General features: G+C 41.0%; 5 protein-coding genes across 7 annotated transcripts; 2 read left to right on the top strand and 3 right to left on the bottom strand.

Moving 5' to 3' along the window:
• Positions 1–2,778: 2,778 nt before the first annotated feature.
• prodha (proline dehydrogenase (oxidase) 1a) lies at positions 2,779–13,518 on the bottom strand (the record flags this gene model as incomplete). Its single annotated transcript, XM_080528146.1, has 14 exons — positions 2,779–3,408; positions 4,854–4,942; positions 5,168–5,266; positions 5,389–5,564; positions 6,076–6,222; positions 6,774–6,866; positions 7,113–7,194; positions 7,354–7,433; positions 7,674–7,790; positions 7,898–7,962; positions 8,168–8,317; positions 9,224–9,258; positions 12,633–12,841; positions 13,171–13,518. The coding sequence occupies 14 exons, from the start codon at positions 13,516–13,518 to the stop codon at positions 3,218–3,220; spliced, it is 1,881 nt and encodes a 626-aa protein (XP_080384272.1). The 3' UTR covers positions 2,779–3,217.
• Positions 13,519–14,621: 1,103 nt separating this feature from the next.
• On the top strand, positions 14,622–22,311 carry LOC308156601 (scavenger receptor class F member 2-like; the record flags this gene model as incomplete). The annotated part of the gene is made up of 11 exons (XM_080529979.1): positions 14,622–14,728; positions 15,166–15,215; positions 15,336–15,437; positions 15,714–16,233; positions 17,229–17,447; positions 17,568–17,696; positions 17,850–17,953; positions 18,626–18,743; positions 19,370–19,473; positions 20,168–20,302; positions 21,224–22,311. The coding sequence occupies 11 exons, from the start codon at positions 14,622–14,624 to the stop codon at positions 22,309–22,311; spliced, it is 2,676 nt and encodes an 891-aa protein (XP_080386105.1).
• Positions 22,312–26,555: 4,244 nt separating this feature from the next.
• uqcr10 (ubiquinol-cytochrome c reductase, complex III subunit X) lies at positions 26,556–27,262 on the bottom strand. Its single transcript, XM_080528736.1, has 2 exons — positions 27,117–27,262; positions 26,556–26,925 (listed from the first exon to the last, which is right to left on the bottom strand). Exons 1-2 carry the CDS (start codon positions 27,255–27,257, stop codon positions 26,875–26,877), a joined length of 192 nt encoding a protein of 63 aa, XP_080384862.1. The 5' UTR covers positions 27,258–27,262; the 3' UTR covers positions 26,556–26,874.
• A 309-nt stretch (positions 27,263–27,571) lies between these two features.
• On the top strand, positions 27,572–29,188 carry zmat5 (zinc finger, matrin-type 5). Of its 3 annotated transcripts, XM_080528525.1 has the most exons (6): positions 27,572–27,632; positions 27,797–27,978; positions 28,120–28,176; positions 28,264–28,344; positions 28,714–28,822; positions 28,917–29,188. In XM_080528525.1, exons 2-6 carry the CDS (start codon positions 27,846–27,848, stop codon positions 29,059–29,061), a joined length of 525 nt encoding a protein of 174 aa, XP_080384651.1. In that variant the 5' UTR covers positions 27,572–27,632; positions 27,797–27,845; the 3' UTR covers positions 29,062–29,188. The 3 variants fall into 3 exon arrangements, with proteins under 3 accessions (XP_080384651.1, XP_080384652.1, XP_080384650.1); XM_080528526.1 differs by having other exon boundaries at positions 27,621–27,972; positions 28,114–28,176; XM_080528524.1 differs by having other exon boundaries at positions 27,621–27,978.
• A 7,359-nt stretch (positions 29,189–36,547) lies between these two features.
• On the bottom strand, positions 36,548–46,676 carry cabp7b (calcium binding protein 7b; the record flags this gene model as incomplete). Its single annotated transcript, XM_080529984.1, has 5 exons — positions 36,548–36,675; positions 36,880–37,027; positions 38,780–38,892; positions 39,184–39,327; positions 46,568–46,676. 5 exons carry the CDS (start codon positions 46,674–46,676, stop codon positions 36,548–36,550), a joined length of 642 nt encoding a protein of 213 aa, XP_080386110.1.
• Between the last annotated feature and the right edge of the window lie 16,833 nt (positions 46,677–63,509).

Here is a 63,509-nt window from a genome sequence, read left to right as displayed (position 1 = left end):
ATATTGCATTTACAAATAATAATAATAACGATTACTAAAGCCAAAGGCATGTTCTAACTTCTCTAACTTCTCTATGGGTGAGTTCTGGAAGAGGACACCTTACACATGACCCAAGGTTTTTTCGGACTGGACCTGTTGTGATTTTCCTCTCTGTATAATAGACTGAAGCCATGATGAGCCCATACTAGAGCCATTAAAACAAGGCTGTGCAGGTGCGTGTTTGTGTGGAGTGATGGCTGGTGCACATTGACTATTTGCACATGGCAGCAGTTTAAACAATGCTCACATGCAGTGGAACATGTCGTAATGTCACACGGTGGAATAATAAGTCTGTGTACTGTCTGTACCATCTGCTGCTCTGTTTGCTGCTGCTTGGCAGAGACAGGTTGTGGCCCTGTTTGTTGTCACGGTGATGTCTGAAGGCTTGATACCATCTGAAAAAGAGAAACTCAAAAGTCTGGAGCAAACTCAATTGGGAATACAGAAAACTAAAGATTAGATCTTATTCAACTCTTAATATCTATTTCTGATCTAATTACAAGCATTCTGTACTAACTACATTTGCATGTCACCAAAACCATTAATGCTTACGTATTTTTGGTAGGTGAGACCTATACAGTATTTGTTTGTAGTTTTTGTTTTGTTTTGTTTTTTACCTCAAGGGGGCATCATTTGCTACAGATCAAAGGTGTCCAAATGTCAAGATAATGAACATTATCTTACATCTTTCTCATCTCACACCGTAATCCAGTATGTAACATTCATGCTTTCTAAAAGGTTCCTAATGGTTGTAATGACTATGTTTAATCGATGAGTCCACTCTCCTAGAACACCCCTGGCCATAACAACAATGTTCATACAGTGTATACAAACCGAGTAGTGCGTAACCGTAGCGGGTACAGTCCTTTAAGTGCCTCAATGACACGATAACAAAACGAGGTTTCCTACTCACTAATCTCGGATCCCAACTATTTAACCTCAAATTCAGCATTATAATTGTGGCACAAAACATACTGTACCGATTTGATTGAACCATCAACAATCTTATAGGCATCCTTCCATTGTCCATTTATGTATGCATTTTAGGCCAAATCATGCTTTTAAAGCCTGATATGACCAATTAAGGAGAGGTCTACTAGCTGTAACTGTAATATATGAATAGAATTGAATGTACTTACTGATAAATCTGAAATGTCAAAGTTCACCTTAGTAAGAGCATGAAGTAAATCAATGCTAAGGGTAAAAGTAATGAGTGAGAAATTCCTCACATGCTGGCTTTTTTCCTGCAACTGGCTAGAGTGAAACTACAGCTGGCATGAGCCAGCAGGGAGTGAAACCTCAGATGTTTTGTGCACTAATTCCAAACAGTACATGTGAGTTGTTATCTAAGTATGTTTTTTCCAAAACAACCCATTACATAAGAATCTCTACTTAGTGACTGGAAACACATTTCTCAATTAGAGAATACAGAGAGGAAATGTCTAGAGATCTATGCATGTGTGTAAATCAGTACTCTCTCATGAGTTCATTCCTATTGTTCAGGATAGGTCAAGTGTTTGAGCATAAACAATGTTACTTGTTGCACCTTTTATTTCCATTCACTGGACAAGAACATAGGCTACAGATTAATTTATAAAAACTTTATTTATCTGTACATAATTATATAATAAAAGAGCAGCCATCAGACAGAACTGTTATTTTGTAACAAATTCATTGTGATTTGGATTTCCAATACACAACTTTAATATCAGATAGGCAACAACTAGCTAATACATAGCTCATAGCACTGCATTTCATTCAACAATACATGGGCTCTTCCATCGCTCATCTTAAACCTCCAAAGCTAAACATTCTCCCTTCTCAAAAGGTTATAGGCATTAAGATGATATCATTATAAAACAAGAGATGCCAAACCAAACCAAACGATGCAAATACAGATGTAGCACTACATACAGTACATCATATCTCTCTCTCTCTGATTGAAACCAGCAACAAACATTTAAAATTAAAAATTTCATGTTAAATAAAGTACACAGGTCTTTTCTCATTGACATGATTCATTCCATCACCAAATGGAAAACATCTTCAATGAGGCACTGCTGTATAATCATACCACCTTCTTTGTTCTTCTGTTTGAGTATATTTTACAAACAGCTTTTGAAGACAATTAATGGTCTACAGTTAATGTCTATAACATTTAGAACATAACACTTCACAAATATAGGTCCCAAGGAAGTCTATACAGTATTAACATTCAAAATACGTTAACCTAAGCAAAAGGTGACACTGACAGTACTCTCTTCAAATGTAACTGTCAATTTCTTAACATGGAAAAGAGTTGGAAAACATGAATAGGACCTTGAACGAGTTACTGTAAAACCATACAGTATTTGTTTTCTAACATTTTTTTTCTTCTGATTTTATCCCTTTTTTCACCCAATTTAGTAGCCAATTGCACCCAACCTAGTATCCAATTATCCCCTGCCTATTGCGTAGGATCCGCCGCACGACCCCGTGGCCGGCAGCCCTAGAGGAGAGAGCCAGTCTGGCTCCTCGAGCCCAACACCGTTATTCCGGCACCCCGGGGGCGGTGTTGCGCGCCGGATCCTTGTCCGGAAATAGTCCTATACCCCCCTTGGGAGCGGCCGCTCAATATGCCGCTCCCTGTGGGCCCCGGCCATATCCGGATCTGGCGAGACCGGGATTCGATCCCAGTCCCCGGTGGGCAGCTTGCACCAGACTGATGCTTAGACCGCTGCGCCACCGCGGGGCGTAAAACCATACAGTATTATTGAACCTGTAAAGAGGGTTAACAAAAACAAACTTACAGAAATAAATTCAATTGCATCAAGTTAATGTACTCTCATGCTCTTTCAGAGTAATATTTTACACTAAAGAATACTTTACACCTCTGAACCACTACAAAAGCCCAAAGTAACATATCTATGTTATAAGGCTACTTTGGGTGACTATAAATAAGGGAAAGGAAGAGTGATCATTTAGCATGATGACAGTGTGTCTCACTGGAGCACTGGGGAAGGACCCAGATATTTCTGCACCTTAAGGCCATTGTGCGCAGGTACAGTTCAGTTCAGACAGTGGAATGTTTCAAGGCACGGGCGGACAGACAGACAGACAGGCTGACAGACAGGCAGATAGACAGACAGACAGACAGATAGGCAGACAGACAGACAGACAGGTGTGTTGGTCTAGCAGCTCAGTAGACTGGCTTGTAGAGGATTTGCCCACTGAGTAGCCTGCGTTTCAGCTCCTTCCATAGCAGGCTGCGCTCCCGCTGTGAGCCCTTCATGAAGCCGCGGTTCTCCTGGGCACGTCGAGACAGGTAGGGGATGACCTCGTTCACAGGGCCGTAAGGGACATACTTATACACAGGGAATCCTGCCTGGCCTATTCTCAGAGAGTTCAAGAGAAGAGAAATGGAACAAGATACACTATTAACAAATGTTAATTAGACTGAAGAAGCAATGACAGGCAATAGGTAAAACATGGGAACCCAATCTTTAAAAAAATCTATCTTTAAAACTTTGGTCCAGACAACATTTGTGTATTAGGGTGTGTTCTCACTAGAACATTTGCTTCACTTGGAAATTCGCTTTGCTTTGCGTCGTTTGGAGCTGTGAGAACGCGCATTCGAAGTCGCTCCCGGAGCAAACAATCGACGCATGCTCCGCTTGAAAAGGGTGGTTTTGCTCCGGTTAGAAACAACGCATCCATCACTTTGCTTCGCTTCGCTTTTGGTGAGAACGCTGCTCGAGGCTGTCCATAGGAAAACAACAGCGCATGCGTGTTGAATGAGCGGGACGAACGGGCAGATCTGGGGGGGGACGAACGGGCAGATCTATCTATCTATCGTTCATCCTAATTAAGCTAATTGCTCTTCAAAAAACCTATAAGACCATTCCCATGTTATGTTGGGCGCGCACCTCTCAAATTCAATGCAGCTATATGGACTAGGCCTACTTTACGTACGTCCCAGGACAGTCCCAAGGCAGTCAACGTGTCGGTGGGCATTCAGTCGGCGTGTGTGCGTGTGTGTGTCACAAGCTCGCTGCATGTGGAGACCCCCGGTAAATGAAAGCGAGCAGCTGTCTCTAGATCAAGTGCGTGTGTTCTCCACTCTCTGCTGTTCATAAGAACAGTCCATCACTTGTTTGTTTGTTTGTATGTAGGCCTATTTATTTATTTATAAATGGTGGTGAAGATCTATTTCCCGCTCATGCTCGTATTGATCTTGATTTGCCATTATCTGGCACCAAAAACAAGTGTCAGTAGGGCGAACACCATACGTTGTTGTGGGTCCATCATTCGTGTTGAATTCCCTCTTAATTTTTCAGACCAATCAACTACCACGTCTGTTGCTTCGATTGCGTATGTTACTTTGTTTACATAAAGGGCTGTGAGAGCGCAAATCAGATAAATAATTTATGCAACAATGTTGCAATCCCATCCACTTGCTCTGGGTCATGATTCGGATTTTCATGTGAGAACATGACCGTAGTTTGATATTTGTGTAAAAAGCACAAAATCTAAAGGAAAGTGTTACCCATACTCTTACTGCCTCTGCATGTGACCCTATTGACTTAAACACTCAAGACTGTTGTGGTATCAATAACAAATGATTGAGGGAGACCCTAAGGTTGTTGTCTGTTTCACAGCAATCTTTAGACCCGAGTAGTTTGTATAGCAGCCTCAGTGACCCTTGAATGACACTTACACAACTCAGTGTAAGAGCGTCACTTTAAGACTTCTGCTCACAATGCCTCTTGAACTGATATAAACACTTTGGATTATGCCACACAGCTATATACTGAGAGTGTGTAACATGTACATACCTAGTGGGAAGCTGATCTGGTCACACATCCCGAGTAGCTGTCCAAAGTAAACCTTGTTATCAGTGGGTGACAGCCCCATCTTGTTCATTCTGGAGAGAGAACACACAACCGTTACGTGACTATGCAAAGAAGAATAAACACTGTGCATTGAATAACAAACACATTGTTTTGTGTATTGACGTAGTGTAAGTATTGTATTTGGTGCTTTGCACTGCAAATGGGTGTGCTCAAACAAACAAAAGAATGTTAGTCACAGGCAATACAGGCAAAACGTGTCGAATCTGTTACGGTTTGAACCCTGAGGCAAGTCTTACTTTTCAAGGGTGAACTTCACAGTGTCCTCGTTGTGCGACGCCACCATAATATTGGCCTTTCTGTTGTGATCAATCTCATCCAACACAAAGTCCAAACACCTTCAGAGGGGAAAAAAACCAAAATCAGCTACATGATTCACAAAACTGAATCACATCATGCACCATAAACATTCAACACCTATGTTATAAAGTGACAATTAAAGTGTCTGAGAGGAACTTACTTGTGGTACATCCTGTTGGTGGCTTCATAGTCTGGGTTAATGGGGTCCTCATAGCCAATCTCCTGTGCCCTGGACCTCTCCTGGTACATGTATGCCCCACGGACCAGTTTGGCACCAAAGTACCACCCTTCTCTCCGTGACAGCTCCACATCCACTGTCACATTATCATAGGCTTCCTGAAAAGGAAGATAGTCACACGTTTAAAGTCATGTAATGCTAGTGTCAACACACATCTTTTCATTTAAAATCACATGCCTATCCCTATAACATCCATTTTACACACCTCATCATAAAACAAAGGGCTCAATTTAATCAAAGCTGAATTGCTGTATTTCACAGCATATAAAGATGTATCCCCATTTGTATTGTGTGAGTGTGTGTGTGTGTGTGTGTGTGTGTGTGTGTGTTCCATGTCACCTCACTGAAATGATGTAAGTACACTATGACAAGTCTGTACACAGACTAGGGGCCTCCCTGCATGTTTAAACTATAGGACTCATATGGGTTAGATATGGAAATGATGTAAGTACACTATGACAAGTCTGTACACAGACTTGGGGCCTCCCTGCATGTTTAAACTATAGAGTTCCCAAGCTGTGTGTGTAGAGAAAAGCAATTCTATGCACAAGAGGGGCTGGTTATAATGGGGGTGTGTATGTGAGGTTGAGGATGTTGTTGAAGGCTCACCTTGAGGTAGCACTGGTAGGTGTTGAAGATGATGGGCTTCTCTCTGTTGAAGATCCTCTGCATCTCTAGAGTGAGTCTGCTGATGGCTGGCTGGAAGTATGTCTGTTCAGCATCCACCATGAGCCTCACCCCATTCTCCACTGCATGCTGGGATACACAGACAAATGGCTTTCATTTCGCCTACACCGAAAACAGCCTTTACTCAAGTTATAAAGATAACCACGGTTATAAAGATGTATACCGTAAGTATATGATATATCTTACTGTATTTGCCAATTAGGACACATGGTCTATAGTTATGTGGTCTTAGTCATCTTGTGATGCGATACAATTAAGTAAAATCTCTAGGGCCTCTTATCAACAGAGGCAGTTTCAACAAATCCACTTTGATTACACTTTGTTCCTATCTCCAGTTTCCGTTGAATCACAACTACAACGCAAAACAAAGTTTTCCAAAACATTTTCCAGGAATGACGACACAGACGCATGAGAGATTTCAACACTTTTGACATTCAGTTGCCGTGGTACCGAAATTCACTACAGGCCAGTTTGTACGTCATTTGCACAATGTGCCAAAACTGTTGGACCAGAGCCATACATGACAAGACACTTTCAATATATATTGTACCGTAGTTAGGCTGGGGAGGGTAAAGACATAACTCATACATAAGCCCGGATGAACTCTTTGGTTGCCCTACCTTGGCCAGAAAATCCATTCTTTGTAACATCCTCTTCATCTGCTTCTCCTCCTCAGCAGTGAACTTACTCAACAGAGGTTCCAGCTGACCAGTCTAGAGACCGGATGAAACACACATTTCATTCATGAAATTTCACTATCACCTTAACTCATGTGTATATGTATTTATTTATTCATAAACACTATATGCACTACAATGGATGGATTTCTGTATACACAGCAGTGTTTCTGCGCATACATGCCACAGTACATGGATGTCATACAAGCATGTTGTGAGTAAATTATTTCCCATAATACCTGTTGAGGTGTGAATGTGTGCATCCACATCTGGAAGACTTACCTCAACGTTAGGAACAACTAGAAGATTAGAGATTGATGTTCTATCATTTATCAAGCTGTTCCAATCCAGGAGGTCTATGGTGCTGGCAGATATGATGAAAGAAGACTTAACTTAAATGTCAGTCCTTTGCTAATGCATACATGCATGTATGTGTGTACATCATCATCGTCATCATCATCATCATCATATAACCATTAATACATAGGCATGATGCATAATAAGTGATGTTTAAGCATCTTACCCTGATGATCCCAGTTTCTCTCCAGTAAACCAATTCTCAATGTCATCTTTAGCTCCAACACCCATCTTAGTCAAACTTTCCTGTAAAAATGTTATGATTTTTACATTTTGAAATGAAAGAGCCCTATAAAAAAAAAACTGTGCTTGAGAGGTTTTAGGGTATTATTTTCTTGAACTGTTATGGCTCTCAGCTCACAGGTCTTTAAAGAAAGACCGGTTTGGGAGTTATTTAGCCTACCAGTCTGCTTCTGGTTAACCTCACTGTCACCTGCATAACGCTACTTTTGAGTTTTGCTCTAGGCGACAAGCACAGGAGCCCACCTTCAGTTTTTCCATCTCAAGTGTCTGTTCCAATGCCGCCATGCCAGACTTCCCCTGCTGTGCTGCTAAGAGGTTGAAGAAGCGCCTCCATTTTACCAGCACCTCTGAGAACTGGAGCTGAGAACAGTGGGAGTCAGAAAGTCAAACTTACTGTAAAGTAGCATATCACTGCATCTCATAAATTGTGCGCTAAAAGAATGTGTCTAACTGACAGCCAAACTCACCAGGAAGTGTGGGCGGCCGAGGGCAGTCATCTTAATGGCGGAAAATCCATCTACAGAGCTCCCCCCTGAAAAGCATAAATATGCAAAATAACATTGGGAATAGTGCTGCAAAAACACCTGTAATGGACAAATGAATCATTTACTCATAATTGTGTTAATGGTTATTATAACGCCAGTCTAAATCATCACCTCTATCACAACAGTACATGTCATATCCTAACTTTGGTAAGGGTTATTTTAATCAGTTGTTTTTCGACCATGTTAACCCACCAGAGGCTTTAATGCAGTTCAGGAAGGTCTCCATTTGGTTGTCACACTTGGACTCGTCAGCATAGAAGTAGGTCCTAGCACTGATCACGCCCCCACGCCGGTCCCCAAACTGACGGTGGGCCTTGTACTTCTTCTCACGATGGTCAATGCCTGCAATCATATAACATAAGCCATAAGACAGCCATCTCTGAAACAACACTCCCCTACAGGCCAGTGGAAAGGAAAGTTACAGGAACACAGTCTCCACTATCCCCAACATACCATCATCACCATCACCTGAATGACATACTGTATATCATTGGCCCAGATACTGAGAGATCTTATTCTTCAAACAAACAAGGCAATAGAGGCATCAGAGACATCAGTCAATTTCAAGAGTATAGTCAAGCCAATACCTGGGCCAAATCATGTTCCTATTTTCCAAGGTAACATATACAGTATGTATATAAACCACAATCAACAATGTGTTGGGGGAAAATATGGAAAGATCTCTTATCCAGTGCCAGTGTTTAGAAAATAAGGACTTGAGGGAGAGGTCAGGTTAGGATAAATATAGATAAATATAGAGCCCCAAGCATGCAATACATGACATAAAGAAGGCCTTCTCTCCTGCTTAACAAGCATATCTGTGCTCATTACTCCCTCTCCTAAGCTCCACACTAAATCCAGATAGAACCAGCCACCACCATGCAAACACATATCCTTGGTTGTACATCAACCCTTAACTGGCATCCAGCACAGTCAGGAGGTCTAAATGCAGGTTGGTGTAACTGGCAAATGCAACACTGCTCACATCACACGCACATGCTGTAAGTGATAGGGGTTCCGCCTCCCACCTCTATCAGAGAGTTGTGTTAAAACATTACTAATGAACCATTTCTGTCAAGTAGCATTTACTGTCGTCATGCTCCTGTGTCATGAAGCATTCTGTAGCTGGCACTGCAACAAATCAAGTGCACTGCACATTAATAACATGTCAAGAACACATTGCTAATAAGCTTTAGAAAATGTTAAGAAAATCAACAAAAGTTGTTTCGGTCAACTTAGTTAACACACCTGGACTTTCTTTCTCAGCTTCTGACACACAGGAACTAAAAGAGAGGGGAAAAGACATTCCATCAGATGAGAAATATGAATATCACCATCTCCCATCTTTACCTTCACAGCAAATTATATCTGTCAAACTGTTGAGATATATGTATGTCTATGATTCTGGAAAACATGTTAAATATTAGTTGTGATGAAAATAAGGGTTGCTATATCGACATGCACCATGAGTTATGACTCTTCAAAGTTGAAGTGTGCTAAAGATAATCACGTTTCCTGACAGCCACCCCAAGAGTTTTAACTGTAATACCAGTAAATGTTTCACATCCTGTGCAGGGGGTGTGCCAGCACTGTATGTTGTGACTGTTCTATATTTAGCATGCATGGCTGGACGCTATGCACAAGTCCAAATTGCCTGCTAGGACTTGACATAACAGAGCGTTGACTGTGAGTCACAAGGGAGCCGTTTCAAAACCTGCGTGTGTGTGTGTGTGTGTGTGTGTGTGTGTGTGTGTGTGTGTGTGTGTGTGTGTGTGTGTGTGTGTGTGCATCAGATGAGATGTTCATCCAGTATGATCCAGTGTAGGGCCACAGTTCTGAAAACCAGAGCCCCTGAACAGCCTAACATTTGGGATATTGATCACACATTTGTAAACACATTCTTGCTGACTTTGTATTCTGTTTCAGTTACTTTAGGGGCTAGTGGTGGCCTAGTGGACAGTGAGTTGGACTGGTGATGGTGAAGGTCATGAGTTCAAATCCCATATGGGAACACCACAACTAATGTGCCCTTGAGTAAGGCACTTAGCCCTAAATTACTCCAGGGAGAATGTCCCTGTAATCTCTAATTGTAAGTCGCTTTGGATAAAAGTGTCTTCTAAATGAAAATGACCAACCTTTTTTAAAGCAATCTATAGATAAACACGTGCACAGGGTAGACCAACCTATCTAAGTGAGAGTGTGTACACACTGAGTCTGTTAGATAAACAATAGCCAATGACGCAGCATTGACGTAGCTCAGCCATTGTCGTCAAGGGAGCGAGCAGTAAAGCCACACTGATTTGACTCACAAACAGATTCACTTCATTTGAATGAACAGGAGCAACATCCTTGAAATACATCACATTATCAACAAAAGAGACTGTGTTGGGAGAAAGATAGAGATAAACAGACTACAAATGCTATTTGGAAAGCCTTGCTGCGTTTTTGTAATTCAGAAGAAATATCTTATGTTTCACTGTAGACTCCCTGATATTCCCTCTGTCTTCCTTTGGGGACAATAGATATGGATTGATTGATTATTTCTCAAACACACTAGACTCACACACACACACACACACACACAATTTAACCATATAAAACATCAGTATCCCATTTTTCATTGGCTCCAACAGATTATAAACAATGTACCGCTTTCACCAAATCCTGATTAGTCTTCGGGGTTGTTCCCAAGCAATGTCAGAATGTTACATGGTTTGTTGCATCACTCCTGAGACATTACTATGTAGCCACTCCTTCCCTAATCATGTTGCTACATGAGACCAACCAACCAAAGTTCTACAACCAACTTGGATTTGTAGACTCCTCCAAAGGTGTCGTATATGGCCTTGCCATTTCCTCATGGTTGATCAAACTCTTGTACAACATCATCTCAATCATACTGGTTACATTGCAGAAACAATGTACATTTTAAGTTTCCAAAGTTACCATGATTTTTCTACAGAAATATCTAGGAATAATAACTATTTCATATATGCAACTAGATTTTGTACAATTTGAAAACATAACTTTCATTGTATTTCTTTTTGCATGGTCCTTACAGCCATTTCAAAGGCCATTGGCCATTGGAACAACAGGGCAGCAGTACTGTTGGAAACAGCCCCACAGAACTTCAACTGTATTGATGCACCCAGAGTAAATAAGAAAGGTGGAGGAGCTGCTATAATCTTTTCTGATCACTTTCAATGCAAACAGGTGAACCGAGGAATGTTTTCTTCCTTTGAATATCTCGCTGTTGTACTAAACAGTTTGTCCAATGTACGTATTAGCCTACTTCTTACTATCTATAGGCCCCCAAAGCACTCTGCTGTGTTTTTCTGGAGGAATTTGGAGAACTGTTGTCTATTGTTTCTATGGATTATGACTGTCTATATCTGGGGACTTTAATATCCATATAGATGTTGTAAATATGACAGCCTTGTTATAGGTCTTCTGAATTTAATAGACACGTTTGCTTTATGCCAACATGTTGTATCTGGTGCAATTCATGTTCAAGGCCACACATTAGATCTATTTCTCATCAGAGGCTTTAAAGCTTCATTTATTACAGCTATTGATGTTATAAAACCTCCACCTGTTGCCTGGATTCACTATATACTATACCCACAAACTTTTTCAAAATAGTATTTAGCTGTCTTGCGGTGGATCTATTGCAAATAAATATATTACGTATAAAGTAAATACATATTTTACAAATAAATTTTAAATTTGAATTTTTAAATGTTTTCTATATTGCACTTCTTCCATTCAGTTTTTAATTTATTGTATTTTAAATGGTGACAGTTTAGCCTCTGTTTTTAACAGACTAGTTTGTTTTTCTATTTTTGATTTTATGTGAGCTTTTTAATTGTTATTTTATGGCACTTTTTAAATATCTCTCATGTATTAATCGTTCTGTAAAGCACTAGGAGTCTGCATTCGGTTGTATGAATGTGTGCTTTACAAATAAATCTGCCTTGCCTTGTCTTGCCTTGCCCTTTCAGAGAAGCCACTGTAGCTGTGGATACCTTTAGTAAAGTTGAACCATTCAGTGGTTTCTCTCTATTCAGCTTGTTAGTTCAGCGTGGATGTGTGTGTAGCCTGTAATGAAATCCCTTACCAAATAGGTGGAGGAGGGCTGTTTCTTCACAACACATTGCATAACATGGCCCAGGCCTCTTCTGAACAGGTGTATCAGATTACTCAACAGGAAAGCCTATCCACATGTGACCTCATTCCCAAATGGACTGGGATATATATATATATAAAAAAACACTCCTTCACTTCAACAAATCAGAGGAGAGGGGTATGTCCAAGCTGGCCAATAGGGGCTGGGTATTACCAGGGCAGTTTTGGATGATGCTGAAAGTGGTGCATTGTTTATAATCCATTGGAGCCGATGGATGGACATGGAAACATGGAAAGATATTTCATCGAAAATACACAAACGCAGCAAGCCTTTCCAAATAGCATTTGTTAAACACAGATAGGCCTTGTGTTTGGTGTTCATTTCATGATATGGTATTGGCTTGTGACTTAAAATCAACCATGAGAGCATATTTTCTATACTAGAATAAGGGATGCCGAAACAGGTAAGGGCACTCATGTTGAATTAAGTAGCAAGTGTGTCAGAGCTAAGGATGATATAGAGAACACTTACTCCATCTCCTTCTTCTCTGCCTCCTCCTGCGTTAAGTCCTCCTCTACACTGTAGTCCAGCACTGCTCCTACACCAAAGGCCTGGTTCTTCCTGATCAGGGGCTTGATACTGTTGTGGTCCTCCCCTGCCACAAACTGGCCGTAAAACGTCATCTTCATCAGCCTCTCAAACAGCCACTGTCCAAATACTTTCTTGCTCAGGTCCATCAACTGAGAACAGAACAAAGTAAAGGTAGAATCTGTAAGGTTTCCAGCTGTGAAATGACTACTTAAATGATTGATTGATTGATTCAAGAACACAACTTATAAATGACATTGAATAACCTAATGGAAAAAGTTTAAAATGTTTTTAAAAAATAAAAAATAATAGTAATTCATGATAATTAGATACAGCTGTCATTTACTGTGCCTGGTATCCATCAGCACTGTCTTGTTCCTGGAGCTTCTGGTTTATCAGGTTCTCAAACGATCATTGATCATAATATCATTCACTTATCAACTTTCATCAACCATAGCTTTGCAGATTCAGTTTTCCTTACCTCCTTATTCTTGTCAACGAGGAAGTCAATTGTACACAGTTTGAAGACCAAGAGACTTCTGAGCAGCTCCTTGTTATTTTTACTTTTGTAGGCTTCATGAGTATTATCAAAGTCAATTGCGATCCTGGGTGTCTGAGCATCGGTAACATTTTTTGTTTGGCTTATTATGAGATCAACTTGAACAGGCTTCACGACTGTACATCCATCAATTTGCTGCTCTTTCGGTTCAACTTCTAGACGTTTCGTGGATGAGATGGTTGAACGAAATCTCCCCGGTGACAAATGTATTCGCTTGATATTTTCTGAATTAGCCCTAACAAGAGCGGATACTCTTTTAGCGTACGACATTCGAGATGGAGTAAAGTATCACTTCTGCTATCCTTCGCTTTTCCTCTGTGTGTGATACACCACGTGATCTTACTACCATTCGTTCACGGCTAAACTGGTTGAACGGTTGTGTGGGCGGTTGGTTGTATAAACGCAGGACGTCCCAGAGGACGTGCCCCCCTCTGACGCGTTTGGAGAGATTCCTCTCATCTATGAAAAGCGGGCGGGAGTCAATGTCATGCCCTAAGTGGGTTCAAAGACACGTGCCCTAGCTCTCCCAGTTACTGTTTTACATTTTCCGATGTTAAAGGTGTAGGCCTACTGTGTAGCTAGTTTACAGTGTTATGCATGATGCAGCATGATGCCACTGATTATAGCCACGCCATATGAATAATGCCGAAGTCAATATAACACTTTCTTCAAACGCTGTTCTCCACAGAGGCATGTGAAATATTACACGTTATGTTTGTTTTTTGTTTAGCACCCATACAGCAGTGCCTCAGCAGTCTGCTATAGGGCTACATACATACTGCTTCACCTACAGGGCCTAGGCCTACACACTTCAGCCCTGCCTGTGACCCAGAGTTGCATTGCCATCGTAAAGGTTTTTATGAATGTTGTTTAGCTTCTGTGGGAGATTCCAAATGCAATTGAAGGCAAACAGAAGTCGACTTCTCTCCAGTTCGCACACTCCCCTCTAGAGGTGTGTAGTTGTGCAATAGGCTGCAGGATTTCAAGTCAACCAGGATAGAAATGGGGTGAGAGCTTGTTCATGTTCAGCAACAGAGGGAGCCATTGACCAAGTCTTTACTGGTTGTTCTAACATTTTTTAGGTTTGAGTAGAAACCGATTAACTTTGCACACATAGTTTTGCTTCACGGAGGCTGGGCGGGGGTGTTCAGGCTACACTGTTGTCTGTAGGTTGTATGAGGAGAAACTGGGAGCTGTATGGCTTAAGAGTCTTTGAGGTGTCATCACTTTTTCTTACAGCTACTTTTCCAAATGTTTGTATAGGTAGATAGTGTGAAATAACTGTTGGACAAACATAGGGGAAAAGGTTTTTGACTTGAAGAAATCAGTCTTTTTCCATTGGAAGGGCTCGAAGTGATGCTGTGCATCGCAATATGGAAACAAGGAATGTCATTAGAGTTGCTGTATTTCTGAGTATATTCAGTTGTTGGACTCACAGTCAAGAACTCATTGCCAGAGGTAGAAATGTATGTGAATTAGGGTAAGTACAGTTTGTTTTTCAAATTGAGCTTCAATTTATTGAATTTCATAACAACTATTGGAGTTTGAATCTGAAGCACAGTTTAGGTTATTACTGAAATCGTGATCATAAAGTATCAGATTATTGTTCACTAACCTTACAGTCAACAATGTCCTCTGGACACTGGCCCCTCAATTGAATATAATGTGCAGCAATCTTTCAGGATAATGACTGCAGTCATTTTAGACACTTTTAAATAGTTTAATTTATAATGACTAATTAGCTACCCAATATCTTCTACACAAAAATAATCTGTAACATTCCCCTTATCTCTGCTTATTTTTTCTATTGCAACATTGCTGATCTGCTGACAATACTGTAAGAGGAAATGTATATCTTGTTTTATTCTAAGTACATATGAATCACAAATCGACTAACGCTCTGCTTCTCCCACCCAGATTACAATGCTGTAGTGGTTGGGCACAACAAGGAGATGAATGCTTAACACGTACGTAGACATTGACATAATTATTACTCCAGAAAGCATGAATCATATTATCGGTAGAAAAGTTTCCCTACGGTATGCACTATTTTTGGTGAAATTATTTGTCGAATTGTTTTCCTCCAGCAATCTGTGAGGGTAACTTCACCTGTAATGAGAATGAAGTTTGTGTGCGACCCAATGAATGTCGTTGCCGCCATGGTTATTTTGGAGCCACTTGTGATATGAGTAAGTTTCCTGTTACACTCAAACTTAACACTTTTATAAGTTGCTCATATGCCTGTGTAGTAATTCTAAATTACAATAGTTATAACATTGTATGAACATGTTGTTACACAATGTTGTTTTGTTATTGTAATGAAGAATGAGTGCTTTTGGGGACTATAGAATCCTTTTTTTTTTTTTTAAGATAAATAGATATATTAAATATACATTTTACAGTTAACAGAAACAGCAATGATACAGAGTTTCATCTATATTTGCCTTTCATCTTTTCACCTACAGAATGTCCGTCACAGTTCTGGGGGCCTGACTGTAAGGGTAAGTGCACATGCCATCCCAACGGACAGTGTGATGATGTCACAGGAGCCTGCACCTGTAATCCCAATCGCTGGGGGCCGAACTGTGAAAGAGCGTGTAACTGTCAGAAAGGCAGCTGCAGCCAAGACACAGGCGTGTGTACATGCTACCCAGGCTTCTGGGGCACCCAGTGCTCCAACAACTGTTATTGTGCCGTGAACTCGGTTTGTGATTTGAACACCGGCCAGTGCCATTGCAACCCTGGCTTCTATGCGCGTCAATGCAATGGCCAGTGTGCCTGTAACGGCTCACCCTGCGAACAGCTCACTGGGCGGTGCAAGTGTCGGGAGAAGCTGTGGGGCACTCACTGTGAGCGCATGTGCCAATGTATCAATGGACGCTGTAACCAGGCTGATGGGTCGTGCACCTGCAGGCCAGGATTCAGAGGGAGGTTCTGTAGAGAGCCGTGTCCAGCTGGCTTCTATGGGCTAAACTGCAGAAACAGGTGTGTAGTAACAGCTGTGTAGGATAGAGTGGATTACCTTGCAACCCAGTCAAACATCTGTCGTTCTCTAGATTATTGTGATAACCAAGTGTTGAAATCAAATTTGTTTTACACACTTTTGGAGCTGTGACCCACATCGAGCTTCTTGTATTTTCCTATGACAGAACAATCCAACAAAAACCAATGCCTTTGGTGATAGTCTAACCCTAACACCTGCATGCCTAGTATTTCTAGTCCACATGTTGTGTCACCCAGGAATATGGGCAGCAGCTGGTGAAACCGAAGTTGCCAACCAATCAATAAATGTTCAGACTTTTGTTCTGAAAAATGTAAATAAATGTCATCGTTGTTAAAAATCAATGACACTCGCTAGTCAAGCCAAAACATTTCAATGCAATGGATTCGGTGAGTAATCCCCACTTCTCTACACTAACTAGGTAGTAGTGGGGATTACTCACCGAATCCATTCCATTGCAATATTTTGGCTTGACTAGCGAGTGTCATTGATTTTCAACAACGTTGAAATGTATTTACAGTTTTTCAGAATAAAAGTCTGAAGAAGTCGGTTGCCAACTCGGTTTCTCCAGCTACATTTCAACGTTGTTGAAGATCACAACACAAACTCGCTAGTCAAGCCAAAATACTGCAACGCAATGGATTCGGTGAGTAATCCCCACTGCTACCTAGTTGACTATAACACTACTTTACATTTTTAGCAGGCTCACAAAACAAGCTGTTTTAGTTGACTCGCGATGTGTCATTGATTTTCAACAACACTGAAATGTATTCAATTTTTTTTAGAAAGAAAAGTCAGAACATTAAATCGGATGCCAACATGTGGACCAAAACACTAGAACATGTCACATATGCTCTACTTCCAAGTATGATCAAACAATGAAGAAAAGCCCAAGTGCTTTTCTTCATGATCCCTCTTTTTGACCCAACACCAGTATATGAAGGATGTGCATATCTATTTTTGATTGCTCTACTTCCAGGTGTGGCCACTGTAAAGGCCAGCAGCCCTGTAAGGTGACAGAGGGACGTTGCGTCACGTGTGACCGAGGTTGGAATGGCACCAGATGTGACCAGATGTGTGCCCCCGGATTCTTTGGTGAAAACTGTGTGAATGTGTGCCCACCATGCAAAGATGGCCACTTCTGCAACCGCATCGATGGCAAATGCCGCCACTGTAACCCTGGCTGGATGGGTGATAAGTATGAATCTGAAATCCCTATCAATTGATCACTTATATAGTACAATGAAACTGAGTTTGAGCACTTGTTATTTATTAGAAAGAGAGTGAGATTAACGTTTCCCCAATTCCACCTCCACAGATGTGAGGTTATGTGCCCAAATGGAACCTATGGAGAGAACTGTGCCAATGAATGCAGTAGCTGCTTTAACGGAGTGTGCCACTCTGCCACAGGAGAGTGCCTCTGTGACCCCGGCTTCAATGGAACATAGTGAGTGCAAACATTTAATTACGCAAACAGACTGTTGAGTAAGTGTTAATTTAAGAATAGAGAATACAATACATGGTGTCAAGACCATGAACAGATTGGATATTGTACATGTTTTCAGCAAGGTACAGTAATGTGGCCCTCTTCTCTATGCAGCTGCAATGTTAGTTGTTCAGCTGGTCAGTATGGGGTTAACTGTGCCCAGATCTGCTCCTGCCATGACAACAACTGCAACCCAGTATCTGGAGCATGTAATCTACGTAAGACACCTTACTTTAAATGCCTTTAATGTATCATTTGTATTATTATATGGTCTGATAAGTAATGGGACAGTCAATAATTGTACTGCCACTGTCACTATTTCCCCAAATGTTTGGATTTGAAATCAAACAATTACTTTTAGGTTAGAGTAGACATTCTCTGCTTTTATTTGATGGTATTTGTGTATCGGTTTCACCATTCAGAAATGTCAACACTTCTTATGCATAAACTTCTTGTTTCAGGGTACCCAAAAGTGATGGGACAGAATTATCAAATGTCCAAATTAATGCAATAACTTCCTGAAGTCTGTGACCCATAGACCCCACCAGATATTTGGTGTCTTCTTTGGTGATTCTCTGCCAGGCCTGTACTGCAGTCATCTTCAGTTGTTGTTTTGAGGTCTTATCATCTAGAAATACATAAAAAGTGTTGCAATTTCTGAATGGTGAAACTAACATGTATGCAAATACCCTAAACTAAAAGCTGAAAATCTCTACTTGAACCGCACAGTAATTGTTTGATATAAAATCCAAACTTTTGGAGTGTAGAGCCAAAAGAAGAAAACATGCTTCACTGTCCTATACACAGGGCACTGTATGTATTCATCCTGAATAAGAATGTATGATGCGTTTATGGCTTATGATGTTAATCCATGACCTTTTCTCTCTTAGAACCAAACCAGAGGATGGGTGTGATGGCAGCTGGGGTGCTAGTCTCCTCTCTTCTCCTGCTCCTGCTCCTATCCCTGCTTTGCTTCTGCTGTATCTATAGACAGGACAATAACCACAGGTACGAAGGGAGGAGCTGGGGCTCCGGTTTTGTTGCTGGCGGGGCGGGTGGGGGGGCTTCTTGCTCGTCTCTCCGGTGCCCCGGTCTTGCCTCACTCCTCATTGCCGTATAGGTGTAATATCAAATAGTATAGTAGTCATTGTTGTGTTGTACTGTGATGTATTGTTGTATTATATTATTATATATTATTGTGTTATACAGTATTTGGATAGAAATATTACACCTCATGTGATTTTATTACACTTATTATTATAGCAATATTGCTGTTTGTCATCTATTATCTTTAATCACTATTACACCAACACTGTCTTTAAAAAAGGAATATATACTGTATATATATAGTGTTTGTTTAAGTTTCAAGTTTATTATTATTATTATTATTATTATTATTATTATTATTATTATTGTATTATTATTATATACTTCTCCGCCACATGTGCCACACTCCTCTCCTCACAAAAAGAAAAAAGAAAAAGAAAAAAGATAGACAACAGCATTGATTTATTTAAAATGTGGTGTGTGTGTGCCTGTGTCTGTATATTTCTTTTAAATTCGTTTTTATCACATTCTGTTTGTCAAAGAAGTGTTACGGCTTCATTGGTTGTATGTTTCTTGATTCCATTCAGCACTGAGAAAAAGCCCAGGAGACGCCTCTGTGGAGGGTTCACCAGGATAAGCTCAAAGCTGCCTCGGATACCACTGAGACGGCAAAAGCTGCCCAAAGTCGTCGGTAAGTCTAAAGTGAACAAACCTCAATATTACTATCATAGTGTTTGGTGATGATTATTTGTGTAATTTGGTCACACTTTACACCCATAATGCATTAGATCAGGGTTAGGTTTATGGGACCTATCTATGCTAGGGACTCAGTTGCAACCCTACATCTTGGTATACTGTAAGAAGTACTTGCATGAGGCAGTATGAGTGGATGTAATGGTGAGGTCAGCGTCTGTCTTAAACCCTACTTTAACACGCCCTGCCTCCCCCTCTCCTACGTCCTCTCCTTCCCCATTTCCCTACATTCCACCGAGGGCCCCTCTGGACCACTGACAGGAAGTGGCAAAAATGATCCCAACCTGCAATTTCTCCCTCCTGGAACAGGGGCAGTGTGGCTGGGGCATGAAAGGGGGAAAGAAGAGGGCTGGGGTGGATTGACATCTGATATTCTTTACAGAAGTCCCATGTATACATAAACATATGTAAAAAATGTTTTATAGGAACATGAGTGGAAATGCACTTAAGGACTATTGTGTGTGTCACATTCATATACATTACATTTGTTTTCGTTTATATACAATGATATAAAATGATTAATGATTGAATAAAAAATATAGCTATCAAGACCAGCAAATAAATTCAAACCTAAGGTGAATGATTCATAGAAGCTAATGGCCATGTTTCTGGTCTGTTCCTGTTTTCCACAGTGTCTCACCATGACCCTGAGAATACGTTTAACTGCAGTTTCATCGATCCCCCCTCTGCAGTTGAGCAGCACTCCCCCTCTTCGACCCAAGGCTCCTGCTCTTCCGTAGAGACCACAGAGGATGGGCCCATCTACAGTGTCCTTCATGATGGTGGGTGTCACTCACAAAATATTCCCTCTCAGTCCTGCATGATACTGTAGCTCCTATGTCTGTCCTGTCCATGGTGATGAGAGTCCCAACTTTCTATCCTGGAAGCATACACAGACTCATAGATAATTCAAAATGATTCAATGTAGAATTATCTACTGTATCACTCTCAGTGTCCACCAAAGTGTCTTAAAAAGTGTTCAGTGAAGGATGATTTTTTGTTATCTGGCAATGGGTGGTTGCTGAGTTAATTGGAATGTTCATTGAACTCATCATGAAGAGACTATGCAACTGAAGGTGACATTTTTCAAATGTAGCTTTGATAATTCTGGCAATACCATTCAAAAAACGTTAGAAATGTTTCAATCTTAGAGTGTTGCTGATTCCTTGCATCATATGATTAATATTTAGACTTGAATCATAACTTTTGATCATAGCACAAGGTCTAGTGCATAGAAATAGATTCAATTATATGGTCTAATGTGTGATAAGATATTGCTCCCACAGTTGTGTGATACACTGTTTTTGGACATACTATATGCAGTATAATATGGTGTACATTCTGTAAAAAAAGAAGAAGAAAAAAGAGAAGAAAATGCTGCATCGTCATATCCTGTCTTGAGAGTAAACACATGAATGCCCTGAGATCCAGATCCTATGGTTGTTTAGACTGCAGTACTTTGATATACCATAATTATACTGATATCTGCCTTATCTGCTGCCACTTCATCCCATTACAACTCCAGTTGTATGAGTAAGCAACAACTGGGAAATACCCTGCACTTGGCCAAAGACAAAAAAAGCTCATTCATTTGGTTGTTGTCCCCCACCAATGAAATCAGAGAGGGGACTATGATTCGGTCTCTGTCTATTTGTATGTCACACACTTTTTCTCCTCTTTCTATGCAGAATCTGTGGAGGAGAACAAAAAGAATGGAGACAGAAACAACACAACAGAAACCACAGTATTGGCCGAGGATGATATCCCTGAGGTAGACACCTTGCCTGAACTCCAAGACGCAGATACAATTGAACAGGCCTCTGGCAACACCAGTGAGTTGCCATGCCAGACGTCATGTGAGAGTGAGGAGTCCTGCAGTGGTTCAGAGTCTGCCAGCAGCACCACCCTGCCCTCAGGCACTCAGCCATCCCAGCAGTCCAGCAGGGAACAAGATAATAAAAACAAGGATGAAGACAATGGGAAGCTTGCATCTCCTGAGAGGGTTAGACCACGGCCACCAGACCCCTCCACCAAACCTAAGGTCTCCTGGATCCACGCATCCACTGGAGCCAATCAGAGTCATATAAGCCAGCGAGAGACTGTAGCGGAGGAGAGCAATAGCTCTAGAAAGAAAACCCGCAAACAAAGGTCTCTAAGCCCTCAGGAGTCTACAGGTATAGATGAGGCTAGCTCTCCTAGTGAGAAAAAGCAACATAAGACAAGACCAGGTCTGGTGCAGATAGAGCACATCAATGGGGCGGTGCAGAGTGTCCTTAGGAAGATGGGTAATTTCCGTGCTGACCGAAAAGCTGCGAACTCCAAAGAGACACCACCCAAGAGACCCAGTTCGTCTCACAACAGAGAGGTGATCCAACCATCACATGTAAACTCTGAGGCAGCCTCCCTGTTAGCTGCTCAGCTGAAGGAGAAGACTCAGAGCCTGAGCAGGAATGAGGACAGCTGTGAGGAGAGCAGCCTGTCAGACCTCCAGGCCAAGAGACAGAAGCCCATGCCACCACAGAAGACCTGCCAATCATCCACAAACACCCAGCGTGGACCTGAAAAGGCTCTACTCCCAACATTCACCAATGTTCAGAAGCCTGTATCAAGTACACCATCTAATGACTACTCTGGAAGCCTTGAGAGGGGAGATCCAACAGTCAGGAAGACCCCAATTAAAAAACCTCCAAGGAAAAAGAAAAAGGAAGGAAATTCAGACTCAAAAATAAAGACTGATCCAAAGGTTGCAGTGATTCCACCACAGGCTGTAAATTAAGCCACTCTGGGTATTTCTAAGTTCTGAGAAAACTGGAGTGCACATGTTTGAGAGGCCTATGTGTTTTGGACATGTGATTATACGTACTATGTGCTATTCAATATATTCTAACATTTTATTTGCTATAGGTTTAAACTGTATAGACTACAATTATTGTGTAAAGATGCTTAAATATTTCTGCAGTCAATTGTTATCGATCTGATCAGAACCGTATTCACCTTTTTCAACTCTCATTATTGTACTCACCATATTATTGTTTGTTCATATTGGACTTGAGTTATCTTCAATGTTACTGACCGTTCACACCACAGTTGTAATAACTTTTGGTGAGGTGTTTTGGTATATCTTGACCCCGGAATGCACTTAATATATAGTTACTGTGTCCTCAATTAATCTGGATCTCTGGACATAACATCTATAACTTTTACTCATATCTCTCTGTGCTGGAAAAGTAAAGGAGCAGTTATAGGAGGTAAAATTCAACTGCAAACTAACTGTGTTATTGTGCATTAATTAGAAAGAATAAAGCACCCAGCAATCAGGATATTTTGCAAGGTCTCCAGTTTTCACATTTAAACGAGAATGTGTTGAACCCACTGGTGACATAATTAAACTAACTCTTAAGTAACCAGAACTATGGAGCCACCACAGGGCCTCAGACTAAGACAAGAGGTCTGTTCATGAGTGGAACAGGCTGGGGTCTGTATGAAGGTGGTTGGTGGCTGACATACTGTTGCGGATGTGTGAGTGTTTTTGGGGGGAATGGAGGATTCCGGGGCAGTCGTAAAGCCTACAGATCATATGGTGTTTAATTGAAACCAGACCTTCTGTTGGAGCCGGCTGTGCTGATTTCATGCTGTGACCTGATTATGGTAATGTCTATCACTTAGCTCTCAGAAGTCACAGACAAAGCAGAAAGACACTGACGAAGACCAGCAAGGTCCTGAAAATATACATACATTGCACATTACTGCATACATCCTGAGATACTGTGGGGAAGGGTGGGGCCTAGTGGTGGGAAAGAGATTAGAACTGCTTTTTGGTTGCCAGTTTAACCATATCCTATGAGCTTGGTCTGTTACTGAATGCCAGGCCTCGAGGAACAACTGCTGACTCAACCCTGTCCCAGAATCCTCATGGGAGACACTGGTTACCATAGTTACACCATATGAAAGCATTACATCTGGAAGTAATTACAGACTTCTGTGAAGAAAAGAAATATGAGATGAGAAAAAGGCTAGTAAAGCAGAAAAACTACACAGTGAGAAAACATGTAAACATCATTGACCTAAATTCAAACCATGATCTTGGAAATGTACTTAAAAATGTACATGAAGTTATCAATACGTTTAAATAAATACATTTTGTACATAGTTCAATAGCTCCAAAAGTACTACAACACAAAACATTTCTTACAGCAAAGGAGAAGATAGTGATTACAATACATTATTTTTTAAAGGGGCAATCTGGGATTGGTACATCCATTATTTATTTTTTTACTTTTAAATGATATATAATGATACACTACATGGCCAAGTTTGTGGATTCCTGGACATCACACCCATATGTGCTTGTTGAACATCCCATTCCAAAAACATGGGCATTAATATGGAATATTGGTCCCCCCCCCTATGCTGCTATAACAGCCTCCATTCTTCTGGGAAGGCTTTACACTAGATTTTGGAACATGGTTGGGGGGATTTGCTCCCATTCAGCCACAAGAGCATTTCTGAGGTCAGGCACTGATAAGTGATAAGGCCTGGCTCGTAGTCACCATTCCAATTTATCCCAAAGTTGTTCGATGGGGGCCAGTCAAGTTCTTCCACACCAAACTCGGCAAACCATGTCATTATGGACCTCGCTTTGTGCATGGTGGCATTGTCATGCTGAAACAGAAAAGGGCCTTCCCCAAACTGTTGCCACAAAGTTGGAAGCATACAATTCTCTAGAATCACATTGTATGCTGTAGCATTAAGATTTCACTTCACTGGAACTAAGGAGTCTAGCCCAATACCATGAAAAACAGCCCCAGAGACCATAATTGTGTCTACATACTTTTGGCTATGTAGTGTATACAGCCATTGAGCCTTGAAGAATATGACTTATAAATGCCTCATGAACTTAGTCCAACCCTCTTACCCCATCAGGGGGGTATTCCATCAATGTTGCTAAAGGACAATCTAGACTTATTTTGATAAATCTCTCGAGACTTAAGCCTGGATTTTTCCTTTAGCAATGTTGATGGAATACCCCTCAGAACCCAACATATAAGCTTGTTTACTCCATTGTTTGGAAACAATTTAATTGTAAACAAACATTTTATAGCTTCAAAACATGGTTAAAACTATCATTTTGATCAGCTGGATGGTCAGTCGTGGTAGCCACAGCTCCGTATATAAATTTGAGAATGGTAACTTTTCTCCAGCCCCACCCATCAGCTGTTTACCAAGCTGTTTACCTCCAGTGGGGGAGACCGCTTTGTTATTGTTTGAATCCCATATTGCCCCTTTAAGGCAGCAACCTCAAATAGTAGGCCTAGCTAGCAAAAAAAGACAGTACATTTTTATTGATGACCCTCGAAAAAGTTATTTTAACATTATATGGGCAGAACAAAATCTGGGACATTCTGTGTACACAACATCCGTTTTTCATTGTCGCTACCTTCTCTGAGGCAGGATAGGAAAATGCCTCCATCATGAACGTGGTAATTAGAAACAAGCAGATGCATCAGGCAACAGAGATTTAACAGACGGGATCAAAGCCAAACCAAGTCGTGTTGTGTGACTAACCAAACATGATTTGTTCTGTGCAAAGGCTGTTGTGTACAAAAACGTTTAGCACAGTCATATGGTGATATTTTAAGTTAGTCAAGATGTTAAACTTCAAGAAAAGTTATTGTTGTGTGCCACAGTAAACTGCCTTTGATATGCAGGCCTACCCTGAAACAAGTGTTGTTGGGATTTTTTACTTTGCAAGCAAAAATAACTATTACCATATTTCCCCATATGATGCATTCAATATTTATTTTGTCAACAATGATTCGTTGGGGGGTTCCGTGCCACATGTTTTTCCTAATACACAAATGTCTTATACTAGAGTGATGGTATTGCTATTTATGGATGATCTCCATATCCTGTACAGTATACAATATACTGTACGTGTTGCTGTAAATGTGATGATGATCTGAAGATCTCTGTCTTAGATGAGGATATACTTCCATCAGAATCATTAGGCTATCATAGCATTCATTATTTGAATGTGCCCAGGCTATCTAGAGTGCATTGTCATAGACATGAAACCTAATGTAAATCACAATAATGCTGTGCTATCTTTCATAGTACTGATTACCCATCAGATCATTTTAAAGAAAGTGCAGAGGGATGTGACATAAAATGGGTGTGGATGGACAGCCTAATTATATGGAAAAAAGGCTCCATCTGCTGGACACAAGCTCCCTCACATGAGGATCCAGCAGATGGAGCCTTTCACTCCATGTAATTACAAGCTTAGATGCAATCATGGATTTCACTTTTCTAAAGGCGGCTGCTGTTAAGGTCCAGAAGGTCAAAGGTCCAGACAAGGTTCTCCATATAGAAAACACTACACAAACTGTAAATAAGAATCAAGCATGATGCATTGACTGCTCCCCAGGTTCAGACGGAGGGCATGGGAGGACATGCCACCCTCTCTGATGTTTGACCTGTGGATTAGTGTCTCTGCTGAAGTTCGCTTCTTGGTCTCTGATATTCTTCACATTAATTCAACAGCAACATTTTGTTGTCATTGTACCTCATGTGTGCAATGTGTCTATCTGCTTTAGCTAGCTACTTGGACATTACAATACAAAACAAGGACAGATCAGTTCGCTAAAGCAGCACTCAGTCTAGTCGTCATATAGATTAAACGTGAAATATTGTTATGTCTTATTACCATTGATCATTTGGTATTAACAACACAACAGTACAACTATTTGTGGCTGTATTCACATTGCTTTAGTTGAATTCGAACCTAATAGCCTACCATTCAATCACACATACTATGATTTGATAAACAATTTAAATGGGTGAAGTCACTATTTTTGGACTGATCCTTGATTTGAGCTAATTCTATTCATTTAATAATTAGGTCTGTCAACCTACTGTGCTCAATACACCTGAGTCTATGGCACAATACATTTAAACAATTAAAAAAGGAAAAAGGAAAATGGGAAAGAGAGAGACTAGTCAAGAACACAACATGCCGAATTCTACAAATAAGGTTTATGTTGAATTTATTAACAGTTTTAACTTAATCAGTACATCGACAAATAAAGGGGGACAGGAGGGCATGAGGAGTAATGCCAGTGGGGAGAGGAAGAGTTGACAGGAAAAACTATTCCATGTTCTAACCAGTCTTTAACACTCCCATGATGGGGCGTCTGGTAGCCAGCGTCAATGTGATGACATTCACAACCATGTCAATGTTGTTGATGAAGATGATGGTTCATGACGACGGGCTCATAGGAATGGAACATTGAAGTGTAGCGTTGTTGGCTTCCCTTCTGCCGCAACATCGAGCCGCACTTTATTCCTCCTCTGCGGTCTCGTACCTGTGCTTGATGTGTTTCCAGAGTTTCTATAATACGAACACAACAGGTAATATTAGCAGATTGATGTAACTTTGTACTTTACCTCATGGCTATATGTAAACAATAAATAACAGTGAATGTTAGGTAGCTCATGCCATGGGCTTGTGTTGACCGTCCTCTGCCATATAAATGAAGGTCAGGCTTAGGCGATGTATGGGATACCGGTGAATACACTTACCCCACGATTAATGTTATCGAATATCGCATCTCCTCCCTGGTCAAACATTCGCTCAAAGACTACTGCTCCGACCACAATGGTCACGGCGAAGGTGGAAGACCTCCTGAAGAGCAAGTTGTAGACTCCTGTCGCGAACGCCATGATGGTGGATTTGAGAAGGAAGGAAGTGGCACACAAGTAGTGAGGATAAACTGTTTGATGGGAGTTGTAGTCCCAGACAAGATGGCGTCGTATCCGTGTTTGTATTTGTTTAACGAGTAAATATGCTTTATATTTAAAATGATCAGTCCACTACATCTTGATCTCTGGTTTTGTCATTTTAGGCAACAAGCAAAGGTAAGGCCAAGCAAAACCCACGAAGAGCCGGTGATATACGGCATCCAAACTGCACTTTTAGTTCTTGGCCATAGGGGGGTGGCAGAGATCCACTTTAAGCAATTTAATAAGAACGAAGCGACGAGAAGAAGATACCACGTGATTGCTGAAAGGAAGTCTCAACAACACCAGAGAGAATTTGTAAATATTGTCTAAAGTCGACATGCTATGTGTGATTGTGTTAAACCCTGCTGAACATTTGTCATGAAATGATTGTACTTTCTAATTCATCTGGGTATTGGTCCAAACACAGCCTTGTGCTTATATATTATCAATGGTGTTGTTAGTGCTTATCTGTGTTTCAGGTACATGAAGGACGACACTAAACAACTCCAGACGGAATCGAGCTAAATCATGGGGCGGCGATATTACTGTGACTACTGCGATCGCTCCTTCCAGGACAACATGCACAATAGAAAGAAGCACCTGAACGGCGTTCAACATGACAGATCGAAAAAGGCCTGGTTCGACAATTTCAGAGGCAAGAGTCGCTTCACTTTCTCAAAAGGAGGGCAGCACAGGGCTGTTTCACACATTTCCCTGAGGTCGCCTACACAAATAGAATAATAGAGTGCATCCTCTAAGTACTGTGGGGGAAGTGACATCTTCTTTTCTCTTACAGACACAGCGGCCATCCTATGTGATGAGCAGACGAAGAAACCCTGCAGAAAGTTCCTTCAGACAGGTAGGACAACAACTGATATCTTGGAAGGTGAACTACTTTAATGGTCAATCATTCTTTTGTGATTAACATCATTTTATTATGCTTTAGGGCAGTGTGGATTTGGGCCCAGCTGCAGGTTCTCTCACATGTCAGAGAGGGACATGGAGAACCTAAGAAGGCAGATTGAAGGTGAATTGCTTCCACAAGATGGTGCTGTCTACCATGGGCTACTGTATTCATGTGGTTAATTGTATTTTAAGTATTGTTGAAAGCACCACATTAGTTCTCATCTTTGTGTTTGGTTAGAACATGCAAGCACAATGATGATAAACATCTGTAAGAAATATGCTTTACTTTAGCTTGCTGCATTATGATGTTTGAATTCTGAACACAGTGCCAAATTACCTAAGTTAATTTGTGTTGCTTAATGCTGTGTTCATTTACGATTGTTTTAAACGTTTTACATAGCAGATTTTGTCACTGTCATTACTTTCACTCAGAAACTCATTGTGGTTGTGGCAATTAGCTCCATATTAAGATATGCTGTCTCATTTGTAGATGAAAAACGGAGCAGGGAGGACCCTGAGCACAAAACATACCATGAGAGAAACATAGAGGAGTGGCTCACCAAAAGGGAGAAGAAAAGAACCGCCCTCAGCACTGGAAGGTACTGTATGAACGGCCTGTAGCACTAGCACAAGTTCATGTCATTGCTAAGAGTTGTTCTGCTGAGTCCTAAAGTGTAAATCCTGTCTCTGCAGTGTTCTTAACGAGGAGGACGATGAAGAGGTTCACCCAGAAAATGACATTCCTCCACATTTCCTCTCCATCCCTGACCTTCCGCCCTCCCTTCTGCCCCCTCCCCTTGGTGGATGGAAAGTCAAACTCCAAACTGAATGGGGTTAAAGGCAGTTCACCACCTCTTTCGGATTGTCATGAGATGATCATTGCTTTTATAACAGTCATGGCTTTGTCCTTTTTTTTTTTTTTTTACAATGACCTTTTTTCTACAATAAATACTGCATTTGTAACAGTAAAACAGTCCCTTTCTCGTCTTTATTACTGTGTAAGAATAACCATTGTGAGTTGGGTGTCCATAGGTTGTCACTCTTCAGTTTATGTTGTGTGCATAGCTATATCATAATAAATAAGCACATACATTCTACCCTTACTTTAAATTAGCAAACATTTGGTGGCATCAGTTTTCTTTCTGGAGGGAAACATCTTCTGGTTCCCTGACATGTTTTTTTGTGATGAGAAATGGGAGTTGTCCATGTTCGGATGCATAATGTTATTGATGGATATTAAAGATTTAGCTTGGGAATAATGTTACAGTGCAATAATAAATATAACAATACATTTTATTTGTAAAGTGCTTGTCATTTGAACAATCTCAAAGTGCCTACAACTGAGTGCATAAAACAAACAGAAAACAAAACAAACAATAAAAACAACAAATAAGGAAGGAATACTATACAGGAAGGCCTGTCTAAAGAGGTGATTTTTTTTAGACCTGATTTGAAGAAAGAGCATCTTTGCTGTCTTGAGATCCTCCGGAAGCTCACTCCAGAGGCAAGGGCCAGCAGAGCAGAAGGCGTGGTCACCAGTTGAGCACAGCTTAGTCCTGGGCACATGGAGTTGGAGGCTGTTGCCTGACCTCAGACTGCGAGGTGAGGTTAGGGATCGTATTAGTTCCTTCAGGTCACTAAACTTACCACTCATTGAGGTAAAGATTCTATTTTTCAAGAGGCACAAATTGAATAAATGTTATGGATTTGTAACCAACAACATGATTGGTGTGACCAAAGTCAATATCACAATACAAACAGCAGATTTCTCTTGCCTGTGTGTGTTTTGTCTTAGCAAGTTTATTATAATTTGTTTAAAATAATCATAGGGGGGACAGTTGGCATTTTCCAAGTATTCTATGTGCCCCCCACCTTTCACCTAGTAACAACCTATCAGTTCAAACACAACGCAGAGCGACTAGGACCTGTGGCCTCCAAGGTCAAATTCCATTGCAAGTCTATAGTTTCTCTGGGGGATGAGCAGTTCACCACCTCTTTCGGATTGTCATGAGATGATCATTGCTTTTATAACAGTCATGGCTTTGTCCTTATTTTTTACGATGACCTTTTTTTCTACAATAAATACTGCATTTGTAACAGTAAAACAGTCCCTTTCTCGTCGTTATTACTGTGTAAGAATAACCGTTGTGAGTTGGGTGTCCATATCTGAGAGAGATAACCTGTTAGCCTGAAACATAATTTGTCGTAACATCGAATAAAGTACCCTCTCCAAAAGACATCAACCTTCAGCTCTTTTTATTTCATCTCTTTGCAAACCTGACAGCGATTGCGTTGTTGCGGAAGAAATGACACAACTATCTAACACTAGTCAGTGTAACACCTTGGCCTGGCCTTATGGTACTGATCAGGTCAGATAGGCTTACTCCAAGGCCACTGCATCACCATTGTTGAATCTTATAAAATCTTCAAAAAATGTCTGTTGGGCTGGTATGCAGTAATCAGTTGATGAGACAGCTGTCAAAGACAAATGCAAAATGGCAAAACAAATTATTAAGACCTATGGTTGACATACTGTATAACCACAGTGTTGTTCAGTATATTGTGTAGCACTCAACTAAACAGTCTGAATTGCTCCACTAGATTTCAGATGCACAATGTCCAATCTCTTAATTATACAATTAGTGTTCAGATTCATGCTACTGCATCTGGTGCTACTGGAGTACTGTCAACCCTTTCCGCCATCATGAGATCCAGGAACTGCCTTGGCAGGATGTCACCCTATGTTGTGAACCATTGATGCCTCCTGTTTGTTTGTTTGTTTGTTTGTTTATTAGGATCCCCGTTAACTAATGCCATGACATTAGCTAGTCTTCCTGGGGTCCGATACAAAAATTATATTTGAACAATTGTCAACATTATATACATACAGACAATTGTAAAACATTGTATACATACATCATAATAACAGATGTGATGCGACACAGATTGAAATCCAAACTAGTACAACCTGGAAGAACATTTTCAATTGGTTTCTGATTGGCCCATGAGGGAGATGCCAAGATAGTTACAGGATTCCCCAACAGTGAGAATGTCCACCGTTCACCCTTATAGTCATTCTGGCTGTATTAAATCTCTGAGTGCTGTAAAAGCTTCCAGTGCCAATATTGAAGCAGAATCACAGTAAATGACATGTCTCATAGCTGTAGTGTCTGCCTGTGCCAATGTGCCATGGAGAGCCCTGATATTGTATGTTTCCCTGACAATCCTGAATCTCCCAGCTATATGATAACTCTACTGGTGGAAATGTGTCTGTAGAATACTTGCATTTACACATTTATAGATATGCTATATTGTACACAGAATGTACACAACTCTCATTGGTACAAGTTACACAGGTCTTGAATTGACAGTGATCACTACATGAAGTAGCCTCCACCACTTTTATTATCCATGCCATTAGTATGCATCTTACGTTGGTAGTGTAATTGCCAGTACACTCACTGCCCTTTATATCTGCACTGCTCCCCTTCACTATCCTCACTGGTCTTTAAGACCTTAACCTCTACCAATGAGATGCAGCTGTGCTGAATACTGAATTCACATTTACAGTCAGTTTTGTCTTAGAAGCAGTGAAATGCAATGAATTGAGTCCCAACTGAAGCTGTGTTGTTTATAGGTTGTCTTCCTGTTAATATTTGATCATATTTGGCACTGGACAATGAAAATGCTCTTTTAAAGTGACCATGAATCTGTATTTATCTCACGGTAAAAACATGTCATTCAGGCCTTCATTTCTTTTTTTCTTTCTTTTTTTTCTACAATTAAACATGAATATTTAACACCCAGTTGGAGGAGAAGTTGTCCTGCAGCAGCAGCAGATCTTTCACTGCCATCCTGAGAGTACTTCCTCACAGGTACAGGTGAGAGATGTTTGAGGAACACGGATGCCAGCCAGTTCAAACCGAATTTCATATGAGTCATCAATCATGAATGACATATCTAATACAGATACATATATTTCTAATAGTGTGTGCTTTTATACAGATCATAATGATTTAATTGCTTCCTTTTTGCAAATGCTTCATAGTAAGAAAGATTATTAATGAACAGGATGTATTTGTGGAGGAACTTCAGAACGTCCACTCCTCACTATCTTTGAGGTATACAGTAGTTGTTCGCATACTATCTATGGTAGTGAACTGTCAGTAATCATGATGGTTATGGAAGAGAATATTGTGGTAAACAGTGATAAAATATGGTAATGATGCAGCAGCAATAAGTAATGTATTCATATGTTATCATAATTAAGTTGTGTATGCTGCTAGTTAGACCTATCATTAGTATGCAGTCCAGGACGCCTGAATTATTCATTATTGAAGCTAGGTAGGCACATTCTCCTTTTCCTGAGACAAACACAAAAAGTCTTACCATTTAATTAAGAGACAAGCCATGTTTTGCATTGCCTTTTGGAAAATGAGGGTTGGGTTTACCCACAGTTGCTATCTTGCTCTCAGTAATTTAGTTCCTGCAGGCTGTTACAAACTTAGATCCTGTTCACAACCTTCCCCCCCCCTGTCTAGTACTGTAGCTCTGCACATGAATGTTATAAACATAAGTATGGAGTCTTATTTAATCCACAAAAATATGCACAACTTTCATTCACAAGAGCTCATTATTGTTTGTTGTCCAGAATGCTTATGTAGATATTATAAGCTTTTCAATGGTCCTAAAATATAATGTATTCAGACTTTTCTGAGGTGGTGTGTTTTACTGTCTATCAAGAGAAATGTGTACACTTAGGAATATGCAAAGAAACAAAATATAAAGGTATACCAATACCATCGTTGGGTTTTAATTAGTTTCTGCATACGGTAACTTCTGTTCTAAAAGAAACCCATCATTTCCAGCAGATAATATGTTCTCTTTGAGATCCATTGCATTATCTTCTCAGTATTGTATAATGTACCCCCCGGCCATTTACTAGTATTCAGAAAGAATAATGTGTGATCAAGGGTAAAAAACAAATCCTTTGTGTCCTCCTCCCAGAGGACAATAAATTCTATTCAATCTGATACAAAAATAACTGTCCAGACCCTCCACCATCTCACCTCATGTATTTTGCCCTTAAAGCCATAAGTCCTTTGAGGGATCTGGTCCAGTGTCTGCCTACGTCACTGGAGGTGAGTGCTATAGACAGTCTGCCAGACACTTGTTGTGAGATGGAGGACCTCAGGGGAGAGTGGGAGTGCTTTCCTGGCCTAAGTCATTGACTTGTCAGGAAGATTAAGACATGCCACGTTTAGGACTTAAGTCAACATTAAGAAGTGCCTTTGCTTCCCAGCCTCTCAAGTAATGAGCTTGTCATGCCATGATATCATCAAACAGAAACCTGATGTGTAAACGGACAGCCTTATGGGAACCCTCTTAGCAGCTTATGGAGGAATAACAAACAAAGTAACACCCCCCTCAGAGCTTTGCTCAGGAGCTGTATTACATCATCCACCCCCAGAAGATTTTTGATAAAACAGCACAGCCACACACTTGCCCACGATTTCTTTTATTCTTGCAATCTCACTGTCTTCATTATTTGGCTCAATTAAGCCGACGAAAAAATAGACTAAAAAATGTATGGTATGAGTAATTGATAGGCAGTAACATAGTCAGAGAACTTGCTGTTCAGAACTTGCTATTCAGATATTGACAGAGGAGGACTACGTTCCAGAACCTTTCTCCATCTCTCCTGCCTGCTGTGCTGGGATTTCAGTCCCAGTGACCCAGACTGCTGAGTGCTGACGTAAAGACAGAGTGTGGAGGGAGGGCAACCATCTGGCCAACTGAGATTCCAGCACAACCTGAGTCGCAACACTAATAGTGTTTGTCGCTAGAAACAGCTGTAAGTCTCATAAACAAGTTTATAAGAAACTGACTGTAAAACTAATAGGCATGATGAATATTAGTCCTCCGATGTTAGTCCTTGATTTGTTTTATCACACTCTGCTAAACGTTCTCATTGGAAATAATATTAATAATTAATAATATTTGACAACACAATTATGTATTATTTGCATCTATGTTTATTGGACTACATGCATCCAGACATCACATATATGAATGTACATTTGATGAAGTGACAAAAACAAACAGTATGTGCAGTTACAGCACATACAAATGAACTAACCTCACTAGGGTGACCCTAACATCTACAGGGACTATAAGAGAGCCATACTGTAGGAAGAAGTTCAACAAAAGGCAACAACAGTGCAAAAATACTTGAGGATTCAAAGAAGGGATAACTTCCATTCACTATGCCAATATACTGTACTATCATATTGATTTATATTTCCATGACATTTATCTCTGACAAGAAAGACATATGCTGCAAGTTGTTTTTCATGTCATTCAAGAATAATCTGTCCACAAAACATATTGATATGTGCATTTTCAGCCTTTTTAAGCTTACAAAGAGTATTTCAGGTACAAGGTATGAATCTGCAAGTCCTGCACAATTTTCAACAGTATTTTCACAGTACCGTAAGTTACTTTGAAAATATAACAAAAACAGCTACAAATGACACACTGAAGGACATCATTATATAGTACGTACGTCAGAGCAACTCTTCACAACATACTCTACTCTAATATTTCCTCATTAATGCATGTAACATACACAGTATAATTGCTTTGATATCTATATATTAATTGGTTAGCTATTCACATTTATACAAAGGCAATCATATCAATCCATACTTTGAGATAAAATAAAAAGGTTAATTGATCCTTGTATAAATATGAATAGGTAACCAAGCAACATGTTCACCTCAGTAAAGTAGACTATTGCAAGACCTATTCTTTCTTTACTTCATTTGATTTATCTGTTATATATTCGATAAACTTTGAGATAAAAAGAGCAAGAGAAAATATTGCATTTCATCGAAATGATAATTAGATTCTTATTATATGATAAATGTTCCTAAAGAAAATATCTTTGAAATAAATTTGTGACAAAAGAGCAATAAGTGCATGGCCATATACACATTAGTAAATGTGTTAGAATGTCCCTCCAGGCTCAGTAAACCTGGAAATGATGCATTAGAACCCTGATTTTAGAAAAAAATATTTTTACATTCTCAATATAATCAGTTCAATATAATGTGTCCCCTCTCCCACTAAGAAAATAGAACCATGTCAAAATGTAAACAATATCTATGTTGTTTTGGTGGTCCACATCAAAGCCAAACAAAACAATATTGTCTTTCATGATATGTTTAAATATCCTTCACAGCTTACTGGAAAACTTTTAGAGCTTTCAAAATGTGATGTTGTAAAGACATTTTTTGCAATACTAATCATAATTTGCATAATCATTAGATCATAGATACATCAGATACATCATAGATACATCAGACTTATAAATTTGATACCACATTGACAGTACAGTACACACATCATATTACTTGATATTATTTACATGTATGTGTGCTGTGTGTCTAGAAGGAGAAAATGATGAACTATCATTTATATTACTGTTGTTGTTGTCATGTTGTGTCAGTGCATCAAGAGCTCTTCACTGGCAGTTAATAATGAAGCCACAAGACCTGCCACTATCATTATTTTCCACTGTTTTTCACGAGTAATATTACAGTATCTGTGTGCCTAAGGAAGTCTAAATTACATATCTCCACATCATTAGCCTGGATCTCATTCTGTACAACCTGTCTTACATTTTATTTAGCACCTGCTATAGGCCGCATGCTTTGCAATAGCTGGATGTTAATATAATGCCACATAACATACTAGTAATTTCAATACGTTAGAGACAACATGGTTACCAAAAGAGCACACTACAATTTCACTATTTCATACTTTAAAATAATACATTCCTTTTCGCTTGATAGTATACTGTATACTATAGGGGGCAACATCATTAGGGAAGGTGAGTAAATATTATATTTACTCTCATAGTATTTCTTTCCTTCTTTCTTTCTCTCTTTCTTTCAGTCAGTCTTCCTTTCCTCTACAACAAATAATACATACAGGTACATACTATAGCTACAGGCCTACTTTTGTGCATGATGTGTGTGTGGTGGTCTCTTTAGAACCCATGAACTGAGCGGTGTACAGTCAACAAGAGAAATGTTGTGCCTCATACGTAAATCCCTGTTTGACAGTTGTGGTGACAGGGTGGTCAGTCTGTGTTCTGGGGGCTCTCAGGCCAAAATGATCATTGAATATACAGTTTATATCTCTGGAGCAAAAAGCTAAACAAATATTGCATGTCATTTTGGTCTCCTTTTGTCTGCTCAATTTGTCTCCATGTAGTAACTGGTTTGAGAGTGAATAGTGGGGGAGGAATATGAGGCTTTTTACTTCATACCTCTGCGGAGCATCTGATTTGCTGCAATGAGCATTACGCTGATGATAAATGCAATGGCGAAGGCACAAATCAGGCTTTTCCGCACACACGTGTGCTTCACCTGTTGTGTTGGGCTCGCTGTGAAAAGAGTGGAAGAGGGAGGGATAGAGAGAAAAAAGTGGAATAGAGAGAAAGAGAGAGAGAGAATAGAGAAATCATCAAAACCAGACTATACTGTATTACAAGACTGAGTATAGTGGTGTGTGCCTTAAATAGCTCTCATAAATAACTTTATTTCTTAGAAATGTGTTAAACAAGATGTTAATGTTTTTAAGGTCATACTGTCAATGTCCACTTGGCACGATGGGCTGGCCATGTGGCTCTCCTCGGTCATGATGATGTTCTCAATGTCTTTCATGCTGAGGTGGTCACAAAAGGTGTCATACAGTAGACTCTTCAGCTCATCCAATGTCAGCTTCTGCATATCACACTGGGACAACACAAGATACACATACTGACCATGAACATTGTGTCAAATGTGTCAATGTCGGTACTATATACTTAGACCATGTCACTAATTCTTGACCACTATATTCTTGAATTTGTGAAAACTCTTTCAAAATAGATACATGCATACTGTGTCCTGCTTAAGTATTTGGACAGTGAGGCATTTTTCTTCTTTTGGCTCTATACTCCAAAAGTTTTTATTTAAAATACGACAAATAACATGCATACAACATGCATACAACAACTTTTATTTGAGGGTTATGGTCAGGGCACCAAACATCTTTGTGCAGGCGTAAGAGAGCTGTCAAGGTCTAGTATTGATTCTAAGCTTTGCATTTACTAAAAAAGTACTTAAAAGAGCCTGGAGAATTCTGCAAAAAGGTATTGTGGACAGATGAGACAAAGATGCAAAACATGCACTAGACTGGTACAAGAGGAAAGTGTGGAGAGAAAAAAAAGAAACTGCCCAAGATCCACCCTGGGCCATGTATGGCTGTCACTGGAACTGGCATCTTCATAATGATGCTGACGGCAGCAGGAGAACAAATTCGGTGTACAGAAACAATGTGTCTGCTCAAGTACAAGCACATGTCTCTAAACTCATTGGACAGCGTTTAATTATACAGCCAGACAGACCCCAAACATACTGCCATAGCAACTATAGGGAGTTTTTCAGGACCAAAAAGTGAAAAGCTCTTTATTGGCCAATTCAATCTCCAATTTAACCAATCCAATTTAACATGCCTTTAATTTGCTGAAGATTAGGCTTCATTTGCTTAGGCAAAATGGCCTAAAATATGGCTGCATACAGGCCTGGCAGAGCATCACAAGAGAAGATACTCAGTGTCTGTTGGGAATAGGTAGAAGAACACAGGAAATCAAAAATTAGCACCAACACCCATAACTTCACCTATGCACTAACAAGGTTTTCCAGCACAGAGCTTTGATACCTGCTATAATGCTGTATTTTGGTCTACTGTACTTCAAACAACATGTTCCACTGGGAAGGTTGCTTAGGATTCAAAGCTTCCATTGTCATTGGGCATTTGGAGGACGTATTCTGTCATTGATATTGTAGTACATGATTGCCGAAGAGGAGCATCAAAGTGTAGACGGAACAGCCCGGCCACAAAGCTAGCCATTATTAAAACACCACACCTCCTGTTTTGATTGTGAGCGGGAGGGGCTCTACTCCTCCAGAGCCTAGTCTCCAGAGCTTGGCCCAATACAAATAATCTCCAGTTACTCCTCATTACTATCGTGGAAAGCAAGCAAGTTTTTGCTGGTATATCGGGCATAAATTAACCTTAGGGCATGTGTTGTTATACTAGCAAGGGCACATATGGGTAAAATCAAAATAGTTGCAATCAAACCCAAATCAGATAGTGTTTACTAAACCTTTTAGTTTATTGATTTGATCTTAGCGAATATCTGAAGCTAGCTCTCTCTCATAGAGACATTTTTCTAATATATGAGGAAAAACTTGCAAGGGCAATTAGGAGTATAATATGTGATGTCATAATTATCCTGGAATTGCTCTCAATCACTTAATGACTATTTAGCCCCTATCATGTTTTCATCATGATTTTAATTAGTGACTGGTTCATTATCACAAAATAGCTTTAAAAGCCCTCGGGAAAATCACCTCGCTGAAATGAGGAAATAGTGAGCCATAATTAACTGATAAAGAAAGAAAAATAACGTTGACAGAAATGTTTCTACTGATAAAGAATACCTTCCAAAACACCGAGTCGAAGTCCGCTCCATGAAACTTATCAGGCATCCCAGCAGCAGTGAGTTTGGGTCCAAGTAGGGTGACAAATTCCTCAAAGTCCACCTGGCCATCACCTGCATAGACAGGAGTGTGAACATTAGCGTCTAATTGTTTTATAAAGCACATTGGATATGAGCAGAAGATTACTCTTAAAATGATACAGTACATTTGGATTTCAGTGTGTGTGTTTGTGTGTGTGTGTCTGTGTAAGTGTGTGTGTGTGCGCGTGCATGTGTACATGTGTGCATGTGTGCACGTGTGCGTGTGTATGCATGTGCGTGTGCGTGCGTGTGTGTGTGTGTGTGTGAGAGAGAGAGAGAGAGAGAGAGAGAGAGAGAGAGAGAGAGAGAGAGAGAGATATTCACCATCCATGTCCAGTCTTTGAATGATGACCTCCAGCTCCACCTCATTGGGCATATACCCCAGCGACCGCATGGCCACCCCCAACTCCTGCTTGGAGATGAACCCATTCCCATCTCGGTCAAACACCTTGAAGGCCTCGCGGATCTCTGTGGATAAATGAGAGGCGATAGGAGACTTGTATCCTCTCCCCTGCTATAAAGTATTCTGTTTGAAGTGGTAAAAGGTATAGTTAAACATCAAAGATGCAGAACTTCAGTCCCTCTCATGTTTGGTGGTTATATGCATACTCAAAAATAAAAAGCCATTAAATTCATTACAATAAGAAGATTATAGAACAGCTATAAAGTACCATAACCATAAAACAACTTAACAGGAGGCTTTCATATTACAACTTGGTAACAAGACAAAGCTTGAATCCATCTGTCAAACCAATAACATTGAGCTGGAGGGGATTGAGTATAATGTTCTCCTCTAACCTAAAATCAAACTTAATGGCTTACGATCTTGTAAACTATAAACCAGTGCCCAATCAATGCAAACATTTTCACACAGCCGGTACTACCACTTGAATCCACATTAACAGACCTCCATATCCTAAAGAGGCTTTAAACATTACAGTCAGTCATTAATGTTAAAGTATTAACAAGACTCTAGAGGTTTTCATACGACAACCAGCATAGTGGTACATGTGTTTTGAGGAATTGCTTTTTTAATTTCCCTGATGGATGCATAGTCCAGGAGGGCTAAATTACTTACAGAATAACAAAATGGAGCAAGTCCTCTAAATCAATGAGTGTGTAGCTACAAGCCATTAATATTAGTACTGAGGTGAAACATTGCTTGATATGACCATAGGATAATGTGCACTCACATAGCTGCATGCCAAAAGCAAATGTATCAATAATTGAATTCTCAGACTACAGCTTGTCGTATCAGACCATTTACTGTAAACTGTCTTGTTGGAACTCCTGATACTGCTAGAAATTGGTATTCACTGCATTTACTGTCATTCCAAATGATACTTCAGATGCCCTTATGTAAACACCGGTTTAGGAGTAATTCTGAATGAAAGGTCTGAAATACAATCAGTTTGACAGTAGAATATTGATAGTCGTGCAAACATTGCATTTAGAGTATGTTTGCCTTTGTGAACTTGTGTGGATGTGGCCATTTCCGAAGCTCTTTAGAGTGCTGAAGAGAGACAGCCATTGGCAGAACACCCACTACTCTGTAGACAGGGTCAAGCAGACCCCACTACTCTGCAGACAGGGTCAAGCAGACCCCACTACTCTGCAGACAGGGTCAAGCAGACCCGACAGCTCTTGGAGACAGCTAAAACAACTCAGACAATCACACATTACAATTAAAGGAAATAAAAAAGTAGGAACATTTTTTGTTTCCCTGTGAAAGCAGAGCAAAGCTAGATGTTTCCCACAATACTGTATGTATGACTAAGTAATACTTGTTATACTAGTTATTTCATATGCACTCTATTAAGTCTATAATAAGTATAGACAAACAGAATATTGTCTTATTGAGTGCATTTCTGGTCCATGTATTGTCTCTCAATGTCATAATTAGATGCCATAAAGCTAAAAAAATAAAAATAGAGATACACAGTTATCAGGATCTGATGTGTGGATCAATAGCTGGTCTTTTTGAGCTGTGCTGCCAGACTGCTGCCAATAGAATCAATGTTTTTTTTGTGTTCTCTAGAATGCAGACAGCCATGCCAATGTGTGTTTGTTTATTCTTCATCACTTCTGCGTGTGTTACTGTTTGTTTACACTGTTTGATGAAGCGGCTGTTGGGGAGGCTGTGGCTCAGCCGATAGAGCCGGCGTCTAATGATCGCAAGGTCGGCAGCTCGCAGCGTTTCGAATCCCGGCTGGCCATGTGTCGAAGTGTTCTTGAGTGAGGCACTGAACCCCTAATTGCTCCAGGGTCGCCTTCAATGACTCTGACCCCTTGCCTAGAGCATAAATACATTTTGTTGTGCAATGACAAAGGTTGAATCTTCTTCTTCTTCTTCTTCTTCTTCTTCTTCTTGATCTACTGTCAAGGTTATCTACAGCATCACCTTTGTCTTTCATTCATTATTTCAGACAGAGAGAGATTGTCCTCCCTCTCAATTCTTTAACCCCATTTCCCCATTTGGATTTGAGTCTTTGCCATAAACAGAAAACCATATATTTGTTTTCCTATGTCACATCTTTTTCCATTGTTATTTGTGTGTGTTTTCATCTGAATGTGAAGTGTGTTGTGACCCTGGGAGAAATGCACTTTTAAACTTAATTAAACTTGGAACTTGAACCATCTCATCAGCTCTGACAGAGATGAGGTTATAGTACATTGACCTGACCTGGCCACATAATTCAGCCAGGTTCAATGCCTCACAACAATGTCAACAAATGTTCCACTTCCCTCTGACCAATGGTGTAATTGAACAATTGTCTCACAGTGCCATCTCATGTTTTCTTACTACTGTTGATATATGAAGCCATTAGGATGAGAAATGTAACGCCCTTCGGCGTGTTGTGGCTGCAGAGACAGTCACCAGTGACTGAATGTTATTTGGGAAGCGATGGATCACTCTTTCGTCTCCAGGCTCTTTTTCTTTTCTATTTTTTTCAACCACACTTTTAAATGTTCATTAACAATACTGAATGTAGTGGTTCTGACCCAAGAACCCTCATGCAATTAATGTGTAAACGAGAGCTGAGTATGCTGTATGTACGCAGTAAAGAGAGGTCAACATTGTTGTGTTGATGAGCTATTTAAGTTTAATGGTTGATTTGAGCATAGATTTGTTGATTAGGAGGTTGAGGGTCATTAAAACCTAGTACTATAAAATGATATGGCTGTGACCACCAGATTCTGGTCCTGTTCAGACTCTAGATTTTCTCAAGGTCAGTGAAGACTTTTATTTTCCACCGCTACAGAAATTAATTACAGGGTGATATTCCAGTGGTAGACATTTGAGTTAAATTCACGGTCTGATGCTTTCAGTATTGAATATTTCAAAGCCCAGCTTGCCACCAGTGACTGACAATTTTCTTCCTTTGACTAGAGTTGAAATCGCACGTCGACTTTGATTGTTGAAGTTCACAGACGCCTGATCAATAGACTGCCTTGCTGACATTCTTAGGCGGCGACTGCACTGGCAATATACTGTATGTCAAATCACGTACCATTATTGTACAATCCAATTGAATTTTACATCAATTCCATAATGGAAAGTCACTTAAAGATTGCAATCTGGATGTTACAAAGTTCTCCTCAGCCTCTCTGTAAGGAATATTGCAGAATCCATCTCTTGTTTGGAGTGCTGAGCCGAAACCTTTGAGGGGATCTCCACAGGGGTCTGCACCATACCCCCTGAACAAAAGGTCAGCTCGCAGTCAGACCCTTACTCTTCCCGCGCCTCAGGACTATTGATTCTCCCACTGAGGATGTCACTTTTTTAGGCTTGTCTGTCTTTGTCCAGAAATCTTTCCCAAACAATACAAATAAAAAGGCGTAAAACTGAGGCATTCAACCAGGGTGACAAATGGCTGTACGGTATATCTTCACATCTTTAATAAACTCCTCTTGTATTCGGCACTTGTTTGTTTGGCATGTGCTATGAAGACCAAAATGAAATAACTCCATTCAAAGCCATGTCATTATATTTGCAGCAGTTGGCGTCAGATATTCAATTTCAAAGACCTGCACAACCATTTTCTTAAAACATTTGTGTATTTGTGGGAATACAGATGAACTCTCACTCTGACACTAGTTCTACACCTAATGTGTCTGCAGCTTTTAGAGAGGAGCCCTTCTGTGTATCATTGCTATGGAGCTATCTACAAAAGTATCCAGCCATTATTTGTTATTTGTTATGTACTTTTCAAGATGTATCATGAGCAAATAATGAATCCCAGGTTATCTGTTCATCTAAACAAAGAGAATGTGCTTATTTTGATACGCAATGGGAATTGCAGTGCAATTATCTGACTGCTTTGATAGAGGTGGGCTCTACATATGGGTGGTGTAATAGGTGAGGGAACCCCCTCATAGTTAAAAGTATTCAGGGATGCTGCAGGCTAGAGATGCCATTCATCACTGTAACAAAACCCTCCCTAGTACTAATATCAACTGCTCATGAGTCCACAGAGAATAACACTGATTACCATAATATGTACAGGTTTCAATTCAGGGAATTCATCTACCTACATACAGTAAGTGATCAGGACACTATCCAACATAGATTACAGTTTCACAAACAATTCCATGCCACTTTGTTTAATGGCACTCTACATTCTAAAAACTTGCTTACTGAAATATTATGTTGATGATCCTTTCAATTATGTATGCCACCTAGAGTATCATTGCCCAATTAGTGTGTGTTCCACTGCGTGATTGTGTATGACTCAACAATGGGGGAGCATTTCTTACAGGAAGTAAGCATATTTCTCTGCTGGCAAGAAGCGTTCTATAAAAAAAACTATATAAAAACATTGTAGAGTCACAGTGAGAGTCAAGGACTTTTTTGTGCAAGTTCTCTCCTTACATCCTTTGTAACCATGGATGTAGACAGCTTTGCATATAAAGTGGGAAATGATCTGGGCTCCTCTACAATGTCTGGTGTCTGGGGGATTCTCCTCCATGCTGGGATCTATAAATATTGTTTGCAGGCACCATCGGTGATGCACTGAGGAACAGGAACAAGCTAGATGAGGCATGGGACCTAGCTTTATAAGGAAGTCGATGTTCAGTGGTCAAACTACCAGTCTTATCTAGCTCAACACACATCTGGTGATTAGAGACAGTTCCACACATCACTGTTTGTCTGCCTCATGCTGTACTGCAGCAGTAGTAGTAGCAGTAGCAGTAGAGATTCACTTTAATTAACAATAAATTGAATTAACAATTCATGTCTAGTTATGTTAGGGTTGTTGTCACATGTTCAAAGGGTGATGTTTATGAAGAAGAATGAAACTCTGTTCCATAACATACGCAATTTTATGTTTAATGTTTAATTTTATTCTTGTTTTATTATCAACTGCAATAACTTTTTGACATTTGATGTTAGATTTTATTGACTGGTTGTAAGATCCTCAGTGAGTTAAAACAGCTTCCTCTATAAGTTAATGATGTACTGTAAAGCTGTGACACACGCCTGGCACTGCCTCGGCTCCACCTACAACACATGGTATCCTGGCAAATCAGTTTTTGATCTAATTCTATGAGTTGAGCTCAGTCATGGATGGTGTTTTAATTGGATTAATGTTTCCATGGCGGCTATTGGTTTTTCACTGCCAAATTACTCAAAGCAATGAAGGCATTTTGAGGCCGAGGCATTTTCGAGGGCTTGGCCAGATCCTGGCCTGGCAACGCAAAACTCACAGATATGGAAAATAGGATTTGATTATCAGCATAAAAGACTCTGAGATATCTGATCTGATTGCCATCTCTATTTCTGGCTTCTGACTTAGCTCAAAAACAAAACAAAATACAGCTGTGGCTATATTCAGATTATGACTGAAGTATGTTGAAACAAAATATCAAACGATTCTCAATTACTATAAAGCAGAGGAAGGCGGATTCAGTTAATTTGTCTCTGGCCATTGCAGGAACTGAAACTGACCTCCCCAGCAGGTGGAAAGCTACAGTATGCCCTGGCACAGGTTTTGCTTTCCCCAGTGATGGACAGGGACTTTCTTTAATGATACCTCTGCTGAGATGCAGCTGCTCTACCAAAACTCTGAGATCTTTTCACACCATGTATTTTGGACAAGATAAAATATTACAATCATGTCATGAGGAGGGTAGGGGAGACCAGGGGCAATTGTAACATTTTTGGCAATTAACTCATTACTCAGAGATCACTCTACCTAGACCAGTCATTTTTTAAATATCAGAAACTTACATCTGTCTATTAATCATTCATAACTATTTAGGTATGAGGAAAGAGGATGGATCACAATATTGATTTGAATCCAAAACGTCTGCGAGCAACAAGGGGGACAAGGGGCAATTGTAACAGTAGGCAGGGGCAAATGTAACAGCTTAAAAAAACAATAAATTAAAAAAGAAACAATGAAAGAACAACACCAATGCCCAACCACAGACTGTTGAGTGTGATTCACAGTGGTGGGACATTTATACATTTATATTTTAGATATTGAGCAGATGAAATATAGCTGATGAGATGTAGCTGTCAGTCCCATCAGTGCAGTCCTTGTGTGCCCAGGACTTGCCCAACACCGTGTTACATTCACCCCAATCCTAGCAACCATAACACCTTATGTGCTAGCTAACTGGCAACAATTCTGACACATGTAAAAAATATACACGTCAAAATACAGTGGGGAAAAAAGAAAGTTATGTTTACCCCTCAAAAACAAATGTTCCCAATAAAACCTGCATATGGTGAGACATTTAACTAACTGTTACATCAGTTACAACAGTTTCATCTCACTGACTTGTTTGAGAAAAGCAGGGTGTTACAATTGACACCTGAAACATTTGCCCCTGGTCTCTCCTTCAGCTTTGCTTTTTTACATTTTCGCAAGGAAATCTGAATTTTAGTCAGGTATCTGCCTGCTACTCAGTTACTGTCACACACTCAGGTTTTGGTTTGGTAATATATCATCTACCTCCTAATATCTACCCAATGGAATGTCTTCTTCTTGCCACAAGGTCATCAATGATCAGGCATTATATATTGCAACAAGTGAGATAAGCTATACAGTATAGTCTGTGGATGCTGGGTGGCCTGTATAGGAATGTCTTGGAGTAAGCAATATGCAGGGGTCTCAAAATACATTGAAGAAATACATTATTATCTATGTGAAGATAGCATATCTGTTGCAAACATGGGCATATTTTACAGACAGTCTCCATGTTTGGCAGCACAAACTGATAAAGGATAATCATTGAGAGAGCTATTAATTGAATTCCGTCAACATAGCTGAGATCAGATGTGGGTGTTTGGGGTATTATGCTGAGAAATCCCGAGTAAAGATCCAATTAATTTAAATTTCAATGAAAATATGTCATTGCCCACTGCAGCATATGCTGTGTCCCATCAAAAGGGGAAGGAACTTGTAATGTATCTCAAATATGAGACAATTATAACAAATGAAAAAGTGAGGTCAAGTGTGCTTTTAAAATTACAATTATAATGGGTAACAGCTGTAATTTTACAGTAGCTTCTACAAATAAATCCATTTGAAATGAAGAATTATGCCGTTTTCTCGTCTGTAACTAGGCCTATAAGACGCTCTCCGAGGTGCTGAACCCGTTGAGAGAGTGACGGTCAAGAGTTTCTTCAAAGCACATGTAGCCTACAATGGATTTAGGTTAGACATAACAAACAAGACATATAACAATCATAACTCACCTTCCACCTCATCCTCCGGTAGAATGACAGGGGGCCGATAGGCTAGGATATCTGGAATAGTGCAAATTCCCCGGTACATGAACGTCGTTCGCACAGCCCGCACTGGCATTTCTGCGAGGGAAAACTAACACCTCTATGGCGATCTTCATATAGCTCGCCGTAGTGTTTAGATCGAAACTTTGCTATAGTTCACTTTTGTAAAAAAAAAAAAAAAAAAAAACTAACAATATTCTCACTGGACCGTTAGTGGGTATTTTTGGTTCAAACGAAAGAAAGGAAAACAACTGCAGAATCATCTGAGGGCGCAGAGGAGGATTTCAGTGCCTTTGGTTTCAGAGCATGTAATCATGCATATATTCATATCATCAGTTTTCCATTACAATTATCGATGGCAAATATATTGCTGAAACTTTTTAGTACTCGTGAAATAGGATACTATAATCTCATTGCCTATATATGAATAGCTCAACCATCACATAGGCCTACTCATTGACTTCAAACGCTAAGATATGTGACTACACGAGACATCACGGTGGTTCAGTACGCGCGACAACAACCTGCAGATACAAATAGAAAATATGAATTAAGATTAAAAGACAAAAACACTATTTTTCAACTCAAATGGAAGCTACAGTTGGTACCATTAAAACGCAAGCCATTTGTTTCGCATTTGATGAACATCCAGTGGATTTTGTTTTAAATCCTACAGGTAGTGGCTTTGTTATACAAATCCTGTAGATCAGTGACTTCCCTCCGTCTCAAACAAAATGTCCCGTTGATGCATATTCACTTATTGACACCAGTCGATAAACTGTAACCAGTAGCCTACAACTGCAACCGGGTAGCACACATTGTTCAGATTCTCTCCAGTAACGTGTTCTTTTGGCGGCAAAAAAAAGCCAAGAAAACGATCATCAATAGATAATAGCCGAACTAAAAACCATAGTTGGAGTGTAATTTAATGTTCAAGGGGGTTCCAAGGCTACCCCCCGTCTCTTCAGCCAGAAACACTCCGTTTATAGGTTGATCCGTGAGCCGTCTGCTCTGCACACCGTCGTCTCAGTTTGGTTCTCGCAGCCCACGCTCCCAAAGCCTTTCGCCCTTCCACTCCCCTCCAGTAGTGCCCCCCCCCCACCTCCCGTAAAGCTTGAACATTATAAATACATGTTAACTAACCCAAATTGACTCATGTTTGAATTCTAGACATGTTTCTGCGTGGTATGATGAATAACTAGACACCGTGTCTTGCCAGCTATTTGTCAACCCTTAGCTTAATTGTTACGGAATATCGGATTAATAGACTAGATTAACAGAATTAATCTTTGTTGTGAATATATCCTAGCATATGCAAAAGTTCTGGCGCTGACCGGGAGTAGCCTACAAGCAACAAGTGATCAACAGTTAAACTCAAAAGGGAAGCTACGTTGTAAGGGGAAAAGCCGCATGGCGTTTTAAACGTTTCAGCACCAAGGACAGTTTCCACATTCATGCCGCTCCTCTGCCGCATGTAAGGGTCTTAAACCACACAGAATTTCCTAATGCCCCCCTCTCTTTAGAGCTGCATTTTGTAGTAGTTGGTTATGGTGCATATTTTTTTACCCATTGTTTCCTATCATCTGAGAGTGACAGGGCAAATGCAAGAGATCTCTTTGATAAAATCAAATACATTTAAGCAGAAACTCAATGGTCAAATCGTTAATGTTAATACATGTTTAACCATTCAAGTTTACTTGGATCTGAATCATCTAGTATGAGCAAGAGTAGTAGTCAGGAAGAATGCATAATATAATCTGACTGTGTTAGTCTTTATTTATGTTTGTTTTATATTTCTGTGGATTCCTCCTTTCAGTTAAAAGAAAATCCTGTGCTGAGAGAGATCTCCAGTGGTTGTTTTAGTGCTGTCTATAGGCTGGCAGGTCTATTCCCCTCTGGATACAGCGTGGATTGTCTCTCTCTCTGCTGCAGCTGATCCTCTCTCTGGGCACTGGGCTCTGACAGCAGGCTTCATGAAACCGAATGAAGCCTTTCTCCTCCAAGATCCTCCACAACACAATGGATACTGTGTATGACGGCTCAGGTCCTGAGTCATCCTCTGGAACCCAGAATAATAGACTCAGTTTTAACCATTTACAATGAAGGCACAGTCATTCCAATACTATTATTCCATAATCATATTGAAAATGTTTGAAGATCCCTCAGCTGAGGCTAGAAAAAGTGTAATTGTGTAATGTAATTGTGAAAAGATTGAATTATAAACTATATTGCAAGCGCAGAGAGCTAATGTGGAACCATGGTACAGTACACGCATGTATAAAGTCATAAAATATATAATGTTTTACTATAGACAGTACTTATCTTTACCTAATTGAAGCACACAAACCAATTTTTGCAAAAGCACACAATAAAGTACAATCTAATCTAATCTGAAAGAAATGTGGGTGGTACATAGACTGACCAACAGGTACACCTCTATGCTGAAATGACCATTCCACAGTCCTATAGTTACAGTAGATTATGTTTGTCCCTTCACTGCGCAGTACGTGTTTTGTTTACAAAGGCAAGATAGCATGTTTGGTGTTGCATTCTGAATGCATTATTTTTAATTATGTATTGATTTTCAATATCACAGCTGATCGACAAGGATAAAATATGCTGAAAACCTGTTTCCTCTCTGTGTGGACACTGCACTTGGTTTGTGTGTGCTTTTAGGGCAAACCAGAAAAGGTCCCCTTCTTAACTTCCATGGGCAGTACTAGAAGGTCAAGCAGCTATATGCAGCCTCTGACATACAGACAGCATTCATTCAAGAGCGGGCATGCATTTTGTTGTGGTAATCATTGAAGGTTTCAGACCAATGTATGAGACCCTGGGGTGAGAGAATCTGTCAATTTTCTTTTCTTTTCACTTCATTCCTTTGCTAGCCTTGTAAAACCAGCATGAACTAGCGAGCTCATGTTCTGACAGGCTATTCCTATGCTTTTACAGTAGGGCACATTGATTTAGCTCCCTCTTCAAAACAACAGATGATAACAACTGCATATCCTGGACTCAATAAAAGTGAGTGAACGGTTTGAGGTATTTAACACTAGAACATGAGTAAAGAAAAGTTATATCTTTGCACTCAAATCAAATTTCAGGACCCTTCTTTCATGACTTTTCCTAGATATGTGCGTTCTACCACCCAGTATCCTTACATTTTCAAAAGGAAAAAAAATCAGGATAAGCTAAAGCTATTTTGCAGTTTTTCTGTGTAGGAAGCAATTTACAAGAGGCCAACTAGTGGTCGTTGTGTGTAAATAGCAGCTTGAGCATTGTAAAGAGGGGGTTACTTTGACCCCCGAGGCGGCTCTTTTAGTTCAGTAAAAAAGGCACGGCTGTTCTAGTGTTAAGGTATCTCTGAAACTATTACAGACTTTGACTACAGAATCGGACTCCAGGCAATATGTATAGCCAATAAGAAGCTTGCAGTAAGGGTAGGGTGTGTGTGGTAGAGGTAATTGATAAACTTGATAGAGGTGTCATTTCCAAACAAAGGATCCAGGAAAAAAAGCAACAACTTTGTTTGGTTATCTTAGGGCTGTTTCAGAGTGAACTCATTTTTTTAAAAACATTCTAAACTGGGGGCAAAACCTACATTAAGGGATATCAACTGTGTGCCTTGACAGGACAAATGAATGCAAATTATTTGAGTCCAGATAGGATTTGACAGCTGGAAATCATGTTGTTTATGTCTTTTGCCCAGGGTCATCAATTTCAGTACTTAGCATACAGACAGCATACTTAGTTATACAGACGTAGCTCTTCTTGGGAAGGCAAGATATAACTAATACATCATATATTGTGTTGTTCTTTATACTCTCTATTATTCTCTCTCTACCATTTCTGTCACAGCTTTTTCATATGTCGAGCCTCCAAATGTTATCAGCTTAATCAATACTAGTTGTTGTTAAAAGCTACAAAAAACATCCTCCACCTTTTATCATATAATAAACTTCTTCTTCTTCTTTACACTGGCAAGAAATGGTGCCATCGAGGCGCCTCTCTAACGCCATACATATACTATAACCTTTATTTAACCAGGAAAAGTCTCACTGAGATTAGAAATCTCTTTTACAAGAGTGTCTTGGCCAAGACAGGCAGCAGCACAATTAAGGGTTGCAGACATGAAAAAACATGACAATTTACAATGAAAATAAAGAATAAATTACAGAATCAAAAATATTACAAATATTAATAAATATTCGTCACAAGTCCTCAACATCAGGGATCAAACAATGGCAATATGAATCAGCCAAAACATCTACAGACAGGTGTGCCTGCCTCCAAGTCATTAAGAATTACTTTTTATACAAAGAATTTATACAGTGATACCAGCTCCCGAAGATTCAGGTAATTTTGCAACTGATTCCAAGCAAAGGGAGCAGCATACTTAAACACCCTTTTTCCCAAATCAATGCAGACTTTATGGACAGGTAGTATGAATATGTTCTGGGAGCGAAGATAATATCTTCTCATACTTTTCTGACAGATGTAGATCCATAGGTAAGATGGAAGCAGACCAAGAATAACCTTATAAATAAAGAATATGCCATTGGTCAAGTCTATGAGTGGACAAGGCATACCATCCAACCTGACCATACAAAGAGCAATGGTGAGTAAGGGCTTTAAAATGTGTAATAAACAGTGCTCTATGATAGGCTGTAGATAGTATCCAGCCTGGGTTGGCATTGCGAAGATGCATGCATATAACATTGCCATAGTCCTGCACAGACATAAAGGTGGCAGCAACACGTCTCCTTTTGGCCATGAAGGAAAAGAAAGACTAAAGAGCCCTTGTTTTTCAGAGCCCTGGAAAGTGGTGATAGATAGCTTTGATTTTGTATTTGGAAACAAAACAAAACGTTTTAAATCACACAAGGTACGTTGTACTGTAATAAAAGCAAGTTGTAGCTTGGTGTAGACACAGAGCAGTATATCACTGTATCATCAGCATAAAAGTGGAAATTTGCATTGAAAACATTATGATTAAGACTGTTGATATACACAGTATATAATGAATAGGAGTGGTCCCAGTACTGATCCCTGGGGCACGCCCTTGGATAGACTAATGGAGCTAGAACTGATAGCTTCTGCACACTCTGAGCTCTGCCTGATCCAGCAAACAGTTTGTTCTGACAGTCCTGACACACTGATAAGTCTTTGCTTCAATACTGCATGATCCACAGTATCAAAAGCCTGAGATAATGGAAATGAAAAGGGCTGCACAATGTTGTTTGTTATCTAAAGATTACATCATTTACTACTTTTAGGACCACTGTAGTTGTGCTGTTTTTTTCCTAAAACCTGATTGAAAATCTGATAAGATATTGTTAGCAGATAAGAACTCTTTCAGTGGTTCACTCACAAGGGATTCCAAAACCGTAACCAGGACAGACAATCTGCCTGTAATAATTCTGTGGAAAGATGACAAGACAATCACTATCCATGATACAAGTAATTACATCCCGGTAAGTCTGTTGGTTGTAATGTTGTCACTTTACTATTTAGCACACACTCTCTATGGCAAAGATGTGCGTCAGTTGCTGCTAAACAAATGCTCAGAATGGTCTATTCTATTAGAAAAATAAATCAATGTGGACTTCATTCAATATGTTCCACTGCTGTTGTTCTGGTAAATAGCCTATCGAAGTTGATGAAATGTCTGTAAAATAGCTATTTGATGCGATTTATTTTAGATCAGAAATACAAAAAGTAATCTGTAAAACAAACAAACTGTTATGACACGGGGGCGAGGGAGCTCAAGGACACGACACCGGAGGCAGAAGATAGTGTTAGCCCCGTAGGGTATTTATTTACAGTGCAGGTGGGTGGAAACACAGATGATGAGTCCGGAGGTTTCAGCCTGGCGGGCTGGGGGTTTCAACCTGGCGGGATGGCGGTAGTGGTTGGCCTAGGCTGTGGAGGAACAGGAAAGCAGGGTAAGTCTCCACGGTAGGCCAGTACACAAGATATCAACGAATCATAAGAATAGGCACAAGAGCAAAGTTCATAACTAATCACAGCGGATACTTGCCAGGTCATTCTTAGGGAAGAACTGACGATGATTGAAGGGAGTCCAGGGTAGATGTAGCCAGAGGGTTGATTGGGGAGTGGAGACAGGTGTGTGGGTTTGACTGTGGCTGGATAACCCTCCAATCACCGGGAACGAGCTTCACCTGCGGCGGAGAGCACGCTGTGCTCGGGTTGTGGGGGCGGGGGAGGGCGTGTGTGACGGCCCAGCCGTAACAGGACCCCCCCCCGAGGGGGAGCCTCCTGGCGACCGGCCCGGAGCCTCCGGGTGGGCCCGATAGAAGTCCCTGAGGAGGACTGGGGACATGATCTGGGACCGGGGAATCCAGCTCCGTTCCTCTGGGCCATATCCTTCCCAGTCCACCAGGTACTGGAAACCCCGGCCACAGCGACGAGCCCTGAGGAGCCTCCTTACCGCCCACTGGGGGTGGCCATCCACCAACTGAGGAGGGGGCGGTGCAGGGGCTGGTGGCATCAGGTCGCTGGCGACATGGGGCTTAACCCGGGAGACGTGGAACACCGGGTGGATCCGACGGAGGGAGTGAGGGAGGACCAGCCGGATGGCAGCGGGGTTGATGACCCGGTCGATGACGTAGGGGCCGATGTACCTCGACGCCAACTTCCGGGAGGGGACATTGAGGGGGAGATCCGCCGTGGAGAGCCAGACCCTCTGGCCCACCTGGTACACCGGAGCTGGAGTGCGACGACGGTTGGCGCTTCGGGTAGTTCGGGCGGTGGCCCGAAGCAAGGCCGAGCGTACGGAGGTCCAGACCCGACGACAGCGAAGGAGGTGTGCCTGGACTGATGGTACCGACGCTTCGCCCTCCTGGGTAGAGAGCAGGGGTGGCTGGTACCCCAAGGAGCACTCGAAGGGGGACCGGCCGGTGGCTTCATTCACCATGGCGTTCAGGGAGTACTCCACCCAGGGTAGGTCCTTGCTCCAGGAGGATGGATGGAGGGAGGACATGCAGCGGAGTGCCGACTCCAGGCTCTGGTTGGCTCTCTCCGCCTGCCCATTGGTCTGGGGATGGTAGCCGGATCTCCTCCACATGGTTCCCCGAGACGGTCAAGGAGAGGGGTGTAGAGCGGTGGGTGAGAGGCCCCAGGCTGTGTCCGTCTAGGGCTGAGACGGAGAGGGGGGTCTCGAGGGCAACGAGGGGAACGGCAGCTGAGCGGGCCAGCTGGGCGTCCATAAAGTTCTCGTCTGCTCCCGAGTCAATAATGGCCTCGACCGTGAGGTTCTGCCCCTGCCAGGAGAGGGTGACAGAGAACCTGGCTGGGCTGGTGGTAGGTGGGGATTGAGAGAGACGGCTCACCCGGATTCCCCCTTCGGGTGAGCCTGCCCTTTTGATAGGGACGGGCAGGTGTCACGGAGGTGTCCCTTCTCTCCACAGTAGAGGCACAGGCCCTGGGCCCTTCTCCTCTCCTTCTCCGCCGTGGTGAGGCGGGCTCGACCAAGCTGCATCGGCTCCTCGCCAGTGCATGGGGTGTAGGTCGACTCCCGTGCGGAGGAGGGGTTGGCTGTGACGATAGGGTCCTGGGGGCGTGGCGAGCTGGTCTGGTAGCGCCCTCTCTCTCTCCGACGCTCCCGGGAGCGCTCGTCAACGTCGATGGCTAGGGCCACTAGTTCGTCCAGGGCGGCGGGTCTGTCCCGGACGAGCTCGTCCTTGATGGCCTCACTCAGCCCCTGGCGGAAAGCAGATCGCAGTGCCCTGTCATTCCATCCGCTTCCGGCTGCCAGGGTGCGAAACTCGGTAGAGTAGGCCGCCGCGGTCCGGTTCCCCTGGTGGAGTGACATCAGTCGCGCCCCGACCTCCTGTCCTGCAGTGGGGTGGTCGAAAACCCTCTTGAACTCCGTGAGGAAGGTAGCGTAGTCACCGAACAGGTCAGGGCGGGCGCAGAGGGTGGCCTGGACCCAATTCAGGGCGTCGCCGGTGGTGAGGTTGGTGATGAACGCCACCCGGGCTGCCGGCGACCAGAACTGGCTGGGCTGATGGGAGAACACCAACTCGCACTGGAGGATGAAGCCTCGGAACTGGGCGAAGGCTCCGTCGAAGGGGCGGGGGCTGGCTAGGTGGGGCTCCCGTGGCTGTCCAGTAGGTGGTGCCGGTAGCTGGGCAGGGTCAGGGAGAGCAGGGGGGGGGGCAAAGGCTGCGAGCGCGGCCACCTGTGCTGTAAGCGCTTGGGTCGTAGAGATGAGGTGCTGCATCTGGGTGGCGCGGTGCTCCTGGTTAGCCTCCTGGGTTGTCAGGCGAGTGTTCAGGGCCTGGCACGCTGTAGCGGCCGCCTGGAGGAGGTGAGTGTGTTCCGTGAGGATCTGGATAGCCGTCGGGCCGGATCCAGGGGTGGGAGATGGTGTCCGGTCCTTCGTGTCGTCTGAGCCCAATTGCATGGTCAGTTCTTCTGTTATGACACGGGGGCGAGGGAGCTCAAGGACACGACACCGGAGGCAGAAGATAGTGTTAGCCCCGTAGGGTATTTATTTACAGTGCAGGTGGGTGGAAACACAGATGATGAGTCCGGAGGTTTCAGCCTGGCGGGCTGGGGGTTTCAACCTGGCGGGATGGCGGTAGTGGTTGGCCTAGGCTGTGGAGGAACAGGAAAGCAGGGTAAGTCTCCACGGTAGGCCAGTACACAAGATATCAACGAATCATAAGAATAGGCACAAGAGCAAAGTTCATAACTAATCACAGCGGATACTTGCCAGGTCATTCTTAGGGAAGAACTGACGATGATTGAAGGGAGTCCAGGGTAGATGTAGCCAGAGGGTTGATTGGGGAGTGGAGACAGGTGTGTGGGTTTGACTGTGGCTGGATAACCCTCCAATCACCGGGAACGAGCTTCACCTGCGGCGGAGAGCACGCTGTGCTCGGGTTGTGGGGGCGGGGGAGGGCGTGTGTGACGGCCCAGCCGTAACACAAACTAGAACACAATTTCCCCTGCATGAAAAATGCAATCTGTTAAACTAACAGAGCAGAAAGAAACCCCCCAAAATCAAATCAATGGAACCTGCATTGCAACAGCATAGCCGATTCTATTGGGAATATTGATTGCAGATGTAATTGACTGGAGGACCCTCAATTCAGGAGACTATAGATGCCGCTTCTCTGACAGCATTCGTGTGATCAGAATATAACATGTGCATCGATTGCTAAGACATAGCCTACAGTACACCTATAATCTGCCAAACCTCATAACATTACAGTTGCTCATAATTTATGATGACCAGATGACGCATGTTAACATTTTGAGTATCGTCCAATAAAATGATATTGTCATACAAGGAAAAGGAAAACATTTGAGTCTATTTTGATTTTCTACATTATGACAGTGTTGAGTCAGCTGGTATTCTATGGACATGTTCAATAGAAAAGAAGAGAGCGTACACCGCAGAACATTTGAGCGAAGTGCTGGCAACGGAACAAAATCCAATTAAAAGAAGTAGAAGCTGCACACTCAAGTTCCAGATGCAATAAAATGTGGTTTAATAGTCTTTTTGTGGTTTAAAAGTCTTAAATACCAATTTAAATACAAATTTAACCTCAAGTCACGCAAATTTGCATATTACGAAAGTGTTGAAGAGCCCACTCAATATAACAAACACCAGTTTTAGGATGACTAAATACTTATTATTTGTTGGATTCACTGTATAGTCTGCTGTAGGATACTGGATAAGTGATAGCTACATGGCTTGTAAACAATGTTTTAGGACGTGTTCAAAAGCAAGGACTGTGTGATCATCTAATTATGTGTAGTTATGTATTTTAGCATGTTGATGTTCTATCAGCATGTTGTGGTGTGCTAAACATGCAGTTAGATGTTCTTAGCAAAGTTCCTTTTTAACGCTAGCCTACTAGGAGCTGTTTTGCGTGTTTTTTTTTACTCAGCTATTTGGTTTGACAACCTTCAAATAAACATATCTTCTTCAATTTACAATCTGCACTTTCATAATCTGGAGAAAAAAAAATATGGAAAAATTACGGATGGATTGGATGGATTTTTTAACCAGACCCTGTCACAAATACAACAAGTATGTGTGTGATGACTGATGACCAATGGGTTTTGATGATTCGCTTGACTTTTGTATTTTAAGCTTAAGCATTGTGGTAAATCTTTATTGATTCCTCTGTCATAATGAAACTATTAAACCCCGGAGAGCCTGAATTACTTGATGCTCTCAATTTGATTTCTTGGTCATAAAAAGTCATCCTAATGTACTTTTGCATATCTATGGGGCAATAATAATACAAATGCAGTGTAGGAGACACTAATGAATTTCATACTGATGATGATTTGTTTGCATTGAACAAATCCTCCCTAGATTTATGATATTATTAAGCAGCAAAATTAGCATCCCATAAAGATGGATAATGAGAAGTGATAATTCCTTTTATCATTATCTCTCTAACAGGGGGAATGTACTGTGCTTTGTGTATCTCATTGTTATCACCAGTTTATTCACCACAGTAAAGAACCAACACAATGTCTTGTTGACCTGCCAAAGCAGAATACTAAGTGTGTTCTATCAATACACCTTTTATTTTATGACAGACAATTCAAACTACCTTTGTATATACTGTAGTTTCACATACCTGTGTAACTTGGTAAGAAAGAAAACTAGCAACTAAGCTGACATGCAAAGATTTTTGTCTGAGGCGCCAAATGTGAAATGTCAGCTACAGTATGTAAATTCTCTGGGACTGAGCCATGTATTTGATACATTCTTGCAAAATAATAATTTGTACAGTAGCATCTCTCTACTGCAAAAAGAGTGCATCTCATTTTACAAAGATTAAACCAAATAAACCAAAACTAAAAAGTAAATGTAACTTCAGGTCATCTTGAGTGAGACTTTTTACAGTAATGTGGAGATCTGCACCAGTCAGGATCAAAACATCCCAACCAACAACATCTGGCAGAATATGCAAAAGAAGGTGCCATGACACCATTTGAAAAGAGATTATGTAAGAGATTGCCCTAAGGTTTTTCTCTCTGATAGATTCCCAGTTGAGATGCTCCTCGACTTCCTCTCTGAAAGTTATTTTCCTATTCTCTTTATCAGCAACTAAGTAGTTGACAGAAAATCTGCCAGTGTGCACAAGAGTTGTACAGGGATGAGCCTGAGGTGGTGCTGCAGAGTGCTAGTATTCCAGGGGGAGGTGACACGCTTCATCAGACTCCAAGTTAAAGACCTGATGTTATGAGAGTTGAATCAATAGTCTATTTAATAGGCACTATTGGGTACAGAGGGTTTAACACCACTCCATGTGTTGGCAATCTTCCCGTTCTCATCTTCATACAGAATTCTTTAAAACCAGACCTTCAAGCTTAAGAAGAAGATCATCAATCTTTTACCAATTGATGCTCTTACGGGGCAACACTTAGACCCACAGAACTCATAACTCATAACTCATATTAATCATAAGCACAACTTCATGCTGCCCTAAGCATGACTAAATAGAAATAAGCAGTCATGACCAAGTCAGTTTATCATGAATTCTCTATATTATGATGTATGCAGCAGAAAAGCCTTGTGGGACAGCCCACTGACGAGGCTGTCATGGCTTGTTTGAATGCAGAGAAAACAAACAGCATTACAGTTTAACACTGTATCACATCACCATTAAACTGATCTAAAATATGGCTAGTCACTGTATGGCCACGTCCATATCAATCTGTAGACAGGCTTATTGATCGGGGATTCAAATTAACTTAAAATGATGGGCCACTACGCCATACTGATAGCATTTATTGGACTCTAATACTGTATATGCAGACCACATTAAAACAAGCTTAAAAACTGCTGATGTGTTCACTACAGTCCTGCCCTACTGAGCCCTCCAGCCTCCATTGTAAAACGATAAGGGACTCCAGCAGACCCACAGAACTTTGTGTGATGTGATGTGATGTGATTAACTGCTGCTGTATCTCGATTAGGCTGTGCAGAATGTTTCCTGGAATACAGAAACCTTTTCTACCTATTTAGTATAGATTGCTCATGACATTCATGTACCTGCTGTAAATTCCGCTGCTTATTTAAACACATCTGTTGAGTTGGCTCTCACTCATGTTCATTTCCACTCATTTACTTGTGGATTTTGGCACCACACTCATGCTCAGCCTCGGAGACGGAAATGCAATTAGTTTTAAGGTAAAAACAAACATACTTATGGAGTAGTTAACCCACACTTAGTTCATACAGTCATATCATGACACATCAAGCATATTCATCGATGTAATCCTTGATTGTTTCATTGCATCTTTTATTAATTAGTTAAATGATTGATAACCAGTATTATTGCATATTCTTTAAGAAGGGGAGGGAGCGAAGGTCTACTGCCATCACGGTTTTAGATGATTACAAGACACCTGATACAGTACCTGAATGTGGCCTAATTATAGCAATATCTCATCTTTTAGCTTTCTCCCATCTAACCATTATTCAATTAGGCTATACGATGTCAATAGAAATTACTCCTTACATAAATCAGTATTGCTTTTCTCTTCCCATTGAAAATCATGAAAAGGACTTTAAGTGTTCAATCATACATCGGTCGATGCATGGGAGGTTTGTAGAGCAGCACAGTTTTGGATTTAACAGATGTACATGTTTTAAACACTTTTTGTTATAGTTGTTGTTGCTGTTTGTACTTATATTTGTACATATACAAACTTAAATGCAGGTATACTACATCCATACTGTAGGCAGGAACATTATTAGCAGTTTCCTGATGATACACATGTTATCTCTCCTGGCTATGCATAAACTGACTGAGATAGCGAGGGAGTATTGTAGAGAGTGAGAGAGCACCATTGTAGGAGAGCCAAGGTCATTCAGATAAAGACACTCTACATCAGCCTTTGGAGACAAGCTTCAATAATGGTAAAGCCTTTTACTTGGCAATGGTAACTTAGCTTTATGTGGCTGCCTGTCTTCTGGATGAACAGAATTAACATACCCCTAATATGAGAGAGTTTGCTCTTACAGGCTGCCAAAATGGGTAATCTACACCAGATATGCAAGACAGACTATTACAATTAATGTGTTTGTTTTTCACTCTTTAAATGCATAGCAACAGGAAGTTTAGATCTTTCACCCGAGTTTAAGCAACCATAATGAGACTGGAATCCCATGAATATATACGTGGGAGATGGAAGGAAGTTCAACATACGCTTTGTCCTCCAAAGTACCAGAACATTAAGTTTACTTTCTGATTGTGCAAATCAATTTGTGTTCATGATTTCTGCAAGGAAATTGGAATCAATGTGTTTAGAAGACCTTTCATTCAGTGTTTGTGGCAGACTTCCAGAATGTATGGACTTTGCCACCTTATCCCCAACTACTCCCTTTCGTCGAGACAGACCTCTAATGTCAATAAAAAATTATGGAGTCCATATTCAGGGTTGTTTTCTTAGTGTGTTGAGAGCGTGTATGTGTGTGTATCTGTGTGTGTGTGTGTGTGTGTGTGTGTGTGTGTCACCTGCTTTCTCTATCTGTTTTGTACACAGTAGAATCAAAATAGCAAAATAGCTGTGCAGTAGCTAGATTAAATTGAAAGGGGTGTGTATTTTGTTTTTGAAGGGCACAGAGCCACTCTGTATCCAATTAGGTTACGTTCTGTAGCTTTCTACCACGCTCACTGTGAGAGACAAAACAGCATAGATACATAAATTACACAGTTCTTTTGTGCTGCATTCCTGGCACTTGCCGCAATGTGTAGCGATCAGAAAGGTTTCAAACAGTGCAACCAAGGGTTCAATCTTTTCAAAACAATGACCTTGCTATGTATAGAACCCTCTAGTACACCTGAATGCCAAATAATCACCCAGGTCTTACATTTGCTGGATACAATACCAATAAACTTCAGTGGTCCACATGACATTCACCATGGACAGTGTGATGACTAATGTTTTTAATTTCTTACTTGCCTAAGTTCAACAAAGTTAAATCAGCAGGCTACTCTAAAAAAAAACTTGAATATGAGAAGAAAAGTGACTGGCCCAGAGGACAAGCACGCCCTGTGCTGTTTGAATGATTTTGACATGGTCCTTAGAGGTGCAGAATCTGGATGAGCTCAGTGAGTGACAGGGTATGTCAAGTTATTGACAATCTGTGAGGAGATCAAACAATGCAAATTACAGAGAAGGACAAATGGAGCTCGCTTTTTTCCAGTTTCTCAACATTCCGATCCCATGACTTAACTGGGGGTACCCAGCGGTCCTCTTTTTCTCTCGCCGCAGCACCCAACCAAGCATGAATATCTGCCAGACTAACCTTGGTTGTACATACATATTACTCGGCATTGTGTTCTTTAATATATGCAATTATAGTTATACAAAATGAATAATACATGCAATTATACTTATACAAAATGATTAAGAACTTCAATTATAGTTGTACAAAAATGATTAATAACTGCAATTATAGTTATACAAAATGATTAAGAACTTCAATTATAGTTGTACAAAAATGATTAATCACTGCAAGTATAGTTATACAAAAAATATGAATAACTGCAAGTATAGTTATACAAAAATAATGAATAACTAAAAGTATAGTTATGCAAAAATTATTCAGAACTGCAAGTATAGTTATACAAAATGATTTGCCTTCCACATTTTCCCCCTTTGAGACTATCCCAGTCACACTATACCCCTTACCAGCCCTCGCAACACAGGCTACCTCAAGATACGTTCTGACCCATCTGTTAAAGGGGAGGACCTGTTCCTTCATATCAAATCATGCATATACTATGCATATACATTATACAACAATATTATATATCAGCTAGAAAGATATAGCTTTATAGCATGATTTGGGTCATCAGGCCCCACGTAGGGTTGGAGGTGTGGATGAAAATATCCACCCTATCCCTATCTATATGTGTCATGTAATGGTTACGTCTAAGGGGATAAAACATATAGAAAGGTAGCACGATGTCAGGGCACTCTTAAATGTGTTGTGGAACGCCTATGTCAGTTATCACTCACACCCAGTGGTTTGTCTGTCAACAGTTTCTCCTTCTCCTCAAATGAGCCATCATGGCTGATGGGCTGGGTACTATAGCTCCTAACCACTTCTACAACAGCAGAACAATACCCCCAAAACCACCACTACTGGTATCAATATCTGCAAGAGCATAACTCCCCACGGTCCAAGACAATCTAACATCCAGTCACAGGCCTTCACTGCCCCCTCTCCTGGTCCGAGTGCCTGTCGTATCTCAGTCAAGGCATCTGTCACATTGGTTATGTTATCAGATCTTTTAGGGATGAGAGTATAATCCCTGTCTTCTGTGAGTTTCAAAGACATACACAATCCACTTTCATGGGAATAAGATATATAGATATAGTCAAGGGCCATTTTCTGCTTCAGTAACGTCATTCTATGAGATCGGTCAGCCGCAGACAGGATTCAAAATCCTTCGATAGTCTGGTCAGCAAAGCCGTGCAGGGTGTAGGTCAGATTATCAGCTAAGAAAGTGACCCCATACCATGGGAACAACCCTATTTCCCACTTCTCTCCTAGGGAAATACGCCAATGGTACGTCTCTATGTTGTTAAACTCTGCTCTAACCCCGCTTGACCTTGGCTTGTGGCTCAGCTGGCGTAGTAGGGCGGACCCTTTGATGAATCGGGATGGTGACACAGGGCAGTGTCAATTGGCAACAATCACTCCACTTTTCAGGCAAATAGAGATACATCAACGTTCCACACCAATACCAGATCTCACCCATCTAAACCAGTAAGCAGAATGGCAAGAAGGGTAAATGAGAGGCCGCACAAAGACTTTATGCACTTCTCCTGGTTGTCCCATCTTTGGCCCTTTGGAATAGGTATATGTTTTATAGCCTGGGGTGAATCCTAAACTATTATATATACATATATATGTATATATACAGTATATATATGTATATATATCCTGTCCAGTTCTACAGAAACGTTCCTCAGGTACCCCAATAACAGTCAGGAGAGATATCCCTTCAGGCTTATCCCCAATATTGTCTCTCCAATAACGACAGAAAAAAGCTCATTAGTCTGATAACATCTAGGGGTCTTACCAAATCGCATTAGGGGTACACTTCCTGTATGCTTCCCATCTTTGTTTCCATTTACCCACTGACATGCCGCATAATAGCTCTATTGGTAAAGTTTCATCCTTCCATTTGCACTCGTAACATGGCCGTAAGCTGGTTTTGCTCCAACACAGAGGATTAGATACATTGAGCACCAGTGCTCCTGGTGCTAAATAGCCATTCAAATGCTATATAATCCTCTTGTGGGTCATCCTGTGACCTATGCCTGTCCTGTAGTAAATATTTAAGTGATGCTTAGTTTGATGCTTCTTTTTCATATGCATATGCAGGGGATTCTGCCAAACTCGCAACCTCACTTACCTGGCGAAGAACTGGCCCTGTCTTTACCGCCTGTCTTTATGAACGAGGCGGGGCATCACTTGGACGTACCAGATGTTGTGGTGAGTCCTCCAATGAGGAAGGAGAGGCCCATGATCAACTTTAGATACCACCAGCAGCGTGAAAGCCTTTGGCACCTGGATCTGGCGGCAGTCTGCTGTGGTTCACGTGGACCCACATGTTCCTCTCCGCCACCCGGACCGCTGTTGGGGTGGTCAGGATCACTTGGTAGGGGCCCGTGCTTCTTCCACTTTAGTTTGTGCACTTTGATGTACACCGAGTCACCAGGGTTTATGTTTTGAAGTGTACCCCATTATCGGAGGATAGTGTGTCGCAAATACCAACCTCAGGAATACTTCACTAGCCAGGCATTTTGCAATGGTACTGGCGTCATTTCGGTCTATTGGAAACGCTTCCACCCATCTGGAAAACCTGTCAATTACTACTCGTACCATCAT

This window comes from Nansenia antarctica, assembly GCF_963989245.1.
Source record: "Nansenia antarctica genome assembly, chromosome: 4".
NCBI lineage: Eukaryota > Metazoa > Chordata > Actinopteri > Argentiniformes > Microstomatidae > Nansenia > Nansenia antarctica.
Note: the sequence above shows the minus strand (reverse complement) of the source record. Positions and strands in the feature narration are given on the sequence as shown.

Excerpts from the sequence above, each read along its gene's own strand:
- uqcr10 (XM_080528736.1), bottom strand. The coding sequence starts at position 27,257 with ATGGCGTTCGCGACAGGAGTCTACAACTTGCTCTTCAGGAGGTCTTCC. Across the intron at positions 26,926-27,116 it reads TCGATAACATTAATCGTGGG|AAACTCTGGAAACACATCAA; the intron begins GTAAGTGTATTC and ends TTCGTATTATAG.
- zmat5 (XM_080528525.1), top strand. The coding sequence starts at position 27,846 with ATGGGGCGGCGATATTACTGTGACTACTGCGATCGCTCCTTCCAGGAC. Across the intron at positions 28,177-28,263 it reads CAGAAAGTTCCTTCAGACAG|GGCAGTGTGGATTTGGGCCC; the intron begins GTAGGACAACAA and ends ATTATGCTTTAG. Across the intron at positions 28,345-28,713 it reads CCTAAGAAGGCAGATTGAAG|ATGAAAAACGGAGCAGGGAG; the intron begins GTGAATTGCTTC and ends TCTCATTTGTAG.